This window comes from Symphalangus syndactylus, chromosome 1 (genome assembly GCF_028878055.3).
Source record: "Symphalangus syndactylus isolate Jambi chromosome 1, NHGRI_mSymSyn1-v2.1_pri, whole genome shotgun sequence".
In the NCBI taxonomy this organism is placed as follows: Eukaryota; Metazoa; Chordata; class Mammalia; order Primates; family Hylobatidae; genus Symphalangus; species Symphalangus syndactylus.
In genome coordinates this window covers 89,328,910-89,381,641 of record NC_072423.2, presented here as the reverse complement: position 1 = coordinate 89,381,641, position 52,732 = coordinate 89,328,910, and the positions used below count along the sequence as shown (strand labels likewise).

Genomic DNA, 52,732 nt, shown 5'->3' with positions numbered 1-52,732 from the left:
TTAGATGAAAATACATACAGGTGCTCCTTGATATGATGGAGCCACATCCTCATAAATCCATCATAAGCTGAAAATATTGCAAGTTGAACCACGGTAAATCGGGGACCATCTGTGAATACATAGGTCAGAATGGTGTCTGGCACATAGTCAGGATTTGTAGTTGTTCTTACTCAGCATTGGGTCTTAGTCTTTTGTGGGATAGAGCAGTGAATAAGACAGACCCGATTTGGGCACTGATGTGATTTATAGTCCGGTTAGTAAGGCAAATGTAGATTAATTTCACACGTACACATTTAATTGCAATTATAAGTGCTAGAGAAGAAAAGTATGAGATGCTGAGAGAATGGGTAATAGGGTTTCTAACCTAACAGTTAGGTGGCCCTGGGGGTACGTGACTTTCCCTTTCAGATCTTTAGCTCCTTCATCTAGAAAATGGGAATACTGGCACAGCTTTGTAGGGTGTGACAGCTGGTGTTGTGGAGGTGGCATGCTAATATGCTGGTAACAGGGTGCCTGATGCTCACTTAAGATGCTGCGTGAATGGGAGCTACTGCTGTGTGTGTTGATGAAATTCTCGTCCTCGTTAGCAGGTTGGGAGCAGGATACAAGATATTTCTTCTTGCCCCGTATTCTCCTGAGCCCTGCTCAGTGTGTTTGTGTAACAAAGGTGTCCATCCTAACAATATGGCTCACCGGTTTTCACCCTGTACTGTACCTGGTGTTTTGATTTGGAGCCGAGTTAGGTAGCTGAAAATACAGCGTGAGCTTTTTAATGGGGAGTTGGTTGACTCCAGGTGTGATCCTAAATCTAGAAGGAATTTGGCCAGATGTTCATGAATTTCCAGAGTCCCATGAGGAATGTTGCCCAGCCTCATCTGCCTCTTATCTGGTCCTGCTCTGTGTTAGGGGCCTGAGTGCCCTGGGGTTGGAACCCTATGAGCTGGAACATGCCGATTGACTGTTCCACTTAATGAGCAAGGAGTGAGCACTAGGCATAAACAAGCTGAGCTCTGAGGTTTTCAACTAAACCTAGCCGAATTGCAGTTGCCCAGAAAGCTCAGGTGAGAAGGGGGGCTGGCATTGCTTTATTCATTCATCCCACCAGTGAAAAATGCCAGGCACTGAGGGAGGCACTGGGGGTAGTGTGCAGGTCAGCCTAGGGAAAACAAACAGGAGCCTGCGGTATGATAAATACTAATTAGAGAAGGCCTGGTTGTTTGGGAATATGTTATTAGGGATCAGTGTTCAGACTAAAGGAGGATAAAGGAGGAAAAGCCTTCTCACAGTTGCCTCTTATCTTTCTCCTCAGAGCATAGCGGCCTGACCACAGGGGTGGCCTTTGGGCATCACGCCAAGTTCATCGCTTCAACAGGCATGGACAGAAGCCTCAAGTTCTACAGCCTGTAGGCCCTGGCCCTTCTGATGGAAGCTGGGCCTCATCTCAGTAGAGGGGTAGAATTAGGGTTTGGGGGGTGGGGGGAATCTATGGGGGGAGGGGGCTCTGTGGGGTGGGACATTCACATCATTTCACTCTGGTCTGAGTGGTGGCCTGAGAACCATGGTGGCATGGACCACCCTCATCCATGCACCTCCAGGCCCCATGGGAACGGATGTGGAAGGAAGAACTGTCACCCTCTAAAGGCCCAGGGTTGGGGCCCAGGGTCTCTCCCTTCCTGTCGTTCAATGGACGTGGTGGTGGCTGTTCCACACCCATTTTGTTGCAGTTCCTGTGAGACAGGAGAGGCTGAGCCAAGGGAACTGTGAAGGGGATGGGCAGGAGGGCTTGTGCAGGGTTTTGTAAGCAGTGATCTAGTTTCATTAAAAAAAGAAAACAATAAACATAACCACCTCCCCGTGTCTGTCTGCACCAGGCGCACCCGGGGCTGGGAAGGTCCAGGGGAGGGAGCACACACTGGGACACTGGCTTCCGGGAAGCCCATCTTCCTTTCCTTTCACAGCTCTTGCCCTTTTTTTTGTTTGTTTTCTTTTAATTGCACAGCAGAAATAAAAATAAATCTGCAGATGAAATCTGCCATGTCCCTGCGGTTTTTGACCTTGTGTTTCAAGGCCTCAAGTCACTAGTCCTGCCACCTGCCTTGTGGACTTGGTTTCCTACACAAGCCTGGAAGGGAGGGAGACCTGCAAGGAAGATTAGCTGGATCTTGCTGGTGGGGAGGTCTGAGCATCTCCATCAGGGTTCTTTAGTTGTAGGTGCTAGAAAGCCTGTCCTCAGCTGGTGTAAGTCAAAAAGGAGACTTTTTTATTGACTGTGGCGATTGAAAAGCTGAGGTAGGACTGGTTTCGGGACAAAGATCTGATAATGAATGTGCCTTATAGGGAATTCCTGTAGGGTCACGTGACTGCTTTAGATTGCAGGTCAGGAAAGGCCTCTGAAGTGATGGTGAAGCTGAAGCTGGAATGAGAGGGACCTAGGAGGGGAGGAGTGTTGCAGGCAGAGAGCAGGTTCTAGGGCTGGACTGAGCGAGATGTATGGAGGAACAGGAAGGAGGTCATGGTGGCTAAGTGGGGGGAACCATGGCGTGCAGTCTGGGGTGACAAGGGCCCAGTCCCCTGACGGGCCATCCCAGTGGAAGGTCGGGGCTGGCTGCTTGCCTGGAGTGGGGTAAGAGGATATGAGGTGAGGAAGTGTGGGAGTCAGTGATTATAGACAAAAAATAGTGCTGAGAAGGGGAGCTGAGAAATGGGGTATTACCAGGAGGGGAGCTTTGGGGGCAAAGTATGGTAGGCCGTATTGTGGCCATAACAGGAGACCTCCAGGCATGTTTTGCTGGGGCAGTGTTCTGTTGTCAGGGAAGCTTGGGCATGCCGTATCTGCCTGGGAGGGTCAGGATGCGTACTAGCTAGGGAAAGCTGAAAAAGCCCGCAGTAAAGAAACCACTTAACTTATGCAGGTTGAATATAAACCATTTAACTTACACCAGTGTTTATTATTAAGAAAAAACCTGGGCCAGGCGTGGTGGCTCACACCTGTAATCTCAGCACTTCCAGAGGCCAAGGCGGGCGGATCACGAGGTCAAGAGTTCGAGACCAGCCTGGCCAACATGGTGAAACCCCATCTCTACTAAGAATACAAAAATCAGCTGAGCATGGTGGCGGGTGCCTGTAATCCCAGCTACTCGGGAGGCTGAGGCAGGAGAATCGCTTGAACCCAGGAGGTGGAGGTTGCAGTGAGCCGAGATTGTGCCACTGCACTCCAGCCTGGGGGACAGAGCAAGACTACATCTTGGGGGAAAAAAAAAGTCCAATCATACAGTTCTCCCAAGACAGGACATACTTAAAAAAAAGTTAGGACAACTGCCTAGTAAAAGGTGGGCTAACGACAGCTATGGTTTGCAGGTGGTAGAATGGGTCACTAGAGTGGGAGAGGGGTGAGGGCATGACTGGTCAGGAGTCCGCCAGCCTCAGCCTCCGAGAGTCCTGAGATTACAGGTGTGAGCCACTGCGCCCAGCCACTCATTTAATTCTTAAAACAACCTTGCCCTTAGCCGGGTGTGGTGCCTCACGCCTGTAATCCCAGCACTTTGGGAGGCCGAGGTGGGTGGATTGCCTGAGGTCAGGAGATGGAGACCATCCTGGCCAACGTGGTGAAACCCTATCTCTACTAAAAATACAAAAAGTTAGCTGGGTGTGATGGTGCATGCCTATAGTCCCAGCTACTCTGGAGGCTGAGGCAGGAGAATCGCTTGAACCCGGGAGGCAGAGGTTTCGGTGAGCCGAGATTGCGCCACTGCACTCCAGCCTAGCGACAGAGCGAGACTCCATCTCAGAAAAAAGAAAACAACCTTGCCCTTTGCTGTCCAGCAACTCGGCAGATTCTTGGTCCCTGCGTAACATGTGGACTTCATATCTCTCTTCCTTTGCAGAACGGAGCAGAAGGTGGGAGCATAGTCCTGGCACTGGACTCTCTGGCTTTGAATCCCAGTTCTGGCACTTAGTAGCTGCAAGACCGTGGACGGATTATTTAACTTTTTTCTGTTTGAGTTTCTTCATCCAAAAGATGGGGTTAGCGTACTTACTAGAGATATAGTAAGGATTAAGTGAATGTAACAAGTGCTTAGAATAGGGACTGCACATCATAAATGCTGCTACTATTACTATTACCACTCTACTGCTCCCTCTCCCTGGAGTCTGCCCTCCCCAGAGACAGGCCAAGTCCTTCAGGAAGCCTCTGGAGCCCATTGCTGCCCTGCCAGGTGAGTGAGCTTTCTTGGAGCCCATGGTTCATGCCTTTAGCATAGCTCTGTGTTACCTTGAAGGTGTCTGCACATTTGTCTTCCCTACCTAGGTTTTAATCTTAAGGGCAGAACCGTGTATCCGTTGCTATCATTCATCTCTTCAGCTCATGTCACACTGCTGCTAAGTAGCAGATTGAGAGATTCAACCTTGGGGCTCAGTCCAATGCCCAGGCAATGTCTGTCTCTTTCTTTGATAAGTAAACACAGAGGGCTTGACAGAATGTTAGTTATATCAGCCAAAATGAATGAAGAGCTATCACCTCCTGCCACAGCTCACCAGATGCTGGCCCAGCTGCCTTGTAGGTGAACCTTCTGGAAGTAGATCTTGGTTGGGGGTTGGTGGATTCTAAAGGACTCACCCATATTGTCTAACTAGTGAGTTTTGTATTTAGGACCCAGCAGCAGTCAGTAGTCCCAGGTGTCCGTAGGGAAATTGTTCGGTGGTGTAATCAGTGATTACTGCATCCTTTGTGCACTTGAGCCTTTGGTGATCAAACCCTGCCTAGCCTCCACTATTGAAAGTGAGGAAGCATCTGTGTTGTTCCTGAGCTTGGAGCACTAATCAAAGAGGTCACCTGGGGGCAGTGTAGTCACACCAGTCTCCCCAGTAACATTGGTACTGTGATGGAGCTCCTCACAGTGAGTACCACAGAATGACCCTGCCAGACAGGTGGTGGTGTCCCCATTCTATAGATGAGAAGACAAGCTCAGAGAAGTGCCTTGTTTAGGCCACCCAGTAAATAACGCAGCTAGGGTTTTTAAGCCTTGTGGCTTCAGAGACCAAGCTGATTAAGATAGGCATGGGCAGCTAATGACCCACTGCTCAGCTTTGCAGGAGGTAGTGTCATAGTTAAATGCAGGCTCTGGAGCCAGCAGCCCAGGTTTGAATCCCAGCTGTGCACCTTTCTGTGATGTGCATCTTTATGTCTCAGTTTCTTCATCTGAAAAGTCAGTTCCTGGTGCCTACTTCGTAGGGCTCTTGAGAATTTTTATTTTTATTTATTTATTTTTTTAAATAGCATTTCTAATAGAATCTAGACATTGATTGGTCTGACAGGTCTTCTGTGTGGCACTTTTTTGTGTATATGTTAAACTTCTTAGTGTTTTTTTTTTATTATTATACTTTAACTTCTAGGGTACATGTGCACAACGTGCAGGTTTGTTACATACGTATGCATGTGCCACGTTGGTGTGCCGCACCCGTTAACTCGTCATTTACATTAGGTATGTCTCCTCATGCTATCCCTCCCCCCTCCCCCCACCCCAGGACAGGCCCTGGTGTGTGATGTTCCCCACCCTGTGTCCAAGTGTTCTCATTGTTCAATTCCTACCTATGAGTGAGAACATGCGGTGTTTGGTTTTCTGTCCATGCGATAGTTTGCTCAGAATGATGGTTTCGAGCTTCATCCATGTCCCTATAAAGGACATGAACTCATTCTTTTCTATGGCTGTGTAGTATTCCGTGGTGTATATGTGCCACATTTTCTTAATCCAGTCTATCACTGATGGACATTTGGGTTGATTCCAAGTCTTTGCTATTGTGAATAGTGCCACAATAAACACACGTGTGCATGTGTCTTTATAGCAGCATGATTTATAATACTTTGGGTATATACCCAGTAATGGGATGGCTGGGTCAAATGGTATTTCTAGTTCTAGATCCTTGAGGAATCGCCACACTGTCTTCCACAATGATTGAACTAGTTTACAGTCCCACTAACAGTGTAAAAGTGTTCCTATTTCTCCACATCCTCTCCAGCACCTGTTGTTTCCTGACTTTTTCATGATTGCCATTCTAACTGGTGTGAGATGGTATCTCAGTAGTTTTGATTTTCATTTCTCTGGTGGCCAGTGATGAACATTTTTTCATGTGTCTGTTGGCTGCATAAATACCTTCTTTTGAGAAGTGTCTGTTCATATCCTTTGCTCACTTTTTGATGGGGTTGTTTGATTTTTTTCTTATAAATTTGTTTCAGTTCTTTGTAGATTCTGGATATTAGCCCTTTGTCAGATGGGTAGACTGTAAAAATTTTCTCCCATGCCGTAGGTTGCCTGTTCACTCTGATGGTAGTTTCTGTTGCTGTGCTGAAGCTCTTTAGTTTATTTAGATCCCATTTGTCAATTTTGGCTTTTATTGCCATTGCTTTTGGTGTTTTAGTCATGAAGTCCTTGCCCATGCCTAGGTCCTGAATGGTATTGCCTAGGTTTTCTTCTAGGGTTTTTATGGTTTTAGGTCTAACAGTTAAGTCTTTAATCCATCTTGAATTAATTTTTGTATAAGGTGTAAGGAAGGGGTCCAGTTTCAGCTTTCTACATATGGCTAGCCAGTTTTCCCAGAGCCATTTATTAAATAGGGAATCCTTTCCCCATTTCTTGTTTTTATCAGGTTTGTCAAAGATCAGATGGTTGTAGATGTGTGGTATTATTTCTGAGGGCTCTGTTCTGTTCCATTGGTCCATATCTCTGTTTTGGTACCAGTACCATGCTGTTTTGGTTACTGTAGCCTTGTAGTATAGTTTGAAGTCAGGTAGTGTGATTGCTCCAGCTTTGTTCTTTCGGCTTAGGATTGTCTTGGCAATGTGGACTCTTTTTTGGTTCCACATGAACTTTAAAGTAGCTTTTTCCAATTCTGTGAAGTAAGTCATTGGTAGCTTGATGGGGATGGCATTGAATCTATAAATTACCTTGGGCAGTGTGGCCATTTTCACGATATTGATTCTTCCTATCCATGAGCATAGAATGTTCTTCCATTTGTTTGTGTCCTCTTTTATTTTGTTGAGCAGTGGTTTGTAGTTCTCCTTGAAGAGGTCCTTCACATCCCTTGTAAGTTGGATTCCTAGGTATTTTATTCTCTTTGAAGCAATTGTGAATGGGAGTTGACTCATGATTTGGCCTGTTGTTGGTGTATAGGAATGCTTGTGATTTTTGTACATTGATTTTGTATCCTGAGACTTTGCTGAAGTTGCTTAGCACCTTAAGGAGATTTTGGGCCGAGACGATGGGGTTTTCTAAATATGCAATCATGTCATCTGCAAACAGGGACAATTTGACTTCCTCTTTTCCTAATTGAATACCCTTTGTTTCTTTCTCTTGCCTGATTGTCCTGGCCAGAACTTCCAACACTATATTGAATAGGAGTGGTGAGAGAGGGCATCCCTGTCTTGTGCCAGTTTTCAAAGGGAATGCTTCCAGTTTTTGCCCATTCAGTATGATATTGGCTGTGGGTTTGTCATAAATAGCTCTTACTATTTTGAGATATATCCCATCAATATCTAGTCTATTGAAAGTTTTTAGCATGAAGTGCTGCTGAATTTTGTCAAAGGCCTTTTCTGCATCTATTGAGATAATCATGTGGTTTTTGTCTTTGGTTCTGTTTATATGCTGGATTACGTTTATTGATTTGTGTATGTTGAACCAGCCTTGCATCCCAGTGATGAAGCCAACTTGATTGTGGTGGATAAGCTTTTTGATGTGCTGCTGGATTCAGTTTGCCAGTATTTTACTGAGGATTTTTGCATCGATGTTCATTGGGGATATTGGTCTAAAATTCTCTTTTTTTGTTGTATTTCTGCCAGGCTTTGGTATCAGGATGATGCTGGCCTCATAAAATGAGTTAGGGAGGATCCCTCTTTTTCTATTGATTGGAATAGTTTCAGAAGGAATGGTACCAGCTCCTCTTTGTACCTCTGGTAGAATTTGGCTGTGAATCCGTCTGGTCCTGGACTTTTTCTGGATGGTAGGCTATTAATTATTGCCTCAATTTCAGAGCCTGTTGTTGGTCTATTTAGGGATTCAGCTTCTTCCTGGTTTAGTCTTGGGAGGGTGTATGTGTTCAGGAGTTTATCCATTTCTTCTAGATTTTCTAGTTTATTTGCGTGAAGGTGTTTATAGTATTCTCTGATGGTAGTTTGTATTTCTGTGGGATCGGTGTTGATATCCCTTTATCATTTTTTATTGCATCTATTTGATTCTTCTACCTTTTCTTCTTTATTAGTCTTGCTAGCAGTCTATCAGTTTTGTTGATCTTTTCAAAAAACCAGCTCCTGGATTCATTGATTTTTTGAAGGGTTTTTTGTGTTTCTATCTCCTTCAGTTCTGCTCTGATCTTAGTTATTTCTTGCCTTCTGCTAGCTTTTGAATGTGTTTGCTCTTGCTTCTCTAGTTCTTTTAATTGTGATGTTAGGGTGTCAATTTTAGATCTTTCCTGCTTTCTCTTGTGGGCATTTAGTGCTATAAATTTCCCTCTACGTACTACTTTAAATGTGTCCCAGAGATTCTGGTATGTTGTGTCTTTGTTCTCATTGGTTTCAAAGAACATCTTTATTTCTGCCTTCATTTCGTTATGTACCCAATAGTCATTCAGGAGCAGGTTGTTCAGTTTCCATGTAGCTGAGAGATTTTGAGTGAGTTTCTTAATCCTGAGTTCTAGTTTGATTGCACTGTGGTCAGAGAGAAGTTTGTTATAATTTCTGTTCTTTTACATTTGCTGAGGAGTGCTTTACTTCCAACTATGTGGTCAATTTTGGAATAAGTGCGCTGTGGTGCTGAGAAGAATGTATATTCTGTTGATTTGGGGTGGAGGGTTCTGTAGATGTCTATTAGGTCTGCTTGGTGCAGAGCTGAGTTCAAGTCCTGGATATCCTTGTTAACTTTCTGTCTCGTTGATCTGTCTAATGTTGACAGTGGGGTGTTAAAGTCTCCCATTATTATTGTGTGGGAGTCTAAATCTCTTTGTAGGTCTCTAAGGGCTTGCTTTATGAATCTGGATGCTCCTGTATTGGGTGCATATATATTTAGGAGAGTTAGCTCTTCTTGTTGAATTGATCTCTTTACCATTATGTAATGGCCTTCTTTGTCTCTTTTGATCTTTGTTAGTTTAAAGTCTGTTTTATCAGAAACTAGGATTGCAACTCCTGCCTTTTTTTTGCTTTCCATTTGCTTGATAGATCTTCCTCCATCCCTCTATTTTGAGCCTATGTGTGTCTCTGCACGTGAGATGGGTTTCCTGAATACAGCACACTGATGGGTCTTGACTCTTTATCCAATTTGCCAGTCTGTGTCTTTTAATTGGAGCATTTAGCCCATTTACATTTAAGGTTAATATTGTTATGTGTGAATTTGATCCTGTCATTATGATGTTAGCTGTTTATTTTGCTCGTTAGTTGATGCAGTTTCTTCCTAGCATCAATGGTCTTTACAATTTGACATGTTTTTGCAGTGACTTGTACCGGTTGTTCCTTTCCATGTTTATTGCTTCCTTCAGGAGCTCTTGTAAGGCAGGCCCGGTGGTGACAAAATCTCTTAGCATTTGTTTGTCTGTAAAGGATTTTATTTCTCCTTCACTTACGAAGCTTAGTTTGGCTGGATATGAAATTCTGGGTTGTAAATTCTTTTCTTTAAGAATGTTGAATATTGGCACCCACTCTCTTCTGGCTTGTAGAGTTTCTGCCGAGAGACCCGCTCTTAGTCTGATGGGCTTCCCTTTGTGGGTAACCCGACCTTTCTCTCTGGCTGCCTTTAATATTTTTTCCTTCATTTCAACCTTGGTGAATCTGACAATTATGTGTCTTGGAGTTGCTCTTCTTGAGGAGTATCTTTGTGGCTTTCTCTGTATTTCCTGAATTTGAATGTTGGCCTGCCTTGCTAGGTTGGGGGAAGTTCTCCTGGATAATATCCTGAATAGTGTTTTCCAGCTTGGTTCCATTCTCCCCATCATTTTCAGGTACATCAATCAGACGTAGATTTGGTCTTTTCATATAGTCCTATATTTCTTGGAGGCTTTGTTCGTTTCTTTTTACTCTTTTTTCTCTAAACTTCTCTTCTTGCTTCATTTCATTCATTTGATCTTCAATCACTGATACCCTTTGTTTCACTTGATCAAATTGGCTACTGAAGCTTGTGCATGCGTCACGTAGTTCTTGTGCCATGGTTTTCAGCTCCATCAGGTCATTTAAGGACTTCTCTACACTGTTTATTCTTCACGAAAGTTAGCCATTCGTCTAATCTTTTTTCAAGGTTTTAGCTTCTTTGCGATGGGCTCGAACATCCTCCTTTAGCTTGGAGAAGTTTGTTATTACCGATCATCTGAAGCTGCCTTCTCTCAACTCGTGAAAGTCATTCTCTATCCAGCTTTGTTCTGTTGCTGGTGAGGAGCTGCGTTCCTTGGGAGGGGAAGAGGAGCTCTGATTTTTATAATTTTCAGCTTTTCCGCTCTGGTTTATCCCCATCTTTGTGGTTTTATCTACCTTTGGTCTTTGATGATGGTGACGTACAGATGGAGTTTTGGTGTGGATGTCCTTTCTGTTTGTTAGTTTTCCTTCTAACAGTCAGGACCCTCAGCTGCAGGTCTGTTGGAGTTTGCTGGAGGTCCACTCCAGACCCTGTTTGCCTGGGTATCACAGCAGAGGCTGCAGAACAGCAAATATTGCAGAATGGCAAATGTTGCTGCCTGATCCTTGCTCTGGAAGCTTCGTCTCAGAGGGGCACCCGGTCATATGAGGTGTCAGTCGGCCCCTACTGGGAGATGTCTCCCAGTTAGGCTACTTGGGGGTCAGGGACCCACTTGAGGAGGCAGTCTGTCCGTTCTCAGATCTCAAACTCCGTGCTGGGAGAACCACTACTCTCTTCAAAGCTGTCAGACAGGGACGTTTAAGTCTGCAGAAATTTCTGCTGCCTTTTGTTCCAGGGCTCTTGAGAATTAAGTGAACTGATTCATGTAGAGATTAGGCACTCAGTAAATGTTGACTACCGTGCGTCTTCCCTGCTCTGCCTGCACTGGCATTGTCCTTGAGATTTAACTGTATTGACACATGTAGCCAAGGTCATGGTGGTCCTTGACACTTGACACCTATTGAATAAAGGCATGGTCTGACTGCCTTCTCTGCTGCATTAGTAAACCTAGGGCTCTGTTGACACAAAGTGGCTGGAACATCATCCAGGCACGGAGACAGAAGTCAACAGAGCAATACAGACATGATGCTAGAGTTCTGATAGAGGTGCCAGCACAGAGGACAGGATGTGCAACTGTTGAGGATGTCAGGTGGACCTAGGGGAGGTGGCACAGCCGCATTTTGAAGTGGAAGTTCCCTAGGTGGACATAGGACAGAGGAACAGAGTAGGGGTGTCTGGTGTGAGCAAAGGCACTGGCAGCCCCACTGCCTGGGGAAGGGGTAAGAAAGCAGGTTTGAGGGAACAGGCAGCTGGGGAAGGAGGAGCAGCACTGTGGTTGGAGACAGGCCCAGCAGATTGTAGTAAGGCAGGCAAGGAGGTTAAAAGTTTTCTGAAATATTCACCCAAAGTATCTAAAAATGTACCTGTACAGTTTAAAGAATAGTAAACATCCTTGTATCCACCAGCCAGCTGAAGAAAGCATTAGGGGCCATCAGTGTGTTCCTCAACGAATGCTTCGCTCCCTGCCCCTGCAGGGAAACCCACTACCCTGAAATTGGTGCTGACCATTCCTTTGTTTTTCTACACAATTTTACTACTACATTGGGGTTTTGGGGACTGATTTTTGAACTTTATATAAATGAAGTCATTCAATCTAGTTTCTTTGATTTCATCTTCTCAGCATCGTCCTTGAGATTTACCTGTATTTACACACATAGCCCTAGTTCATTCACTACTGGGAAAACAAAGGAAAATGGCCAAACAGAACTCACACCAGGGTACTGTGACAGCATTTATTGAAGGTAGGAGCAGCTGCAGATGTGCCGGTCCTGTGTGGCCCATTCATTCTAGGACAGTGCACGCTGGGAGAGGGATCCTGGCCATTGGGCTACGGGGCTTTTAAGCTGCATGATTAGGAAGCACAGCTCCTCCTCCTGCTGTGATCAGGGCTCTAGGGTCTGAGTTTTGCTGTTGCAGTTATCTGATGTGGTCAGTCAGCAGCAGGATTTACTGCAGTGTATTCATGGCTGGAGAAGCATCAGCCCTTCCTCTGATATGATTAAAGGGCTGGGGTCCAAACCTTGTAGTTGATCAGTGTCTTAGGTACTTAGCAATGCTAGATTCCATGGAACCTTGTAAGGGGCCAACTCCTTTCCTGGGAGGCCAGCCTGCAAGGGACAAACAGGTTAACTCTTACCTCTCATTCATCGTAGAATTTGATTGTAGGAATATACCAGAGTGTATTTATATGTTCTAGTGTTCATGATGGACATATGGGTTGTTTCTAGTTTTTTATTTTTATTTTGCTATTATAGTGTTTCTGTGAACATTCTGGTACAAGAGTTTTTCTAGGATAGTTAGGAGAGGACTTATATATTAGGGAATAACAATTTTTCAACATAGGTATACCAGTTTATATTCTAATTAACATTGGTAGAATGTTGCTGTCTTCATACCCTCACCAATGCTTATTTTCTGGCTTTTTAATTTTTGCCACTCTGGTGGGTGTATAATATTATCTTGAAGTTTAATTTTTCACATTCATGATTACTGTTGAAGTTGAGCATCTTTCCAGCCACTTACAGACCATTTGAGTTTTTCCTCTTGTGAAATGCCTGTTAGTGTCCTTTGCCTGTTTTTCTATTTGTGTTATCTTTTTCTTGATTTGTAGCAGTTTTAAACATATTTTTGGATAGTAATCCTTTGTCAAGAGTGTATTGCAACTATCTTCTCACTTTGTGCCCTGACTTTTCACTATTTATTGTATCTTGTGACTTCTTATTGTGAGGTGTTCATCTTGTTTGCAACTTGATCTGTCAGAATTCTCTGAGGCTTTGGCTAAAATCACCTTTCAGACAGGACCTGCACTTGTTGCTTCCTGAAGCCTGGGAATCACTTTAATTATGACCTCACCTGGGATCACTTTAAATTAAATTCAGCCCTTGAGGTTTGTTGCTAGATTGAACCTGAGGGGTTCTTTCTCTTCTCTCCTTCAGTCTGAGGATTTGACTGCACACACCAGAGAAGAGGGAATTACACTTTTCATTCTCGAGGTGATTTTTTTATTTTCAATACATCCAGCCCCATGATAAAAATAGGCAGGATTCCTTGCTGCCCACTCTTGCCAGAGGCTTGCTTCTCCTTCACTCTTGCACTGAGGACTGGGCCCTCTGGAGTTCCAGCTTTAGAGGAGGCCCTGCATCTGGACTTATTGCCTTTGTAGGTTCCAGGCTTGATCTGCAGTTCCCTGGACTCATCAAAGCAGAAGGCCAAGGTCTCCAGGGTCCCGTAGAACTTCCCAGAATAGAAGCTGATTTTACTTCCCAGAGTTTTTGCTTTTTATTTTTGACCTATCTGCATGCCTCATTCCCCACATTAATTCAACAGTAGTCTAAGAATATTTTAAAATATTTATAATCTGGCATTTTAGTTGTTTACTTCAGGTTAATCTGAGTATCTAGTGTTCCTACTGCTGGAACAGAAGTGGCACTTTTCCATGAAATGTTCTCACATAAGTGTCCAGACAGGGAGTTGAATTCAGCTGAACTAACAGGCGGTGAAGTATTCTGTCCCCTTTATTAAAAACAAAGCACCATGAAGTTAATTTGCTCTCAATGTATAATGTAAGTATATGGGAGCTGGTGGGAGCCTGGGGAATGGAAAGACAGGGGATTCCCTTAGGTCTTATATAGATACAGCCACAGCCTCTGCCCCCGTCCCCGTCCCCACCTCCCCAAAAGGGCAGGAAGAGACAAAACCTGATGGGCCCTGAGCAGCTCTGCTTCCTGCCACGGTCAGAGACAGTTCCTGCCACAGTCAGAGACAGCTCCTGCCACAGCCAGAGACAGTTCCTGCTTCAGTCAGAGACAGTTCCTGCCACAGTCAGAGACAGCTCCTGCCACGATCAGAGACAGCTCCTGCCACAGTCAGAGAGAGCTCCTGCTTCAGTCAGAGACAGTTCCTGCCACAGTCAGAGACAGCTCCTGCCACGGCCAGAGACAGCTCCTGCAACGGTCAGAGACAGCTCCTGCCACAGGTCAGAGACAGCTCCTGCCACAGGTCAGAGACAGTGGTCACTGTCCCCATCGGGTCTGATGAATTGTTCTCCAGGCCCAGCAGGGGCCTGCTCACATCGGGAGGTGGTAAGAAGGGAGGAAGAAAGCTTTAAATTGGGCAAAATTTAGACTAAATTTTGTTATCTAGGAAAGCCAAAATTTAGATTGCTTCCCCCGAGACAAAGCTAGCACTGCAATGAACTTCATTGTTCATATAGTTTGTATATTTGTTTCAGTAAACAGACTCCTTTGACATGGAATTGTTGACAAAATCTATGCACAATTTATCAGTTGCCAAAATCATGTGCCTATATACACTTGGAAGTAGGAGATACACAATTGCATTGTTACTGGAATATCACAATAAAGCAAATGGATACTTGGATGATTATATAGGATAGGGGAAAGTCTTTGCCTTACTCAAAAATACAAATATGAGAGGGAAAAATTCATTGTTACATAATCCTTCTAAGATAAAAGAATCCGGCAGAGAAAAGCCAATAGCCAATTAGATGGAAAATTTATAAAATGAGGATACTGGCCCCTTGATTTGTGAAAGCTCTTTACAGATGAGGAGAGAAATAGTGGAGAGTAGATAAAAGACATGAAGGGTAACTTAATGCGATACCAATGGCTAGAAAGATGCTTGACTTCTAATCCAAAAGAGCCCCTTCAAAACAGCCAATGCCATTTGCCTTATGATGCTCAGATAGGCAAAGATTTAGAGTGTTACCGGCCTGTGGTGGCAAGCCTGCACAATGGCATTGGGTGGGGAGACACTCAGACAGTCCCGAGCCCCACAGTCATAAGAGGTGTGGTCTTGACCCAGCAGTTCTAAGATTGTCTTTCAAGAAAATAGTATACAAAGAACTATATGCTTAAGTAATTGTGTTCAACACTCATCATCCTTAACCCACTTGGTCTCTATCAACAGATCAAATATCATAGTTCAACCACAGTTTAGAGACTACATCTATTTGAAATGATAGGAAATGACACAAGACATCTACCCTTGTGTTAAAGCAAATTCAGTTACACAGTGTTTTCCAGTTGGTACCTCTGGAAGTTTGAAATCCTTACATGAGCTTGTATGATGGAGGGAGGGGAAGAAGGAAGAGTTAATGCTGGAAGGAACCAGAACCCAGGCCCCTAAGACCAAGTCAGCCTGGCTCCTCCAACCAGTCAAGCTAAGAATCCTCACCTATGTCACACTGACCCTGCAGGATATATCCTGTGTCTCCCTGTACAAGCCAGGAAGTTGGGCAGGGCAAGACTGGCCGTTGCTAGCCATAGGTGGGAAGACAGGCCCAGAGAAGGGAGGTCACTTAGCTTCCATGGCAAATGTTTGGGCCTTCCTGCCTTTTATTTTCTCCCTCTAGCTAGAGGAGTCAAAAGACAGCAGTTTTTCCTATCCCCTCTTCGTATTGGTGTGTAAACTTGTACATACAAAACCAAACCAAAACATTGACAACAAAAACTAGGTAAGCATTAGGCTTGGGGCAAGAGGAAATGAAATTCTAGTCAGTAGTTAATAGCACCCAGTTACTATTGGCAGTTATGTATGATTCTAAGCATTCTTATCTATTAACTCATTTTAACCAATACTTTATGGGAATAGACATTAACCTCATTTTACAGATGAGAAATCTGAGGCCCAGGGAAGTTGAGTAACTTACTGAATATCACACAGCTAATAAGCCAGCTGTGGGATCCACATGCTTGACCAGTATTCTGAAGACAGGAAAGGCTGAGTAGGCCAGAGCTGGGTGAGTAGGGGGTACATGCAGTATCAAGGCCACAGGCATGACTTGAGTACCTTAGCTCCCCTTGTAACAGCTCTCCAAGCTCGTGCTCTACCTGAAGTCCGGAAAAGTGTCTGAAACCAAGTTCAGGCTTCCTTACCAGATTCTTCTCCCTGTCCCATTGAGGCCAAACCCTAGCATCCTGCCCCCTTCTCCACCTAGAGGATCCACATGTCTGGAAAGGGCTTTGCTGCCAAGTCAGAGATGAAGGCCCATGCCATACATGGGCAAACTGGGCTCAGTGGCATAGCCAGCACTGGCACGGACCTGTCTGGTGGCCATGCCCACCATGGCAGCCAGTGTCAGGGCCAGCAGGCTGCCATTCCTCCTGTGCCCAGCCCTTCCCACATGGATAGTCTTGGGAGGCCAGGGGGAGGGGATGGGAGGCTGTGGTCAGAAATGCAGCCTTTAGCGGTAGGCTGGCAGGCTCAGTGAGTCTGTGAAGTGCTCCTTCAACTCAGCCTTAGAGTAACCCTTATCCGTGACAGCAGCTGCTCAGGGTGCTTTGAGGATGCCCTTGTCAGAACTCCTGTGTCTGTGAGGAGGTGACAAGCCTTCACAAGCCATTCATTCCTGCCAGGGGCCCTGTTCCCAGCTGTTGCTGTTCTTTGACTGCCAACATCTTAACCTCCAGTATCTTTGTCCTGTTTGCTCTGCCTGAAATGCCACCATTCCTTGTGGAGAGGCAGAGGCTCCCAAGTTGAGCCTTGGGGGACATTGGCCTCTGTGCAAGGTGTGGCATATATGAAGTATTTGTAATCGACATCACAGTTCTGGAAGGACAGAGCTGACTTGGAGGAAGTTTCTCACATAAGAAATAGTTCTGTTCTAGTGGTCACAAATAACTTCTCCACACCTGGTTTCAGTAGGTTTGAAATGATTGTTTATTGAGCCCATTCACTGTCTGTTGCTTTCCCAAAGCTTCTGGGCCCAGGTCTGGCTCAGGCCCACAAAGACACCAAACCCAAGGACCAGGGCAACAGCTGGCAGCGAAAGGACCACCCAAAGGAGAGGCCTCAGGCTGGAGTTCCCATTGGAGTCTGTCAGAGAGAAGGGATCGGCAGGGCTGGGTGAGGCCCCTCCAACACTCCCCTCCACCCCAGAACTTTGTATCACACTGGGCAGAGCTGAAGCTGCCTTTCTGCAGATGAGGTGGACTGTGTCTGTCTTCACTTAGTTCCCCACTGACTGCAGTGACACCATCTCTTGCCCTCAGCTATGGCTGGAGCATCCCTGTTTTGTCAGCACAGTCTTGGGGGCTAAGAATGCGTAAAGCCTGAAGGGCCCACCCAGAAGCCCTCCTACCTGTGGGCCCAAGTGTGGGCTCCTGCCCATAAGAATCCTCAAAGCCCACTGGCCCCGGAGAGCTCACGATGTCCTGGGGCCTGGCAGTGTCATTACCGTGACCTGAGGATCGTCGCTGTCCTGCCCAGGGGAAGAATGAAATCTTGGGCTGGTCTCCTGCCCCTGTGGCCCAAAGGCCAGGCACAGGCCTGAAGATGTATGAAGGAACAAATGCCACTTGCACCCCAGACTCACTTGTAGTGCCAGTGCTGCATGCAGTGGAGCAAGTCTCCAGCCCTAAGGTGTGGCAGGCAGAGGTGCTGCAGAACAAGTAAACCTGGTCAAGGAGAAGAACATCAAAGTGGCTGGCTCAGTGCCACCAGGCAGGAAGCACAGAGGGAGGGACATGGGATCCCCGAGCTGGGCCAAGTCTAGGCTGCTGCTGGCCAGGCAAGGAGAAATCTGAGCTTCTTGACCAAGATGACCGCTGCCCATGCTGAGGGAGTATGGAGCTGAATGTGTTCCTTCCAGATTTGAAATCCACACCTTCCCCGCTCCCCAAGGTCCAAGTCTGCAGTGGAGTGCCCTGCAGGCGGGGACCACCTCACTTCATAATGCCCCAGTTCTTGGCGGGCCTGCTCCACCAATGCTGCCTCTGGCTGCACAGCCCCCGGGAGGGCTGGATCTCTCTCACCTGCCCTACTGAGGGAGACAGCAAATTCCAAGGAGGTGGGACTTGGTCAGGCAGTAGGAGAATAGATGTTTGCCCTCCTTTTGTGACCCCTGGAGACCAGTGACTGGGGGCAGAGGGGAGGGCAGATTACCACTGCTTCCAGATACACAAGGGCAGGCGCAGTGCCCTACGGGAGCAGAAGCAGGAGGAGCTGACCCGACCCAGCACCCAGGAGCCCCCACCCATGGGCACCCCTCATCCAGGCAGGTCAGTGTCTCTTGGATCAGGAGGCAGCACACAGCAGAGATTGAGAATGAAGCCACACTAACCAGTGCTTACCAGTGAGATCAGTCTACATCTGACATAATAACAGGCAGTGATTTAAAAATCTAGAGATTTGGGTATGTGATGTGAAAGATACGTTGTTCAACAGGACAAGTGCATCTGTCACCTCTGAGGCCATCTGTACATTACATAGAAAACCTAAATACACCCTAAGTTTATCTACTTTTACCTTCTGGAGAAGTTGCTGAGTTAAAGAAAATTCAAAGCAGAATTACATGGAACACATTATCATTTGTGGAATCAGAAGTGAGGCGAGGCTACCCTAGAACGCCATGATCAGAGTTCAGATTTAGGGCTGATTGCAGCACAGGCAGAATCTTCCTTCCTCCTGGTGGTGTTTATGGGTTACCTCTTGCTGACCCGAAGCCCGCTGCTTTCCACGACACCTGGTAGACGCCAAGCCCCATCCCAGAACTTTGTCCACATAAGTTCACGGGGTCAGAGGGATTTGGCGACCAGCTCCTCCCCACTTAACAGATGGGGCCAGGCATGCGGCAGCCAGGGCTTCTTACCGGTCCTCTGAGGGCTCTCTGGGAGCCAGAGTCCAGGAGGGCGAAGGTGGCAACAGTGAATCGCTGGTAGTGAGACTGGAAAGGTGTGGCCCCGTCCAAGGCTACCATTTGGGTTCTGTAGCTGTCGCCCTCGAAAGGGCATCTGAGAAGAGAAGTCAGAGAGGCTGTTTACAGGAGGCAGAGCAGGTAGGGGGAGCATGGGGGCACTCACCCGTCTGACAGGATGGGCCACTGGGGCTGCTGGAAGGGGTTGGCACTGGGAGCGCCCCAGCACTGGTGCAGCAGCAGGACCAGGTTGGGGTCTGTCCTCTGCAGAAGCCGGACCTCCACATGGACTGGTTCTCGGAGCAGCCTCACGATGGGATAGTCATCCTCCCCATAGTAGGAGCTGAAGGTCTCGTCTGCAGGGAGAGTGACTCATGAGCCAGGGTGGGCTGTGCGTCAGGGAAGTGGGGGCCAGAAGAGGGCAGGGATAGCATAGCATACCCTTGGCAATCCGCAGCTCAAGCCGCAGGGGGCCGGGCTGGGTCACAGGGGCAGACGATGGGGGTGGGAAAATGGACGCCTGAATGGGCAGGAAGTCACTGGCGTTGAAGACACAGCGCACATGAAGCCTGAAGTCCACGTGCAAGAGGATGGGGGAGAAGACACAGAATCAGAGCATCCTGTTTACGTGATAAACTAGGCACCAACTCCGTGGGTGCAACAAATATGGTACTGTCCAGCAGGGCAGATGGATGCTACTTAAGCAATACTCAGCATTTCCAAGGCGGGCTCAGGAAGCTCACCCTGCCCCATCCTCTGCCCACCTGGTCTCCCTGGGATGGCTCAAGCCTGTTATGCCAGGCCCTGCACCCGGTGGGAGAATACAGCAGGATAGAGATAGGCCCTAGGGGGCTGGCACCTTGTTGGGTCTGCCCTGGCTACCCACAGCTGCCTGCTGTGCCATTCGAGGCCCCTGGAGCCTGACAGTTGAGGCTGGTGAATGAGCCTAGGTGCTCTGCCTCCCGACAGACCTGGGTTTGAGTCTCCTTAGCATTTACAGGCTTTGGGACCACAAGCAAGTCTTTTAACCTAAGCCTCAGTGTCCTCATTTGTAAAATGGCTGTGACTGCCTCCCTTTGAGGGCACTGAGACTGAATGAGATCACAAGATAATGCACCTGTGTCTTCATTGTCCTTGTAGTTGCAGCTGGTCTGCCACAGCCTAAAGGCCACAGTGTCTAGCATCTTCCTCACTAGCCTAAGGGCCATGGTGGCTACTCCTCCACACTCTGGTGGGGCCCACACCCTCCTAGCACCCCAGAGGCCTGGCACCAAGGAGATGCTAAGTAGGTATAAGTGGGTCACCCCTGTTCTGAAGGCCTTGTGTCTGAGGAGCTCTCTGGCCTAGTCCTGCCGGCTACAGCTGTTTCCCCGACTTCTGCCTCCCTCTGGGAATCCCTAGGCACTCTGTTGACCTCTGGCTGACTCCCATAGCTCTTACATCAGAGAGTCTAAGGCATGACACAGACTTGTCCCCCACGACTTGGCCATAAGAACTTATGGGGTTTTTTTTAATTAAAATAAAAAATAGAAATGGGGTCTCACTGTGTTGCCCAGGTTAGTCTTGAACTTCCAGCAATTGTCCCACCTAGGCCTCCCAAAGCGCTGGGATCACAGGTGTGAGCTACCACCTCTGTGGTACTTAGAGCTTTAAAGCCAAATACATTTGAACTGTGATGCAGTCCCCTGCTCCCCAACCCTCACGGCAGGGCGGGAAGGGGAAGGAGATGCCCGGCAACCACGCAGTGTCAAGCACAGGATTTCTACAACCCATTGGCTCTGTCCCACAGGGTGAAGGTTAGGTGCTTTGCCCCTGGTCACACAGGTTCAGAGCCAGGCGTGACAGATTCCCTTGGGTCACCCCCACTGGCATCCTGAGCACCTGGGTTGGTTTTGCCTCTTGAGTCAGCAGGTCCAGGAGGCCCCTAACAATGAGGGGTTCCTCCCCCACCCAGTTCCTCTCCCACCACATCCTCAGAGAGGTATCTTCAACTTCATCTGTGGCTTCTTAACCTGACATTAGGAGCAACAGCCGTAGCCTCAGCCTCCTCCTGGGACCTGAAGGGAACGCTTTCAGTTGCTTTGAGCTTGGTTCTTGGAGAGACCAGGACAGGGCTCTCTCAGGACTCCAGCTCTCTCAGGACTGGCTATGGGCTTCTAGCCGAGCCCTGCAGGCCAGGCATGGAAGGGCTCCACTTAACACTCACGTCTGCCCTGAGAGAGGGACAGTTACCCTGCCCAGCAGGGGAGGCTGGGAAGAGGTGGCCCCTTGCCTAAGATCACATAGCCAGGTAACAGCAGAGCCTAGGTTTGAGCTGAGATGGCTCCGAAGCCTGTACTGAGCTCTCCTGTGCCCCCTGACACCCTCGCACACAGCCACGCCTGTAGGAGGAGGGCTGCCCTTACTGGAAGGTGCTGTCCCGCGTGATAGAACCCTGTGGCCCCTTTCGGATGTGGATGCCAGACACCAGCCAGTTCTCATAGATGAGCTGGTCGCCAGCCACCTGTGGGAAGAGACAGCTGGGTGAGGCTTTCTGGTGGGGTACCAGGCCCCAGCCTGTGGTCCCGGCTCCTACCTGCATTGTGGTTCCACAGTGGGTGAGAGGGAAGTAGAAGACCACGAAAGCTTCCGTGTGCTGTGCTGGGGAGCAGCTGGTGGGGGCATAGGCCAGGTGGATGTTGGCCAGTGTGATCCTGTGTGTCAAGGCCATTTCTTGGGACACCACAAGGACAAAGTAGCCATCTCTGAAGCACTGGACAGTAGCTGGGACAAAGGCAGATGAGGGCCTTGGGGTTTGGTGTCCATCCAGCACAGAGACGGGATAGCTGGGTGACAGCCAGGCTTTAAGTGCGGGTCTGGGAGTCTGGACGCTTACTCTCCACTTACGCTGGCGTTGGCCCCAGCAAACCCTTTATGGACTGATTTTCTCATCCATGTGACAAATTGAGTTGAACTACACTCTAAAAGTAGGTTCACCATATAATCTGTCATCCAAACCAGGGTGTTTTCGATCTGAAAGTCCAGATGTGTATAAGGTAGATCTATTAATAGTTCCCTGGGACAGTTGTTATAAGGCCAGCTGGGACATGTGACCACCCCATCTGCTCTGGGAGTTGGGCTGTCCAGGAGGAGGATAGGAAGCAGGTTCTACCAGCTGGAGGAGACAGCTCTCCTTCCGCTTCAGAGTCCAGGGGACCAGGATCTTGCTGGGGTGGGAGGTTGTACCTGTGTTGCCATAGTAACAGGGAACCTCTCTGGTGTTGTCATAGCAGCAGCCAGCCTGCTGACAGGCTTCCTTTGAAGTTCTTCTCACGATGCAGGGGAGGTGCCCTGAGGCCACCTGGCACTGCTCCTGGCTCAGGTGGGTACCTAGGGTTGGGACAGAGTGATGAAGCTGAAGGCACACAGTTTGCAAATCATGGCCCTGGAATTGCCTCTGTGCTCGAGCTTGTGCTCTTAGCCAGCACACTAAATGTCCTCCCTCAAAACTGCATATTACTGAAATTTCTAGAAAATATTTTCCGAGAACCAGGTGTTGCTGGCAACGGTTTCAGTGAGTTTCTGCCTAAAGTTAGGAAACAAATTTATAAGACCTCTTCTAGCTTTAGTATACCTATACATGTTTAAAGCTGTTTTCCAGATACTACAAAGGAATAAAAGAATCATCTTTTTCTTAAAAAAGGAAAAAACGAAAAAAGAAAAGAAATGGCTTAGAGGCCAGTAAAAGGCTGTTAGGCCACCCTGTACTCCAGAAGGCCCCAGACAGAGGGTAAGTACACTCAGATGTCCTGCGTACCTATGTAATCTGGTTTGTTCACATCCCAGTGTTCCAAGGTGCCCCAGTGGGCTTGAGCCAGGGTGGCGAGGGCAGGTCCAGGTCCAGGGGATGGTAAAGCAGGGGTTGGGCGGACAGAGCTGTGCCCTGGGTCCAGTGGGCTGGGAAAGGCATGGCCAGAGCCTGGGGAGGTATGGCCAGAGGTGGGGAGGAAGGAAAAGGTTTGTGGGGTCGAGACAGAGAACATGGCGGGTGGTGCCAGCTGGGAGTCCAGAGTCCAGGAGTGGTCAGGTTTGGGACAGATCAGAGTAGTGTCTTGTGCCACATCCACACGACCATTGGGCAGCACAGCCTCCATGAACACCCTCAGGTGGAAACGCCCATCCTGCAGGTGAGAGGCCATCAGACAGCAGCAAGGTGAGGCCACCTAGCATACCCCGGCAGGGGACGGGCCCACGAGAGCTGAGCTGGCCGTTAGGCAGGAAGCTGGATTCATGGTGGATTCCAGAAAGTACTTTCCAGGACTTAGTTTCCCTCACCCACCAGCTCAACAGATCTTCGGCTTTGGCTCCTTTCTGGTCCATGAGGGGCCTCTTCAGCCTGACATGACACTAGGACAAGCTGACTCCTGTGCCAGAGTATGAACAACCCCTACCTTCTCCAGCACGTGGCAGCCTCTGTAATCAGCCGAGAAGACTGCAGGCTCCTGCGGCCTGGAGGTGACCCAGTGGTAGCAGATGGAGCAGTTGTTGACATCAAATCGGTTCCCAAATTCATCTGCAGTAGGGGAAGGGGAGGGGCCAGGGATGTTGAAGGGTGCAGGGAGAGGTTGCTGGGGTCTCGGAAGGAGTTCCCACTCAGCAGCCAGGAGACCTGGGTTCTTGCCTTGGCTTTGCTATTAGTTTGTTGTGTGGTCTTGGGCAAGCCCCTTCCCGTCTCTACTCTCAGTTTCCACAGCTGTAAGGGGATGGGGAGTCTTAGGATCTTTCTAGCTAGGGTTCCCTGCTCGTAGCACACGACAGCAGGCAGGCACGAAGAGAAGGTGGAGAAGGGATACACAGGGTCTCAGGCACTGGCCTGAGTATTTCACATCACTTCTTTTAAGCTTAGTTATCCACATCCTGTGGCTGAGGCAGCTGAGGAAGGGAGGGTCTGTGAGCTTTCTCAGGTGCACACGATGAGGGGCAGAATGAGGATCTGAATCCTGGGCTTTGTAGAAAGATCTGAACCCATTTCCCAGGTTAACTGTGGCTGCTGCAGTTGCTTGGAGACACCCCCTAGGTGTCCACCCCACTTATTGGCCCAGAACAGCCTGGGCACTCTCTGGGTGTGGGCATGTCCCCATGCCCTTGTTCCATGAGCACAGCCAGGTTCATCTTCCCCACCTTGCAGATGAGGAAACAGAGGCTTATGGGTCAGGTCAGTTGTCCAAGATCACACCGTTTAGAAGCTGCAGATCCAAACCCCAGTTCCAAACCCACACCAGGCCATGCCTACTAGGTCCTGCTGCTGAAAGTGGTTTATGGACCCTCAGCCTCAGTTTTGACTGAGTGTGGTTAGAGATGCAGAGCCTAGGCCGGGTGCAGTGGCTCATGCCTATAACCCCAGCACTTCAGGAGGCTGAGGCAGGTGGATCAGCTGAGGTCAGGAGTTCGAGACCAGCCTGAGCAATATCGTGAAACCCCATCTCTACTAAAAATACAAAAAGTAGCCGGGCGTGGTGGCACACACCTGTAGTCCCAGCTACTAAGAGGCTGAGGCAGGAGAATTGCTTGAACCTGGGTGGTGGAGGTTGCAGTGAGCTGAGATTGTGCCACTGCACTCTAGCCTGGGGAACAGAGTGAAAGTGAGACTGTCTCAGAAAAAAAAAAAAAAAAAAAGAAGAAAAGAAATGCAGAGGCTTGGCCCTGCCCCAGGCCCACTGAATCAGAACCCGCACCTCAACAAGGTGGCCAGGTGTTTTCCACGCACACTAACGTGGGAGAAGCTGCCCTGTGTGATGATTCTCCTTGCCCTTTTCTGTGGTGAGGGGGTGGGGGGCTGGACACCCCCAGGCTGGAGGGAGGCCTCTGTTCTTGCTCGTTCTCCAGGGGAAGGGTCCCAGCTCCCTTCTGGCAGCAGCCCGTGGCCAGGGAGGCAGGGGCCAGGACTCTGCCAGCACTCACCCACCACCTTGAAGCGGAGAGTCTGGCCTGGCCTGGGGAACACCAGCAGCTGCATTCCCTTGATCCCACAGTCATAGCTGTGCTGGAGGCCTGGGAGGCCAGGGTCGGTCTGGAGCCGCCTACCCAGCCCCAGGGTGGCGACCAGCAGTAGCAGGGCCACACGGTAACCCCAGGTTGTGCCTGAGCCTCCTGCCATGAGACGCCACAGACACACCCCCTACCCCCTCGCCACCAGAGCTGGGCCCAGGCCTTTTATGGAGGAGGTGGGTGCCTCTAAGGGCAAAGGGGGCCCACCTGGAGGAGCACCCACCTGGCCACCAGGGGCTGTGGTGAAACTCCTGCTCCAAAGGCAGCGGGAGGCAGAAAGCCGCACGTGGCCCCTCACCCTGGCTTTCTGTCCCACACCTGTGGCTTTGGAAGGGAGGAGGGAGCTTTCCAGAATACTGAGGCTGCAGATGGGCTGTGGGAAGGGATCCAGGGCTGGGAGGTGGCCCTGCAGACCTCAGGCCCTCCACTGTCTCCCTCCCACCCCAGCCTTTCCGAACTCCCTTCCTGCCCCAACAGGCTCTCCAGGCCCTCCTTCCTGCCTTGAGGCCTCAGGACCACTGGGAGCTGCCGGCCTGGTTAGTGCAGTCACAGCTCCTCAGGCAGGGCTTTAGGGGCGTTAGAGCAAGACCAGGAAGACACAGTCCCCAGAGCTGGCAGCGGAATGGGGGCTGCAGGTGAGTAAACAGACCAGTAGCCCCTCCAAGGGCTCTCCTGAGGATTCAGCCAGTCAGTATGACGATGACTATGACTAATAAAAAATAACAAGGACAACTAAATGTAATGTGGCAACTGGATGGGATCATGGAACAGAAAAAGGAAGTAAAAGTGAAGAAAGTGGATTTTAGTTAATAACAATGTGTCCACATTGGTTTGTTCATTAATTGTAATAAATGTAACATACTCATGTAAGATCAGTTATGAGGTAAACTGGGCCTGCGGTGTATGGAAACTGTCTGTACTATCTTCTCAGTTCTGTAAATCTAGAACAGCTCTAAGACATAAAAGTGCTGGAAACAAGAATGGCCTGCGGTCTGCCGTGATTACAGCGCCAGGCTTTGCTTGTGTTAGCTCCTTATACCGCCTGAGCATCCTCTGAGGGAGGGACTGTCACCAGCCCCACGTCCTGGCACTAATTCCTGCAAGTGATTAGCCTAGGGACCAGCAGCGTTTGAGCTCAGCAAACATTAGAAAACGTGGCTATTATAATTAGCAGCTGCTGGAAGGGGAGAGCAAGAGCCTTGATAGCTAACAGCCGGGTTCTGGTGAGGTTGCAGAGAAAAAGGAGTGCTTATACGCTCTTGGTGGGAGTGTAAATTGGTTCAACCATTGTGGGAGGCAGTGTGGTGATTTCTCAAAGAGCTGAAAACGGAACTATCATTTGACGCAGAAATCACATTACTGGGTATATATCCAAAGGAATATAAATTTTTCTATCATAAAGACACTGAACATGCGTGCATATGTTCAGTGCAGCACAATTCACAATAGCCAAGACATGGAATCAAATACTCATCAATCGTAGGCTCGATAAAGAAAATGTGGTACATGCCGGGCTCAGCGGCTCACGTCTGTAATCCCAGCCCTTTGGGAGGCCAAGGCGGGCGGATCACGAGGTCAGGAGATCGAGACCATCCTGGCTAACGTGGTGAAACCCCGTCTCTACTAAAAATACAAAAATTAGCTGGCTGTGGTGGCACGCACCTGTAGTCCCAGCTACTCAGGGGGCTGAGGCAGGAGAATCGCTTGAACCCAGGAGGTGGAGGTGAGCCGAGATAGCGCCATTGCACTCCAGCCTGGGCGACAGAGTGAGACTCCGTCTCAAAAAAAAAAAAATAAATAAATAAATAAAAAGAAAAGAAAATGTGGTACACATACACCATGAAATACTACGCAGCCATAAAAACGAATGAAATCATGTCTCTTGCAAGAACATGGATGGAGCTGGAGGCTATTATCCTTAGCAAACAAATGCAGGAACAGAAACCAATACCACATGTTCTCACTTACAACTGAAGGCTAAATGATGAGAACACATGGACACATAGAGGGGAATGGCACACACTGGGGCCTATTGAAGGGTGGAGGGTAAGAGGAAGGAGAAGGGGGGAAATAATAACTATTGGGTGCTAGGCTTAGTATCTGGGTGATGAAATAATCTGTACAACAATCCCTCTGGACATGCGTTTACCTATATAACAAACCTGCATAAGTAACCCTGAACCTAAAATAAAAGTTTAAACAAGAAAAGTCGGTTCTAATGGTGCCCCAACCACTTTCTTAGCTGTGACTCAGACGCATTATCTATTCTGAGCCTCAGGTTTCCTGTTTGTAAACTGGGGGTGATAATGCTTTCCTTGCCCGCATGGTGGATAGGAAGACACAAAGAGACAAGTCATGATCACCAGGTTTAGTAATGATTTAACGCTTGGCAATAATTCACTTCTACTGTGATTAGAGCTCAGCTGGGAAAGCTTGGTGCGGCGGGGTGGGAGTCCCTCTGGGAGCACAGTGGGAAGAGGCACCCAACACAGCATCGAGGGTGGGCGACATGGAAGTGTTTTTGGAGGAAAGGGGTCCTGAGCAGAGGTGGGAGGAGGTGGGGAGGACAGGGATGGTGCGATGCGGATCTGGAGAGAGCAGGGCTGGAGGAGGAGGGAGGAAGCAGGTCACACAAAGGTCCAGGGCAAGGACTCCAGGCAGGCTGAGAGTGCTGGCGAGGGAAGGACTAGGAGGGGAGGGAGAGGAGCCAGGCAGGAAGGCGGAGTGGGGTGGATTTTCCCTGAGGGACGATGTGGAAGTTTTAAACTTTTAATTTTGAAATCATTTCAGATTTGCATAATTTCCATATAGCCTCCTCCAGATTCCTCAGATGTTCACTGTTCACTTTTTACATTTGCTGTAGCTCCCGCTTTCTCTCTGTGCATGTGTGCAGACACACACACACACAAACGCACACACACGCACACATTCTTCCATGTCATTCAAGAGTCAGTTGCAGAAATGACAGATTCCCCTTTACCTCTAATTGCTTCAGTATACATTTCCTAAAAAAACAAATCACCCCTACAGTCAAGTGATCAAAATCAGGAAACCAACACTGGTATAAACACAACGATCTAATCTGCAGACATTATTGTAAGAATTAAAGAAGAAAGAAACATGAAAGGGCAGTTCAACAGGCAACAGGGACAGGTTTATTTTGAATAAACCTGAGAGGGGCGGCTGGCTGAGTTAGGTCAGAGCCCCACTTTCTTACAAATTAAGAGTTTTTAAGGATTCAGGATGGGAGAGTTTATCAGAGGCTTGGACTGCTTCTGTGTCTCTTTGCTGTGTGTATCTGGGAGGGAGAGTTGGGTGTCTGTTCCCATATATCTTTCTGCAGCTACGGGCATATCCCCCGAGTCTTATTTTATTTTATTTTATGGTTTTTTTTTTTGAGACGGAGTCTTGCTCTGTTGCCCAGGCTGGAGTGCAGTGGCGCAATCTCGGCTCACTGCAAGCTCCGCCTCCCGGATTCACGCCATTCTCCTGCCTCAGCCTCCCAAGTAGCAGGGACTACAGGCGCCCGCCACTACGCCCGGCTAATTTTTTGTATTTTTTGTGGAGATAGGGTTTCACCGTGGTCTTGATCTCCTGACCTCGTGATCCGCCTGCCTCGGCCTCCCAAAATGCTGGGATTACAGGTGTGAGCCACCGCACCCCCGGCCCCGAGTCTGCTTTTAGCTTCCCTATCTTAGTGCCCCTGAAGGGAAAGGAATGTGCTTATTAAGGCCCACTGTTTTACTGGGGCTCATTGTGTGAGGGTGAAGTTTGGCAGTTACCCAACAGACTTTCCCTCCACCCGACTCTGCTGGAGCTGTCTTATCTGTATTTTACTGTCTGCTCTTTCCAGCTGTTGTAGTTAGAAGAGAAGTGATTTCCTTGAAATTCATGAGGCTAGAAAGGGAGCTGGAGCTTAAAGTGGCAGTATGTGTCCGAGATGACGGTGCTCCTGCTCTGGCAATTATGCAACATCTGCCGACTGTCCTAACCGTGACTTTCATGGCAAAGGAGTACAGTGGTTTTGGGAGTCTGCAGGACCCAATCCAGGCTCAGAGTCTCGCTGGTGTGCCTCTTGGCCTTCTCTGATCTGGGACCGCCCTTCTATCTTCTTTTGTCTTCACATTTTTTAGTACAGCCGGATGATTTTGCAGAATGGCCCTCAGTTTGGGTTTGTCTGGTGTTTTCTCCTGGTTACATTAGATTTAGTTGATGCATCTTGGCCTTGTGTTAGTCCATTTGGCTGCTGTAACAAAATACAGACTGAGTGGCTTAAATAACAGTCTTTTTCTCACAGCTCTGGAGCCTGGATGTGCTAGGTCAAAGTGGCGGCAGGTCTGGTTGCTCCTGAGGCCTCTCTCTTTGGCCTGCAGATGACCTTCTTCTCACTGAGTCCTCACGTGGTCTTTCCCCTGTGCTGGTGCATCCTTGGTGTCTCTTTGAGTGGTCAAATTTCCTCTTCTTCTGGCTGGCACAGTGGCTCATGCCTGTAATCCTAGCACTTTGGGAGGCTGAGGTGGGTGGATCACTTGAGGTCAGGAGTTTGAGACCAGCCTGGCCAACATGGTGAAACCCCGTCTCTACTAAAAATACAAAATAATTAGCTGGGTGTGGTGGTGCACACCTGCAATCCCAGCTCCTCAGGAGGCTGAGGTGGGAGAATCACTTGAACCCGGGAGGTGGAGGTTGCAGTGAGCCAAGATGGCACCACTGCACTCCAGCCTGGAAGACAGAGTGAAACTCCATCCCAAAAAACAAAAACAAATTTCCTCTTTTTCTAAGGACACCAGTCAGATTGGATTAGGGCCACCTTAAGGGCCTCAATCTTAAATCACATCTTTAAAGCTCTATCTCCAAATACAGTCACATTCTGAGGGATGGGTGTGGGGGGTTAGGGATTTAGCATATGAGTTTTGGGGGGGATACAATTCAGCTTGTACAGAAGTGATGTTGTGTCCTTCTCGGTATCTGGAGGCACACCCCGCTGGCTTGTTCTGTTATTGCTGATGTGACTTTGATCACTTGGATGAGGTGGTGTCTGCCAGGTCTCTCCACCATAAAGTAATGATCTTTCTCTTTGTAATTCATGAGTATCTTACAGGGAGATACTTTGAGACTATGTGACTAATACTGCTCCTCTTCAGATGCTCACCGGCTAGTGTGGAGGTTGCCAAGTGGGTGGTGGTTCTGTAACTCTAACCTTCCTTCTGCATTTATTTGCTATCATAAGACAGAACTTTTCCTAACGGGGGCTTTTAGGGGCCAGAGAGAGAATCAGCTGGAGTCTTTGAGAGGCCTGGATTTTGCCTGGTGCTCACTGTTTATGAGCACAAGGGCCCTGGGAAGTCACTTACCGGCTTTTTTCCTCTATCTGGAGAGTAAGGATGAGAATGATTATGGTGGGGATGCAATTAGATAAGACACGGAGAGGTGTTTCCCCACTGGTCATGGACCCTTGGGGAAAGTACGTCTCCCAAGGTGCTGGAAATGGGCAGGGAAAGAGAAGGGGGGCTTCCTCAGGGCCAAGGGCAGAACACCTTTGGGAAAAGGGTACCAGAGTATCTGAGAGAGAGAGAGAGAGAGAGAGCGAGCACGAGCGCCCTGAGCCCTCGGTTACGACTCTACGTTCTTGCAAAGACTCATGGACACCAAGACTCATCGGCCTGGGAGGATCCCAGCTCCTCTGCTCACCCACTGGAGACCTTGGAAAAGTCCCTTCCCTCCTCTGTGACTTGCTTTCCTCATCTATTAAATGGGGTTATAATAGTACCTAAATTGTAGGGCTGCTCTGAGGATTAAATGAGATAATCCACGTGAAGCAGGCAGAACAGGGTCTGCACATGGTCGTCGTTTGAACACGATATCCATGACAACCATGATTATTTTTATTGATAAGGAGAGAGGGTCAGATGGAAGTGACTTGACTTGGAATCTTGGCTTTATCCACTTGGCTTCTGGTTTTTGGTTTTTTTTTTTAGGGATGGGGTCTTGCTATATTGCCCAGGCTGGCCTCAAACTCCTGGGCTCAAGCAATCTGCCTGCCTCTATCTCCCAAAGTGCTGGGATTACAGGCATGAGCCTTCACACCTGGCCACTTGGTAAACTGTTCATTTCTTTCTTTCTGTTTTTAACCTATGAATTTTTTTTAAAAAATGGAACTTCAGTTTCTTTTCTTTTTTTTTTTTGTTTTGTTTTGAGATGGAGTCTCACTCTATCGCCCAGGCTGGAGTGCAGTGGCACGATCTCGGCTCACTGCAAGCTCCGCCTCCCAGTTCATGCCATTCTCCAGCCTCAGCCTCCCGAGTAGCTGGGACTACAGGCACCCGCCACCATGCCCAGCTAATTTTTTGTATTTTTAGTAGAGACGGGGTTTCATTGTGTTAGCCAGGATGATCTCGATCTCCTGACCTTGCGATCTGCCCACCTCGGCCTCCCAAAGTGCTGGGATTACAGGCGTGAGCCATCATGCCCAGTTGGAACTTCAGTTTCTTAATCTATAAAATGGAATTAAGAATACAGTCCACCTAAGTGGGGCACCGTGAGATATAAGTATCAGTTGCTTGCCCTGTCTCCTCTGCAAATAGAGCCCAGGGAGGGCACTGGAGGAGGATGGAGCCTCTCTAGGCTGGAAAGACAAAATCCCCTTTCAGGGGACCCATGCATGCCAGGAAACCAGCAGGGAGCAGGCTGCCTCACTCTGGGGCCTGCAGAGTAACCCAAGAGCAGCGCCAGCTGTGTGTGTGTGTATAGATCATGCTCACGGCAGAGATGCTCCCAGGCGGCCAGTGGGAGCGCATTTAACTGAAGACAGGCAACCCTGCTTCCCCTGAGGGAACAAAGAACCTCAGAGAATCTCGTCAGCTGGAAAGAGCTGGGCTCTGCCGCTGGACCACATGGCTCTGAACTCCAGCTCCTCTGCTCCCCAGCTGAGCAGGCTTGGTGGGGTTGCTTAAGCTCTCTGAGCCTCAGTTTTCCCCTTGGTGAGTGATGATGATAGTGGTACCTAACTCAGAGGGTGCGTGTGAATATTTGATGAGCTCATCCATGTGAAAGTTTCAGCCTTACGCTGGCACATAGTAAGTGCCCCGTAAGTGTTAGCTATTACTGTTTTCATTTTTTTTTTTGAGATGGTGTCTTGCTCTGTTACCCAGGCTGGAATGGAGTGGTGGGATCTCGGCTCACCATAACCTCCGCCTCCTGGGTTCAAGCGATTCTCCTGCCTCAGCCTCCCGAGTAGCTGGTATTACAGGAGTGCACCATCACACCTGGCTAATTTTTGTATTTTTAGTAGAGATGGGGTTTTGCCTGTTGGCCAGGCTGGTCTCGAACTCCTGACCTCAAGTGATCTGTCCGCCTCGTCCTCCCAAAGTGCTGGGATTGCAGGCATGAGCCACCATACCCAGAAGCTATTGTTGCTTTCAATGTGTTGAATGGTGGCCCTCAAAAGACATGTCCACAACCTAACCCCTGGAACCTGTGAATGTGGCCTTATTTGGATAAGAGGACTTTGCAGATGTAATTGATTTAAGAATCTCAAGATGAGAGCACCGTGGATGATCCAGATGAGCCCTAAGTCCAGTGACCAGTACTCTGTGAGAGACACATGAAAAGAGGGAGGGGGAAGGCCAGGTGAAGAGGAGGTAGAGATTGCAGTGATGCAGCCCCAAGCCAAGGGATGCCTGGAGCCACCAGAAGCTGGAGGGGCCAAGAAAGGCTCCTTTTCTAGAGCTTTTGGAGGAAGTGCTGACATCTGATTACAGACTCTGGCTTCTAGACTGTAAGAGAATAAGTCTCTATTGTTTAAAGCTGCCATGTTTGTGGTAGTTTGTTCTGACAGCCCAAGGAAACAAATACACCACTGTTGTTTCTGCGAGGATTGCCTGGCACATGTGTGGGCCTGAGCCCAGGCCAGGGCTGCCTCTGCCTGCTCTGCTTTCTTGTCTTCTTTCCTACTATAAAGCGATCAGTCCCCCAGGTTGTACCCACTGCAGGTGAAGACAGAGCCATGGAGAATTGCACCAGACCATGGGTAAGAAAGGTTCCAGAATGGGGCCGGGCGCAGGGGCTCAGGCCTGTAATCCCAGCACTTTCGGAGGCTGAGGCAGGCAGATCACCTGAGGTCAGGAGTTCGAGACCAGCCAGGCTAACATGGTGAAACCCCTTTTCTACTAAAAATACAAAAATTAGCCAGGTGTGGTGGCGCACGCCTGTAGTCCCAGCTACTTGGGAGGCTGAGGTAAGAGAGTCGCTTCAACCCGGGAGGTGGAGGTTGCGGTGAGCCAAGATAGGGCCACTGTACTCCAGCCTGTGCAACAGAGCGAGACTCAGTCTCAAAAAAAAAAAGTAAAGTTCCCAGAATGGGTCACCACGAGGGACTGGGGTCCTTTGGGGTCTGCACAGGGAAGCCAATTTTAGAGATTCATTCTGTTCAGCAAATATTTGTTGGGACCCTTCTCGTGTCAGGCCCTCTGCTTGCCTTTGGAGGTGAGGAGATAAAATAGGAATAAGTCTCTGTCTTCAGGTGGCTCATGAAGGTGGTGAACAGTTGTGTGAACAAGAGTTACCAGGGAAGACAAGGGGGGCTGCAGGTCAAGTGAAGTGGAGATGTGGGAGGGAGGGACAACATGTGGGTCTGTCTGAGAGAATCAGCAAAGGCTTCCCAGAGGAGGCAACCTCTAACCAGGGTTTTGAAGGATGAATAGGAGTTCACTGAGAGGCCAAGAAAAGAAAAGGCATTCCAGAGCAGGGCACAAACAGCATAAGCCGGGGCACAGAAACAGCCTGGTGTGCACAGGACAGGAGGGGACAGTGGCGAGTGCTGGCTGATGACAGGATGCCACCACGGAGTGGCAGCAATGCCGGGGGAGGCTTGGGTGGGACTGGATCACCAAGGGGCTTGTTGGCCATTTGAGGAGTGCTGTGGGTGATGGTGGCACCAGGGAACTCAACCTGGGCCTCCCCAAGGAGGGGACCCTGCCATGCTGCTCCTCTACTGGGTGTGGGTAGCTCGAGGGCTTCCTAGCAAGGGGCTGGAGGATCCCAGGGCAGGCCTCACCCTGCTTCCTGCCCTGCATCTCACTTCCTGTTTGACTGACTTCTTTAAAGTGGCCAGAATGGAACATAAAAAACCCTCCTACTAAGGCAGGGCCAGAGGGAGAAGAAAGCCCATCTGGGCTGGGCCTATGCCTGGGGGCTCCACTGGCCCCTCCTCCATTCTTTTGCTCCCTTGGCTGTATTTGTTAAACATTGATGCTGTAAGTATCCTCTGAGTATCTAGTGACATTGGTGGTCTCAGAAAGAGGCCCTGCAGGATGAGTCGTGGAGGGGAAGTGGCATTCCCAGCAGCATGTGCCAAGGCATGGAGGTGGGGAAAGAAAGGATGGGGTAGCTGTGGACATGAGGAAGGGGGTGCAGGGACTAGTGGTTGGTGCACTGGATCCTGAGAGGCTTTGAATGCTAGGTTGGGAATCTGGACAGCTCCCATGGGCAGCAGAGACGCAGCAGAGGTCCGTGTGCCAGGAAGCGACAGGCTCAGATTCATCTCCTCCACGGCAGAAGGTGATGCTGAGGCAGCGAGGGACCCGACTTCCCCTCTTACTGCCTCTGATGTTAAGTTCCAAGCCTTGGAGGAGGTTGTAATTTAGGGACTAGGGCCTGAGCCTGAGTGCAGCTGCATCTTTCTCCCAGTCTTGGGGGACGCAGGCCATGGGATAAGGCACGGCATGGCTCTTCTTCAGAAAATGCCTCTGGGCCCTGCTCATCTGGAACTTGTTTTCGTTTGTTTTGGTAACTTTAAGCTTGTAGCTTTTTTTGTTTACTTAGTAATACATTTTCTCTAGAGAGATCTGGACGTGAGTCACTACAGTGATTACAAGACTGGAAACAAGGACTGAGAAGGGGCAGATGAGTAAGGGTTTTTTAGCCAGAAAAGAAGCACCTCAGCAGGGCGGCCAGGAGAGGTTGTGCAGGATGTTCACTGCACAAGGGTACCAGTGGAGGGGGCAAGGGTGGGCTGAGATCCAGAGGAAGGGCTGTGCCTTATCTTAAGCCTGATGCCCTGGTGCTGAGATGTGTCTGTGGGGTGGGATGGTGGGGAAGGGGTGATTCTTTTTCTTAGTCCAAAGAGAAATCTGGGCTCCAACCCCTGTCCTTTGAGGGTGTGACTGTGCAGAAGAAACACCATTTAAAGTTCATATTTTACTGCTGTGAAGTTACTTGCCCAAGATCACATAGCTGAGGAGTGGCAGTGCCAGATCCAAACACTGGTGGTCTGGCCCCAGAGTCCCTGGGCTTAACCACAGCCTGACACTCTCTGTGCACAGACAAGGCACACGTGGCCTTGTCTGTGGTTCAGCGGGTTGGGCGTTGGGGGTGGGTGGAAAAGAGGGCACTTTCCTCAAGCAGAATGGAATCATCCACCTATTTTCTCTGGAAGGCTGCAAGCATTTGTCATTGGAAGTCAAGCCTTCCCTGACCTGGGGGAGAGGAGACATTTTCCTGTTGTTAATGATTTGGATCACCAAGCCTCTTACTGATCTGCCATATTGGGCTACAATGAGATGTATTATATCCATCACAAGGGCATAGCATTTTATTCATTTTCCACTCATGATGGTAGCCTCTCAGCAAGAGCGTATTATGCATCAGGCTCTGCATTAAGCCTAGGCCTAAATGGAAGATGTTTGTGCTGTCCATCCCATGGGAGGTGCCTTTGCCTTGATACAGGGATATTGAGTTCTTAACATGTTTTAATGAGTATCCATTAGGTGTTGAGATGCTGAGGTTGAAGGGGATGGTCCTGACCCCAGGAAGCTTGGTCAGCAAATGAGAGTAAGGAGTTAGGGAACAATGAAATGCAAACTTATCCTAGGGCTTTGAACCTGTGTGTTTTTTTTGTTTGTTTTTGTTTTTTAGTTTAAATTTCCACTTTTTTTTTTGAGATGGAGTTTTACTCTGTCATCCAGGCTGGAGTGCAGTGGTGTGATCTCGGCTCACTGCAACCTCCACCTCCCGGGTTTAAGCGATTCCCATGCCTCAGCCTCCCAAGTAGCTGGGGTTACAGGCATGTGCCACCACGCCTGGCTGAGTTTTGTATTTTTAGTACAGACGGGGGTTTGGCCACGTTGGCCAGTCTGGTCTTGAACTCCTGACCTCAAGTGATCCATCCGCCTCAGCCTCCCAAAATTGAGCCTGTTTTAAATAAAAGCTATTTGATCTTTGCCTTAGAGCCTATATTCATTTTTCCCTCAGAGGGGAAGGAAGCTGATTTTTATAAGCACTTACTGTGTGCCGTGAGCTTTGTGCAATCCATCTCATTCAACCCTTACAATAAGTCTGACGTTACTGCTCCCGTTCACAGATGACGACCCCAGGGCTCAGCAATCAGAAGTAACTGACCTCTTGGCCCGTGTTCTTGCCACTGCCCCCACTACCCCACTGTACTTTCCTGGCCTTAGAGCCGTCGGGTCCCTCATGGACAGGCCCCCACACTGCCTGGGAAACTGAGAACAGCTGGAGGGGTTTCTTCTCTGAGGATGCTGGTGTCGGGAGATGGCAGCCCAGGACCAGTGGACAGATGGATGAGACATTCTCCTTCTCACATACTTATCCTACACTCTGGTCACTCTCAAAAGCACACCCCTAGGAACACTTGGGCTCACACTCTTGCACACATTGATTTTTTTCACGTGCACTTGCATTGCCCTCTGGACTTGTGCAGTCTCCTTCATGAAGCGGGGGTGGGTGGAGCAGGGGCTGCTGGCACTGATGGAAATTGATGATATTTGAACACCCGTGTGGCAACTCACTCCCCAGCTGTCCCCGCCTCCCCCAACCCCACCCCTAAACACACACGCACTGGGGATGACAGCTATTTCCTCTCTCAGCCTCCCTCTCCCACCTCTGTCTGCCCGCTGCCTCTCGTCTAGCTGCTGTCAGGAGCTGACTGCCTCCAGGGCTGGAATCCTGTGCTCCCTCTGTGCCCAGGTAAGGAGGCAGTGGCCCAGGGGCTGAGCAGCCTAGTGCCCTCTCTAGACCCACAGGAGAAGGCAAAGTTTTACCAGGTGAGAGGGCTGTTACCAGCTAGGAGGGCAGAAGGTTGAGTTTACCAAAGACTGGAGGGGACTTGGTTCTCAGAGGAGGGAAGGACTAGCTTCTCTTAGGCATTAACTAGATGTTGGGTACGAGGGGAAACCACTCAACTGTCTGTCAATATTCACAAGCAGTCTGGGTGGGAAGATGACACCAGCAGGCTTAGAGTAACTGGCCCAAGGTCGTGCAGCCAGGAAGCCGAGGAGCTGGGATTCAAACCCAGGTCTTGGACTCCCACAGTTTGTGCTCCACTCTCTGTCTCTCTCTTTTTTTTTTTTTTTAAACCTGCCAAAGCTGGACCTTAGCTGCTGGGCACCTGAGAATCCTGGGAGGCTGGGGGCTGTCTCTATAGAGTTAGAAGGACTGATCTGGCGGTTCCCAAGGGTGGCAGGACTGTGCTCTCTGATCATCCCCATGGGACTTGGATAAGCAGCAGCTGGTCTGCAGGGAATGTTTCAGGGCAGACAGGGGGTGGTACTTGGCTGTCTGCTGGGAGTGAAGTCCCAGCCGCGCTGCTGCAGCTGAGGAATGCTGGGCAAGTTGCTGTGCTTCTCTGAACTTCATCAGTTTCTTCTTCTGAAAAATGGGGTCTCATAGGTTCATTGCAAGAGTAACTACTCTGCACATTCTAAAGCTTAGGAAGTATGCCCATTCTCAGGAAACACAGGCTCCTCTTCCATCTACCTGCAGATCCCTCGCTCCAAGGGGCTCATCTGCCAGCAGAATTATAATTTGATATCCCAGGACCCCACTCTATAAAGGACTGTGGTCTCTGGAAGGGAGTGGGTTTTCTCATCCTGGCCAACACTGTTTTCCCTAGAAAGATGAGTACTGAAGACCACTGCTCCCCTCTCCTGCTTTTCTTCCTCCTCCTCCATCCTCTCTTCCTTGGAGTAGGGGTAGAGGAAAGAGCACAGGCTGAGCATGAAACTTGCTCCCCCACATGTTTGTGCTGTCTGGGTGGCTCTGGGCCAGTTATTTAGCCACTTGAGGTTCAGTTTTCTCATCTGTAAAATGGGATGGAGTACTAGCACCATTTTTCTAGAGCCAGAAAGACAGCACCTATGTGAAGGACCTACCATAGTACCTGGAGTGTCATTGGTGCCCAGGACAACCTGAGTCCCTGTCCCCTGCTACTTGCCCCCTACCTCCTTCATGGAGCCTCATGCAATTTCCTCAGCCCTCACTGGTCTTGACCAGCCTCACATCAGATGGTCTTTTGGGCTTTCAATGAGGATGTGAGCATGCACGTCTTATTTGTTGGATGAATGCGTGATGGAGTCAGTGAATGAACAGGGGTGGGTTTCGTGGGGCAGAGAGAGCTGCTGTGGCTGCCCCTGGGAAGGGAGAGATCTTTTGGCCCCATTGGGCCTCCAGAGCCTCATGTGGGAGTTCCTCCTACCCAGCTCTCCCGGCTCTTATCTGATTTCCTCTCCAACCATCAGAGGAGGGGCTGGTTCCACTGTTTATGGTCAACACATCTAACCAGCCACCACTGACTGCGGGGAGCTCCATGGAGGATCTGTAGAGAGGCAACGTCTGGGGGCGTTGTGGATGCTGTGGGTGGGAAGGGGCAGCATCTCCATCGCCCAGGCCAGCAAAATCCTCTTGCCCTAATTGTGGGGCCTCCTTCACCCGCCAGTGCTCTGGGGATGGGAAAAAGGAGTCCTGTGTGGCCTGACCTTGTTCCTATTTCTCTGTGTGATCTTAGACCATTTGCTTCATAATCATCACAATGACACTGATAAAGTGCTTGTTGTGTGCCAGGCCATGTTCTAAATGCTTTTATGTATTAAACTCACTTAATTCTCCCAATAACTCTATGAGCTAGGTGCTGTTAGGACTGACATCCAAGTTTCAGAGGCAGAAAAAGGCTCGGGAAGGTCAAATGACTTGCCCAAGCACAGCAATGCTGGGATATTATTCCCCCCGCCCCCACCGCCCAATATATTCGTGGGTCACATTGGCATCTCCTGGGGAAGGTCCCACTCCAGGCCTCTCTCTTGGTTCCCCCGTGGCCTCTGCACTTCCAACCTAGGCGCCTCCTTCCCTCCACTACAGAGCGCCACGATGTCGGCCAACGCCACACTGAAGCCGCTCTGCCCCATCCTGGAGCAGATGAGCCGTCTCCAGAGCCACAGCAACACCAGCATCCGCTACATCGACCACGCGGCCGTGCTGCTGCACGGGCTGGCCTCGCTGCTGGGCCTGGTGGAGAATGGAGTCATCCTCTTCGTGGTGGGCTGCCGCATGCGCCAGACCGTGGTCACCACCTGGGTGCTGCACCTGGCGCTGTCCGACCTGCTGGCCTCTGCTTCCCTGCCCTTCTTCACCTACTTCTTGGCCGTGGGCCACTCGTGGGAGCTGGGCACCACCTTCTGCAAACTGCACTCCTCCATCTTCTTTCTCAACATGTTCGCCAGCGGCTTCCTGCTCAGCGCCATCAGCCTGGACCGCTGCCTGCAGGTGGTGCGGCCGGTGTGGGCGCAGAACCACCGCACCGTGGCCGCGGCGCACAAAGTCTGCCTGGTGCTCTGGGCGCTAGCGGTGCTCAACACGGTGCCCTATTTCGTGTTCCGGGACACCATCTCGCGGCTGGACGGGCGCATCATGTGCTACTACAACGTGCTGCTCCTGAACCCGGGGCCTGACCGCGATGCCACGTGCAACTCGCGCCAGGCGGCCCTGGCCGTCAGCAAGTTCCTGCTGGCTTTCCTGGTGCCGCTGGCGATCATCGCCTCGAGCCACGCGGCCGTGTGCCTGCGGTTGCAGCACCGTGGCCGCCGGCGGCCAGGCCGCTTCGTGCGCCTGGTGGCGGCCGTCGTGACCGCCTTCGCGCTCTGCTGGGGGCCCTACCACGCGTTCAGCCTGCTGGAGGCGCGGGCGCACGCCAACCCGGGGCTGCGGCCGCTCGTGTGGCGCGGGCTGCCCTTCGTCACCAGCCTGGCCTTCTTCAACAGCGTGGCCAACCCGGTGCTCTACGTGCTCACCTGCCCCGACATGCTGCGCAAGCTGCGGCGCTCGCTGCTCACGGTGCTGGAGAGCGTGCTAGTGGACGACAGCGAGCTGGGTGGCGCGGGAAGCAGCCGTCGCCGCCGCCGCACCCCCTCCAGCACCCGCTCGGCCTCCTCCTTAGCTCTCGGCAGCCGCCCCGAGGAACCGCGGGGCCCCGCGCGCCTCCTCGGCTGGCTGCTGGGCGGCTGCGCAGCGTCCCGGCAGAAGCGCCCCCTGAACCGGGCGCTGAGCAGCACATCGAGTTAGAACCCGGCCCGGGTAGGGCAGCGCTCACACGCGAAAGCATCACCAGGGCGCCGCGGTTCAACTTGATATCCGGACTCCAGCTGCAGTCATCAAAGTCCGAGGGGCAGGACCCAGGCATCTGCATTTTAAAGCGCCCCAGGAGACTCTGAATCTTTTTCAGAAACAGTGAGTTAAAGCAGTGCTTCTCAAACTTTGATATGCCAGTGAATCACCTAGGGGTCTTGTGAAGTGCAGTCTGATTCAGGAAGCCGGGGCCAGGTACTGAGTCTGCACTTAACAAGCTTCCAGGCCGAGAAGCCACTGCGGCAGGCTCACAGGCGAGGCCTGGAGTAACACAAAGTGAAACTCATAATAGACTTCCCATTCTAGGGCAGTGGAGTCGGAAGGGCACAGGGGGTGCGTCTCCCCGGAGCTCAGTTTTACCAGATGATGGGGGAAGGGGGGAGGGAGTTTTATGTTAAACCATCCATGTATTTTTGGAGGAGAGGAAAGGTTTGAGAAGCACTGTTCCAGCCTGGCCTCTTTATTTAGCCAATGCTTACTGAGCTAGACGCTTCATCCCACAATCTTAAGGGGCAGCTTCTATTAGCCAGTCTTTACAGCTGAGCACATTCTGGCTCAGGGAGGTTAAGTGACTTGCCCAGTTTCAGGGCTAACGACCACAGAGTCTGCACTCTAACCCTAGGCATCACATACTCAATGACTCTCTGGTGAGCGAGGACATTCTCTGACCTACTCAAGGGACTTAAGATGCTACCTTGTGACCCAGCACTGCCCAAAGTGCTTCCAAGGCAGAAGCAGCAGGGGATGGTGTGGTCAAACACTTGGGAAACCTGGGGCTAATCAAATCCAACGGGTGAAATGACTAAAAGTCTTCGGTCGTTAGAACTTGAATGGGCACAGCAACTCTGAGACTACAGCACATGTCATTTCTTAGCTAAGCTGACCAGCCTCCCTGCTGGCCTGGTGTTCTGTGGGATCCCTCTGGGCACTGGTAATCCCAAGATCTGTGCAGCCCTCGCCTCCAGGCCGCATGGGGCTGGGCAGCTACCATTTCCTGTTTACGGATGGGAGGGGTAACGTGCACCACCGAGCTAGCACTTCCACTGCACCGCGTCTCATTCCTCCACCTGCCATGGACTTGGGGTCACAGACTGCTGTGTTTGAGCTCTGCAGCCCAGGGACTGAAAAGTTGATGCCAATGAATTTTGCTTAGTGGATGAAATGTCAGTGGAAGAAGCAGATGAGACACTCTCGAGATCTTCGTCCTGTGTTTTTTCTGCCATCAAAGGCCAGGATCACTGAAGGCCTGGCTCACAGCAGGTGTTGAGCAAAGGGAACAGTGAGGTGCCCAGCTAGCTGCACAGCCACCCTGTGTTGACACCTCACCCCTGCTCCCTCCCATCCCTTCCCCCTTTACTCACAGCACTTCCCCCATTGGACACGTGGTGCATTTTGCTTGTTTATTATGTTTTCTCTCCATCAGAATGAAAGCTCCTCGAGGGCAGGGGCTTTGGTCTATTGTCTGTATTTGCCGGTGCCTAGGATTGTGCCTGTATGCAACAGGCACTCAATAAATATTTTTGCTGTAGACTGGACAGGCATGAGTTAGATTCTCTGGGGCTTCTGCAGAGACTGGTTTGGGAAAGGAGGTGCTAGGGAAAAACTCTGCTCCCTGCAACCTCCCCATTTTAATCTTTCAGTGTTGAAAAGTGGAGAGGAGCCAGATTCAGTTTGCTGAGGACAGAGGCAGTGGGGTGTGGAGGTGCTCAGAGTAGCCTTTGGGAAGGTGTGGGGGAAGCTGGATTCCCAACTGCCAGCCTCCAGGCCTGGGATGGACCTAGGATGCTGAGAAAGGGCATAGGCTGCTGGGGGAGTCACCCGCCAGTCACCAGCTCACTGAGGAACCAGAAGAGTGTACGGTTCTTGGTTTGAAGGCACTTGGAGAAGGAGAGGAAGGAGGGATGGGAGCTGAATCTCTTCCCGCCCCCATCTCTGCCAGGTCCCAGGCACCCTCTGGGCTTCTGTCCCACACAGACTTGCCTGGAAGCCTTCAAAGGCTGAGGAGCCCTGGTCGGGGTGGGGGTCCCTGTTCTGGAGCCATGGGGTTGGAGTGCTGGCTCCAGCAGAGGCGTCTGAGCAACGGCCTGCGGGGCTGTGTCTGACATGGTTGTTGGCCATGGAAGGCCTCGGGCCGTCCTGAGCTCAGATCTTGGCTGCCGGCCGCTGGGGCGGCTGCTTCTGCAGCAGGGCCAGGGTGTCCCGCTTCTCAATGGAGCGCAGCTGCTTCTTCTTTGCCCGCTTGAGCTTGGCGGGGTTTCGGATCTGGGGGTGGTATGAGGGGAGGGCATTAGTACGGCTGCAGCCTCAGTCCAAATTCCCAGGGGAGAGGAAGGCCGCCCCACAGGGGCCTGAGATCGCAGCATGAGAGTGGGGGTACATGAGGCAGGGGTCGAGGCCCTGGTTTGCACCCCCCAAGTGGGGCAGAAGGGCAGAGGGGAAAAACGAGACACTCACCACTTGGACGACCTCTGCCTTCCGCTCATTCTCCAGGCGGCGTTTCAGGTTCTCGGCTCGGCGCTGTTTCTTCTCCTGGAACATGTGGGAGAAGGGGATTTGAGTCGGGGAGCAGAGGCAGCCCTGGTCTCTCAGGCCCCAGAAGAGTGTGAGCGGATAGAATTCCCAGGAGGAAGGGGAATGGCCCTCTCTGCCAGGCTCCAGGTTGGTGATGTGTAGGTGGAGGGCCAGCGGGAGCAATCCTGTGCCATGGGCTAGTGCCAGGGGCCCACTGTGGTGGAAGCTCCTGACAGCATGTTGGGAGGTGGGTATGGGACAGGCAACTGAGGACAGGGGCTGAGACACAGGGGGTGCCCACCTGGAGATTCACGCACATGCAGACAGTGGCCCCTCGTGCCACCCTCATGAACTGCCAAGGGAGAAAGGGGTGCTGGCCCTTCCCCCATTCCCACCCTCTTGGACAGTCTCCCCCTCTTCCCCTGGAGTCCCGCTGCTGCAGAATGCCAGGCTAGGGGTGAGGGCTGGGTCCTTGAGATTTCTGCAGGTGTGGGGCTGTGCAGGGGCTGCACTGCACAGAAAAGGCTATAGAGCTATCTGGGCTGGGTTCGAATCCGAATCCTGTTATTTCCTAAACAGGAGACCTTAGCTAAGTCTGTGCCTCAGCTTCTTCATCTTTAAAGTGACAGTGACCACAGTATCTACCTTGTAAGATAGTTTTGAGAAGTCAATGAGGGAATGCACGTGCAGGGTTGGAGCAGCCCCTAGCTCCTTGGGCACACTGAGACTCTAGATGGACTCTGTCTTGGGAGGGGAAGCCCAGCGCTCTCTAGCCATGCTGACTGTGTCCCTCAGCAAGGCCAGGGTGGGGACGTCGGCTCCAAGGCTGCTGCATGGTTAGGAGTCTCTGCTGGCTTTGGTGACTTGGGGTAGCAGGGGTGGCCTAGGCCCCTGGGAAGGAAGGAGAAGTGAGCCTTGCCCTCCTGTGGTCAGGGCAGGCCTGGGCTGGGGGCTGGGCAGGAGCACCTCTGCAGTGGACGGTGAGAAGTGAGATGGCAGCTCTGTCTTGCCCAAGAGGGAGCCAGGGCCATACAGGAAAAGAGATAAGGCCTTAGCATACAGTGGCAGACACACCGTTCCTCAGATGTCAGCTGTAAGCTGAGCTGGGGTGACTTAGAGCAGGGGACGCATGACTGAGTGACTGGCCCACCCCTTTTCTCAGTGGCCAGCCTGGGACCACGGGCCATGGATGAGTTGTCTGAATCCCGTTCGGCACTCCTCCTACACCCCTGGGGTCATTAGAGGAATGGAGGAGGAATCTCCCACTGACTGCCCTGCCCTGGGGGGCAGGTGCTGACCAATGCCACTCCACTTTCTCTGCATGCTGCCTGCTGAGCGCCCTCTTTCCCCCTGCTTTAAAGTCCCTGGCAGATGTGGGTGAGGCTGTGACCCTTTACAGGGGCTTCCTGGCTCTGGGATGGGTGACAGGGGACAGAAGTGGAGGAAAGGTGCGGGGGCCATCCACATTGCTGGTGTGTGGGCTGCTTCTTGGAGAATGACAGCAGCCATACTGGGGACATGGATTTCCAATCTGCAAGCCCTTCCCAACTGAGTAGGTCCCAGCAAAGGGCCCTCGACCCCATCTCACTGACTGCCCTACCACCCAAGACTTCCTCCTGGCCTTCTCCCCAAGGCCCACTTCTGGTCCTCCCCCTCCGTCCCTGTCCCTGAGGCTCTTTCAGCGGCCCAGGCTAAACTGCATGGTCCCCTGGGCCTCCCTGCCCTGTGGTCCCAGACTGCACTTCTGCTTCTGGCCAGGTGCCCTTCCTCCCTGGGGCCTTCAGATTCAAGAACGTTTTTTAACCAAGTCGGCCTCCCCCAGGCACCCGTGGAAGCCCCCACCTCAGATCTGTACCAGCAGACACCAGCTTAGCCCTCTGAGCCCCAGCCTCAGCCTCAGCCTGGCTGGCCCCTCACCTGGCGGCGCCTCTCCTTCTCCTCCTCCAGGTGACGGGCAAAGTCCCTGGCCAGCTTCCTCTCCTGCCGTTCCTTCATCTTCCGCTGCCATGATGTGCGCAGGGGCTTGTCCTGAAGCATCTGGGAGAATCTGAAAGGGAGAGAGTGGGTGCATACAGGGTCTGTGGGGCAAGCGCCACCCGTGCCCTGTCTCCTCTCGGCCGCAGGCTCTGGACCTTCTTCCCCAGAGCCCAGGCAGAACCACCTCCTTGCTGGCCTGACAGGCGGCCTTCCAGGGCTGCAGAAACTTGGGGCAGGAGGGAACCCTGATCATGCTGGCTGCCATTTCTCAAGCCTTGGCTACATGCCTCTGAGGTGGGTACTCCTATCCTTTCCACTTACAGAGGAGCAGGCCAAGGCGCGGAAAGGTTAAATAGCTGCCTAAAGATACCTTGTGGCAGTCAGGACTTGAATCCTGTCAGCGAATGCAGAGTCCAGGCTATGCGGCCCCTGCTGTAAAGTTCTGCTGCTTCCGCCAAGTGCATTTGGCCCGGGTGTGAATGCCTCTGGAGGTGGGGCGCTCACCCCCTATGGAGGTGGCCCATTCCATTTCAGAGCAGTGTGAGTAGTTAACGTTCTGGGTAATGATTCAGAATCTTCCCCACCAAGACCGGATGCGGTAGCTCATGCTTGTAATCCCAGCACTTTGGGAGGCCAAGGTGAGCCGATCACGTGAGTCCAGGAGTTGGAGACCAGCCAGGCAAACATGGCAAAACCTACCAAGCCTACTAAAACCTACTAAAGTTTCTACTAAAAATACAAAAATTAGCTGAGTGTGATGGGGTATGCCTATAATCCCAGCTACTTGGGAGGCTGAGGTACAACAATTGCTTGAACCTGGGAGGTGGAGGTTGCAGTGAGCCGAGATCGCGCCACTGCACTCCAGCCTGGGTGACAGAGCAAGACTCGGTCTCAAAAAAAAAAAAGAAAGAAAAAAGAAAAAGAATCTCTTCCCCCAGTTGGAGATGAAGTGGGCATCAGGGCTCTCAGGGAAATCTGAAAAGAGCAACGATGATTTTAGAGTTACAGGAGAACTGAGCTCATCTCTGTAAGAATGCATACTACAAGGATTTATGAATGGGATGATATATCTAGGATGTACTTTAAAATATTTCAAGGGAAAAAAAAAATGCCAAAGATCAGCCGGGTGCACTGGCTCACATCTGTAATCCCAGCATTTTGGGAGGCTGAGGTGGGCAGATCACCTAAGGTTGGGAGTTCGAGACCAGCTTGACCAACATGGAGAAACCCTGTCTTTACTAAAAATACAAAATTAGCTGGGTGTGGTGGTGCACACCCGTAATCTCAGCTACTTCGGAGGCTGAGGCAGGAGAATCGCTTGAACCCAGGAGGAGGAGGTTGCGGTGAGGCGAGATTGCACCATTGCACTCCAGCCTGGGCAACAAGAATGAAACTCCGTCTCAAAAAAAAAAAAGAAAAAAAGAAAAAAAGCCAAGGATCCAAGATGAAGCTAGACTAGTAAAATGCTGAGCTGTGTTGATGCTGATAATGGGGACTTGAGAGCTTTGCTCTTTCTTTGTATGCTTGAAAATTTCCATTCAAAAAAAGTAAAAACAAAATGCAAAGAAGTCTCTCGGTGGCCTCCACATGCTGAAATTAGGTCTTTCTCTTTTAAAGATTCAAGGCCCATTTTGGTGTCCCTTGGCCCTGTTGACTTCTGGCCCCAGCTCCCTGATTTCCTTCTCCCCTTCCCAAGGCCTTGCCACTGAAGGCCTGGCCTCCTAAGCACTAAGAATGGGGTGCCACATGGACTTTCCCCATAACTGTAAAGCTGGGCTTCCCAAGCTGGGGTACGAGAACGCTGAAGGGACAAGGTGGTGGGAGCCTAGAGACACACAGAACCGCAAGACACAGCGCTGCATCTCTGTAGAGCAGGGCTGCCAAACAGAACTTTCTGTAATGGCGGAAACATTCCACATTGACACTGTCCAATAAGGTAGCCACTAGTCATGGGTGTCTGCTGAGCGCTAGAAATGCGGTTGGTGTTGATAGAGAAACTGAATCTTAAATTTTATTTAATTTTAATTAATTTAAATGTACATAGCCACATGTGGCTGGCGGCTAAGGTACTGAGGCAGGGCAGTTCCAGACCATTGGTTCTACTTGGGTATTGAAGAAATTCAGGCCTGGGTTCCAAGTCCAACCACTTACCACCTGGGTGACCTTGAGCAAGGCAGCCTCTCTGAGTCTCAGCATCCTCTCCAGTGGAGATGAGAATCATTCCTAACCCAAAGGGTGGTGGGAGATTTAATCGACACACACACGTAATAGGTGCTCCATAAATGCTACTCCTCAGAGAAGGCAGACAGCATGCCCAAGGGGCACTATGAAGATGGCGTTTGGCATGAGCACGACGACAGGGCTGCAGCCAGCTCGCCCTCACCACACACACTTCCCCAGCTGTGGCTGTCTTCCTCCCTGCAGCAGGAGCTGCTTCCCACCCATCTCCAGGCTCACTTACCACCCACTGAAGCTGCTCCCTCAAAGATCCCAAACATCCATTCAGTGGCCGTACTGGGCCCCTCGCCACAGACCTGCCTGCAGCTTCGGAAGCTGTTTTAATTCTCCTGAGACAGCCTCCTCGTGGGTTTCCCTGTCTTCACCCCTGCCCGCCTATGTCTGTGTTCAGTAGCCAGGCTGATCTCACAAGTCAGGTCATTTCATTCCTTTGCTTGACACCCTTCCCTGGCTCCCAAGCTCACTCAGGAAAGCTGGAGTCCCTGCAAGGGTCACCAGGCCCTGCTGTCTCTCTGACCTCATCTCCTACTGTTCCCCTTCTCCCCCTCATTCCAGCAGCGAGACCTCTGGAATGCTTCTCAAACGGGAGCTTGCTTCCACCTCAATAGCCTCTGAACTTCCCTTTCCTCTTGCCTGTTTCCCCAGATCTCTGCCTGGCTCCCTCTGCTCAGGCCTGTTTATCTGCGAGGCCATCTCTGAGCACTGTGGCGATACCCTGCCCTCCCTGTTATTCTCTGGTCCCCATCCTGGTTTATTTTTCTTTAAAGTCTTTATTACTGACATATCATGTGTGTACTTGTTCTTGATCTGAATGTTTGCTTCAGGAGAGCAGAGACTTTTTGTTCGCAGCCATGTTTACCCAAGATCCAAGCAATGGTTGATGAATGAATGAACTATCTTCTGTCCTCATTCATCCACTTGCTCAGCTTAGTGCCCTACTCTGCGCTGGGATCTGGGGGATCTAGTCATGATAGGTAAATCCCCACTCTCGCACTCTCATGGAGCCTCTGGTTTAAAGGAAAACAGGCAGTCAATAAGAATCACGCAAATAAACAAGCATTTGTGTAAATGGAGGTGTTACAAAAGAGAAGTACAGCACACAATGATAACATAAAGCATGGGGACTTAACCCTAGCTGGATAAGCCAGAGAGGCTTTTCAGAGGAGGCGACATTTGAGCTGAGCCCTGAAACATGAGTGGGGGATTGGCCAGGGGAAGAGCCTTTCAAACAGTGGGAACAGCACGAGTGAAGGCGCTGAGGAAGGAGGGAGCGTCACACACGGGAGGAACATGGAGGGGACATGTGGGGAAGCTCTAGCGATGGAGGGGAGAGGAGGGTGGGCCTGCGGACCTCATGAAGGAGGCTGGAGTGCGTGCTCTGAGTGAGCAACAGCGAGTCAGGAAGGGTGTGCAGTTGGGCAGGGAGCTGGGACAACACACCCTCTCTCCAGACTTCTTGGTCAAGTGATCTGTGGCCTCCTACTCTGCTCCAGCTGCTGATCCTGTGTCTTGTGCGGGCCCCTCCCTTCTCCCCGCCTGTGCATGGGCCCAGCCCCCTCTAGCTCAGCAAGCCCATCTCCCCACCTGCAGCGTGAGTACTGGGACCCCAAGCTTCACCCGCTCAACTTGTTCATCACCCTCTTCCCACCTGAACCAGCCTCCTCCGGTTCCACATGGCCATCAACGGCCCTGCCATTCTCCTGTGACCCCCCGGGACAGGGCAGAGGGGTAGTGCCATCATCTACTTCTCCAACAGCTACAGTCACTCTAGCTTCAAAGTCTCTCCCATGGGAGACTTGCAGTAAATTACTCTGTAAGCCTCAGTTTCTTCTGTTCAATCAGGGGTGGGGGGATAATACCCACTGCCTAGGGTTTTAAGGGCCTAGCACGAAGAAAAGGGCCTAGCACGAAGCCTGGCACAGAGTCAGCTTCTTCCTTAAAAACACCCTCCCTCCTCATGGTCCCTCACAGGCATACATCCCTGACTCCCCTGTGGTTCCCATTAGCTCGAATTGGAACTGAACCCCACACCTCTCTTTCATGGCAGCCTACACTCTTCCTTCTTCGGATGAGCTACTTCGTTCCTTCACTAAATAAGCATTCATTGAGCATTTACTATGCCCTTGGCACAGAAAGACAAGAAAGATCTCGTGCCTGCCCCTTAAGAAGGTTGCAATCCAATTCAAGGTGGATCTACAGGGACTGGGTAAAGGGGTTTTTTGCACACAGGCTTCGGAATCAGATCTGTGCTCAGGTCCTGTGCCTACCATTCATTTAGCCTTGGTTTCCTCACACAAAAAACAGGAATAATACCACCACCTGCTTCACAGGGCTGACGTGCAGATTAAGTGTGATGACACACGCTGTTCCATGTTTGAAAGGCTGTTGACTGGTAAATCCTTATTAAGGACACGATGTCCTATATAATCAGTGCTCAGTAATACTTTTTATCTTTTTTTTTTTTTTTTTTTTTTTTTTGAGACGGAGTCTTGCTCTGTCACCCAGGCTGGAGTGCAGTGGCGCGATCTCGGCTCACTGCAAGCTCCGCCTCCCGGGTTCACGCCATTCTCCTGCCTCAGCCTCTCCGAGTAGCTGGGACTACAGGCGCCCGCCACCACGCCCGGCTAATTTTTTGTATTTTTGGTAGAGACGGGGTTTCACCGTGGTCTCGATCTCCTGACCTCGTGATCCGCCCGCCTCGGCCTCCCAAAGTGCTGGGATTACAAGCGTGAGCCACCGCGCCCGGCCAATACTTTTTATCTTAAAGGCAAATAACTGTAACAGACTGTATTGGATGAAGACCTCACTGCTTTGATCAAGTAATGGCTGGTTTACTTGCTTCTGCCTCCCTCACTAGAGAGGGCAGACAACGGTAAATGTCTGTTGAACGAATACACACCTGAGGTGCTACAGGAGAGGCCCATAGGGACCCTGAGGAGGAAAGGCATCAGAGAAATTGATCTTTGAGGGCCTGGCCCCACCCTCTCCGGGATCCCAGGGCATTTTACCACACTCTGATTGTAATTACTTTTTGCTAACATCCTCACTAACGTGAGCTCTCTCTAACCCTGGGGCTATTCTCCAGGCTGCAGCAGGGCAAAGGCGGGGTCCCAACACCATAGAGAACGCAACCCCTGTCCATGCTGTCCCCCACTTCACCTTTTCTTGGAGCGGTCCTTCCACACTCGCCCCGATTTGGGCTTCCCCTTCGGGATTACAGGAAGCTCCTCTTTGTTCAACTTCTTGGACGCTGGGGCCTGGGATGAAGAGCCTTTTCGCTTCTTTGCCCCGAAGCCGCCTGTCACCGTCTCCCCAGCTGGAGGTGGCTTGCTTGGCTCATGCTGACCCCGGGGGGCGCCAGGTGCCCTGGGTGTCAGCTCCAGTAGTGGCTGAGAGGGCTCCGGACCGGGAGCTTGCTGACCGGGGTAAGGCTCTGGTGATCTTGGGCCCGGCGGTAGCTGATGCTGGGGGACTCCCGAGGTCAGCTCCTCCTTACTCTGGGCCAACTCTGAGGCCAGTACTCCCTGGTCCTGAGAACATTTTGGTGCCTCCTCACTTGGCTTCGGCTGACATCGTGGGGATTCAGGACTGGACTCCGGCTGTCTTTGAGGCGACTCCAGGTGTAGGTCTTGCCGACGCTGGGGGGACCCTGCGCCTGGCTCTGGCTGCCTTTGGGGGGACTCCAAGCCTGCACCCTGCTGCAGACGAGGTGATCCTGGGCTTGTCTTCGGCGGCCTTTCGGGGGACCCCAGGCCAGCCTGCTGCACACTCGGAGGAGACCCGGGTTCCCTGGTTTCTTCTGGGTTCGACTCGAACTCCACAAGGGTTCGTCTCGCCCGCGCAACTGAGATGAGGCTCTCGGGGGATTCGGGCCTTAGGCCTCCCAGCCGTCGGCTGCGCCTTAGCGGTGTATCCATGGCTCAGCCGGTAAGTTTCCACACCCTTGCACACGTGCAGCCCCCGCCGACAACCGGCGCCTTCCTATGATGTCAGGAGTCGCCACGTCCGTGACGCACAGGAGGGGCGGTTGCTGAGGCGGCCATGTTGGTGAGGGGTGGAGGCGGGACCGGGGTTGGGGCGAGTGGGGCTCAGCATGCTCATGCGCAATTCGCGCGGACCCAGTTAACATGTGGTTGATGAACCAGTCTTTTTGCTGCGATTCGCTTTTGCCTTTCTTGCAAAGTTTCCTGGAGAAAGAAGAGCGAGCAAGTAGAAAAGGGAAAGTGGGAGGACCCATTTCAGGGAGAGAACAGAGTTGAACAAAGGTCCGAGGAGCCCATAAGCAAGGCCGGGTGGAAGTTTTGCGGCCAACTCCGGTGCAGTTGGGCTGGGTCCTGCCCTCCTTGGGCCTGTTTTCTCATTTGTAATATGGGTCATTTTGCACTAGCTTCTTGCATCCCAAGTGATCCTGTCAGAGTCCTCCTCCCAGCTGCCTGAGGGAATGCTACCTGGGGGTCCTGGAGGTGGAAGATCGGTCTTTTCTGTGTTAATTGTTCACACTCTTGCTTCTCCCGTCCTGTGCTTCCGTATATAATCCATGGCCCTCCCTCCCTTTTCAGCGTTTTCCACGTTTATGAGTGAAGTTGAGGTACCAATAAGATGCGCCATCTTTGTCCTGTGGCTCACCTGGGCCCTCGACTGGCTGCATACCCTCCCATGTCCCTCTTCTTCTGCCCCAGTTCTAGAAACATGTTGGATCATCTCCGATCTTCCTTTCAGCCCAGACAGTGGTTTTTGCTGGTGTGTGAACCTGCTTCGCCTCCCCTCCCTTCCCTTGCTATTCACCTGTAAATGTACTTTGCTTACTAAGCACTTTGGGACCTCACCAGTGAGCAGGTGTTGCCTTCTGGACCTCCCAGGGCCTAGAGAAGACTCGGGATGTGGGGTTGGGGAATGTGGGGCTGTGGAGACCTTCCTGTGAGACCCAGGAGTGGGGCTTTGATTTACTTACAGCATGCTTCTTAGGAAGAACATCTTGGAAGTGGCCCAGTTGTGAAATTCTTGGAACTGCCTGGGGTTGGCCATTAAAGGTCCCAGGGCCCGTGTCTGTCATTCCAGTGGTTTCTTTTAGAAATCATTGTTTCTCCAGCTGGGGGCTTGTGAGAGGGCCTGGGAAATTGTTTTAAGAATATCAGGAGTCAGAGTGCCGTCATCTCCTTCATGTTCTCGAGCCAAGGATACCCCTGCAGGGGAACTTTGCCTGCCTCACTGCTCCTCCCCTGCCATGCAGCTGTCCACAGCAGAAGCAGCCGGGACACCTCCTCGCTCAGCTCTTCCACCCCCCAACTGTCAGAGGAGTGAGTTCCATTCAGTTCCTTAAATGCCCTGCCCCTGCCTGGAGACCCCAATGATCCGACACTCAGAACCAAGCCCGGCAGGTGTTGCCAGGGTGCTGGAGGAGACTGTACGCCCCTCTGCCCTGCTCCAGTCCCCCTTGGCTTGCCCTGCCTCCTAAGCTCTTGTCCCCAGCTGGAGGGATCACTCTCCAGTGCCGATTGGATCATATGCTAGTCTAGCCTGAAATACTTCAGAGGGTGATCTCAGGTTTTCACCAGAGGGAGATGTGTTTTAGAGGAGGCCTTTGGGTGGCCCCCAGACATTTGGAGGCACTTTGTCAACCTCAGCATCAGGTGGGCTCTGGCCCAGAACCCCCTACTCCCACATGAGCTCAGTTTGTCATTGTCATTATACATGGTGTGCAGAG

The 52,732-nt window shown here is 50.9% G+C and overlaps 4 protein-coding genes across 4 annotated transcripts in view; 2 read left to right on the top strand and 2 right to left on the bottom strand.

Moving 5' to 3' along the window:
• The window catches only part of PRPF19 (pre-mRNA processing factor 19), a 16,162-nt gene extending 14,134 nt beyond the window's left edge, over window positions 1–2,028 (top strand). Inside the window, exon 16 of the mRNA XM_055276761.2 lies at window positions 1,310–2,028. Coding sequence (XP_055132736.1) covers window positions 1,310–1,407 — 98 coding nt within the window. The 3' untranslated portion in view covers window positions 1,408–2,028. The remainder of the gene's footprint in view (window positions 1–1,309) is intronic.
• Window positions 2,029–16,696: 14,668 nt separating this feature from the next.
• Window positions 16,697–25,017, bottom strand: ZP1 (zona pellucida glycoprotein 1). Its single transcript, XM_055276724.2, has 12 exons — window positions 24,802–25,017; window positions 23,292–23,413; window positions 22,658–23,021; window positions 22,087–22,230; window positions 21,437–21,624; window positions 21,267–21,364; window positions 19,303–19,430; window positions 19,028–19,217; window positions 18,817–18,958; window positions 17,542–17,623; window positions 17,308–17,427; window positions 16,697–17,042 (listed from the first exon to the last, which is right to left on the bottom strand). The coding sequence occupies exons 1-12, from the start codon at window positions 24,995–24,997 to the stop codon at window positions 16,900–16,902; spliced, it is 1,917 nt and encodes a 638-aa protein (XP_055132699.1). The 5' UTR covers window positions 24,998–25,017; the 3' UTR covers window positions 16,697–16,899.
• Window positions 25,018–36,791: 11,774 nt separating this feature from the next.
• On the top strand, window positions 36,792–41,837 carry PTGDR2 (prostaglandin D2 receptor 2). Its single transcript, XM_055276669.2, has 2 exons — window positions 36,792–36,873; window positions 39,040–41,837. Exon 2 carries the CDS (start codon window positions 39,049–39,051, stop codon window positions 40,237–40,239), a length of 1,191 nt encoding a protein of 396 aa, XP_055132644.2. The 5' UTR covers window positions 36,792–36,873; window positions 39,040–39,048; the 3' UTR covers window positions 40,240–41,837.
• CCDC86 (coiled-coil domain containing 86) lies at window positions 41,689–51,079 on the bottom strand. Its single transcript, XM_055276690.2, has 4 exons — window positions 50,188–51,079; window positions 44,731–44,860; window positions 42,757–42,831; window positions 41,689–42,564 (listed from the first exon to the last, which is right to left on the bottom strand). Exons 1-4 carry the CDS (start codon window positions 50,943–50,945, stop codon window positions 42,445–42,447), a joined length of 1,083 nt encoding a protein of 360 aa, XP_055132665.2. The 5' UTR covers window positions 50,946–51,079; the 3' UTR covers window positions 41,689–42,444.
• Between the last annotated feature and the right edge of the window lie 1,653 nt (window positions 51,080–52,732).

Coding starts and splice junctions, on each gene's coding strand:
- ZP1 (XM_055276724.2), bottom strand. CDS start 24,997: ATGGCAGGAGGCTCAGGCACAACCTGGGGTTACCGTGTGGCCCTGCTA. Junction 23,022..23,291: donor GCTGCCACGTGCTGGAGAAG/GTAGGGGTTGTT, acceptor TCTCACCTGCAG/GATGGGCGTTTCCACCTGAG. Junction 17,043..17,307: donor GCCCACACTTGGGCCCACAG/GTAGGAGGGCTT, acceptor TCTCTCTGACAG/ACTCCAATGGGAACTCCAGC.
- PTGDR2 (XM_055276669.2), top strand. CDS start 39,049: ATGTCGGCCAACGCCACACTGAAGCCGCTCTGCCCCATCCTGGAGCAG.
- CCDC86 (XM_055276690.2), bottom strand. CDS start 50,945: ATGGATACACCGCTAAGGCGCAGCCGACGGCTGGGAGGCCTAAGGCCC. Junction 42,832..44,730: donor AGAAGGAGAGGCGCCGCCAG/GTGAGGGGCCAG, acceptor CACATGTTCCAG/GAGAAGAAACAGCGCCGAGC. Junction 42,565..42,756: donor AGGCAGAGGTCGTCCAAGTG/GTGAGTGTCTCG, acceptor TACCACCCCCAG/ATCCGAAACCCCGCCAAGCT.